Source organism: Macrobrachium nipponense, chromosome 13 (assembly GCF_015104395.2).
Source record: "Macrobrachium nipponense isolate FS-2020 chromosome 13, ASM1510439v2, whole genome shotgun sequence".
Taxonomy (NCBI): Eukaryota; Metazoa; Arthropoda; class Malacostraca; order Decapoda; family Palaemonidae; genus Macrobrachium; species Macrobrachium nipponense.
The window spans coordinates 27,492,656-27,555,040 of record NC_087206.1 but is presented as its reverse complement, the minus strand read 5'-3'; the positions used below and the strand labels follow the sequence as shown (position 1 = coordinate 27,555,040).

The 62,385-nt window shown below is 38.7% G+C and overlaps 2 protein-coding genes across 4 annotated transcripts; one reads left to right on the top strand and one right to left on the bottom strand.

Moving 5' to 3' along the window:
- Window positions 1-12,914: 12,914 nt before the first annotated feature.
- LOC135225703 (failed axon connections homolog) lies at window positions 12,915-25,241 on the top strand. 2 transcript variants are annotated; one of them, XM_064265066.1, is made up of 7 exons: window positions 12,915-13,088; window positions 17,159-17,292; window positions 18,949-19,081; window positions 19,779-19,972; window positions 22,888-23,096; window positions 23,877-23,993; window positions 25,022-25,241. In XM_064265066.1, exons 2-7 carry the CDS (start codon window positions 17,165-17,167, stop codon window positions 25,111-25,113), a joined length of 873 nt encoding a protein of 290 aa, XP_064121136.1. In that variant the 5' UTR covers window positions 12,915-13,088; window positions 17,159-17,164; the 3' UTR covers window positions 25,114-25,241. The 2 variants fall into 2 exon arrangements, with proteins under 2 accessions (XP_064121136.1, XP_064121135.1); XM_064265065.1 differs by having other exon boundaries at window positions 17,142-17,292.
- Window positions 25,242-38,448: 13,207 nt separating this feature from the next.
- LOC135225702 (U2 small nuclear ribonucleoprotein auxiliary factor 35 kDa subunit-related protein 2-like) lies at window positions 38,449-60,810 on the bottom strand. Of its 2 annotated transcripts, XM_064265064.1 has the most exons (10): window positions 60,638-60,810; window positions 51,568-51,659; window positions 50,362-50,567; window positions 45,625-45,699; window positions 45,068-45,106; window positions 43,532-43,662; window positions 42,408-42,551; window positions 41,803-42,029; window positions 41,431-41,581; window positions 38,449-39,135 (listed from the first exon to the last, which is right to left on the bottom strand). In XM_064265064.1, exons 1-10 carry the CDS (start codon window positions 60,664-60,666, stop codon window positions 38,544-38,546), a joined length of 1,686 nt encoding a protein of 561 aa, XP_064121134.1. In that variant the 5' UTR covers window positions 60,667-60,810; the 3' UTR covers window positions 38,449-38,543. The 2 variants fall into 2 exon arrangements, with proteins under 2 accessions (XP_064121134.1, XP_064121132.1); XM_064265062.1 differs by lacking the exon at window positions 60,638-60,810 and having other exon boundaries at window positions 51,568-51,691.
- Window positions 60,811-62,385: the final 1,575 nt, after the last annotated feature.

Genomic DNA, 62,385 nt, shown 5'->3' with positions numbered 1-62,385 from the left:
GTTTCATTCTTTTCTTCTTCTTGACTTATCATATTTATACTATCACCTTGTGACACATATCTTGATAATGCATCTGCTACCTTATTCGTCTTCCCAGGGACATATTTCACCTCTATATCATAATCTTGGGCTGTCATGAACCAACGGGCTCTTCGTCCAGAAAAATTAGGGTTCTTTAGCATTTCTACTGCGGCTGAATGATCCGTGAACACGGTTATCTTGTAACCAAAAATGATATATCTGAAATGCTTTAAAGCGTCTATTATAGCTAGAGACTCGAGGTCTGTTACTGAGTAGTTCACTTCTGAGGGCTTTAATTTCCTACTGTAATAAGCTATGGCATTATACTTGTTATCTTGTCTTTGCATTAAACATGCTCCTATACCAATGCGGCTTGCGTCCGTGGCTAAAAAGAATTCTTTGCCAAAGTCTGGGAAGCTAAGTACTGGGGGATGCGTTAATCTTTCTTTCAATTCATCGAATGCTTCTTGCTGCTCGTCTGTCCATACAAATGATACGTGTTCCTTTAAAAGTTCAGTTAGTGGAGCTGATATGACTGCAAAGTTCCCTATGAACTTGCGGTAAAAACCTGCTAAACCTAAGAATGACTTTACGTCCTTCTTGCACTGAGGTGTAGGATATTCCCTAATCGACTTAATCTTTAAGTCGTTTACTTCTACGCCCTTTTCACTTAGTGTATGACCAAGGTAGTCTATTTTCCTTTTAAGGAAGTTACACTTCTTTAGTTTAAGCTTCAGGTTGGCTTTTCTTAATCTCTTTAGGACTTCTCTGACTAAGTCTATGTGTTCCTCTATAGTGTCTGTTGCTATTACCAAATCATCTATGTAACAGTGTACGTCCTTGCCTAGTAAATCGCCCAAAATTTTATCCATTAATCTTACAAAAGTTACCGGGTTGACTTTAGACCAAAGGGCATTCTTACATACTGGTATCTGCCGTTACTAGTGGAAAAAGCAGTCAAAGGTTTACTTTCTTCGTCTAGAGGGATTTGCAAGAATCCCTGCAATAAATCTATAGTGGTGAAGTATCTCTTGGATCCTATAGTGGCGATAAGATCTCGCATTGACGGCATTGGATAAGGATCATTTTCAGTAATTTGGTTCAATTTTCTGAAATCCACAACTATTCTATAAGTTTTGTCCCTTTTAGGAACTAGCAAAAGTGGAAAAGACCATGGGGATTTAGATGGTTCTATTATTCCTTGCCTATTCATTCTTTGTACTTCTCTTTCAATGATCTCCTTCTGGGAATGTGCTACTCTGTAGGCTGGTATGTAGATTGGCTTTGTGTTTGATGGAATGTCTATCTTGTGCGTTATTTCGCGTGTATTTCCCAACGTGTCGCCGTCTAGAGCGACTATATCCTGATATTCGCACAGTAAGTCTATGAATTCCTCTCTAACATGGTTTTCCTTAATGTCCTTTAAATGAGATCCTATTTTAGCTCTTCTCAGTTTTATGTCCTGAGCATAATTTTCATTTCCCTTACTAATTGCTGCTACTGTTTCCCGTTCTACAACTCGGATAGGTATGGAGTATACTTCTGCTAGGCCTATCTCTGTACCTGGTGTTAACTTAACCTTTCCTCCTCTGTTATTGGTAATCTGTAACGCTATTTTGCTCTGTCTAACTTCATGTAAACTAGAAGAATAATGTATTCCATTTACTTGCGACCTTTCAGTAAGCGTGAGAATTTCCTTCCCTTCGAAAATTGGGTTTACTGTACATTCTACCCAAGTACTTTCTCCTGGTTTAAGTCTTAATTCCCTCTCTAGCTTTAGATAAGTGCATTGATTTGATTCTAAGAGGTTATTGATCTGTTGTGAACTCGTGATGCATTCTGGATATCTTACCTCTGTCTTATCCTTCTTTAAGATACCTTTCATCGTGGGTTTCTCTTGAGTCTGGGTTCTTTTAATTGGCTTGCATATTGGTATTCTAGAAATCTCACGACCGTTTTTAATCACTAGTTGTTCTCTAGGGGCATCAATGCTTATCCCTTGTCTAGCCATAGTTGGATAACCTATCAGCAAATGAGCAAAAGCTAATTGTATATCTCTGGCTACCAGAACCTTTTCTCTTAGAGCAATTCTTCCTAGCCTAAATAGAAAATCTAACTGTCCGATTACGTGGATATCATTACCCTGGACGTCTGTAATTCTACAATCTACCGCTGGATTCAGACTTAAGTGAGAAAAATACAACCGATACACCTTTTCTGACATTATATTCTTAGGACTACCTGTATCAAAGAATGTAACAATAGGTTTCTCTAGACCGACATGTGCTGGAAATAATGGTCTATAATTATATTCATTCCCTACATCAACTTTGCTAACCTGTGTAGCTGGGCTTAGCCTTGACATTCCGGACGTTCTCTCTGTTATAGAGGAAGATTCATTGTACCAGTAAGCAGAAAATTTCCCACTGCGTCGTCCGACATTGACCGAACTGATTGATAACGTATGCTTGCTGTTTGATTAACATACCTATTCGGAGCAGAATCTCTATTTCCTCTAGCTGGGGGAGATTGACCTTGGTTTCTACCTCTGCCTCTCGACTGAGATCTACCTCTAGGAGCTGAAACAAATTTATTTCTGCAATCTCGGGCACTATGTCCTGTTCTCTTATGGAAAGGACAGAAGGCCATCCCCCGGCAGTCACTGGCATAATGTCCTCTCTTCTGACAGTTATAACACGTGACTGTCGAAAATCCTCCTTGAGAAGATTTACCTGGCATCTTATTCTGATTTCTAGATGGTGTCCTAGATCTATTTGGACCTCTTTCCTTTTGTCCTATAGCGACTAAAGGTCTGTATATAGGATTCCCTTCAGGTCTTCTACCTAGGATTTTTGTTTCCTCCTCTTCAATCTCTGCTACATCATCGGATGTCTCCCACTTACGTGTCATCCTTACAATGACTTCTGTTGGCAGGCTTCCAATCATTATTGCTAGTCTAAATATTTTTTTAACATGACTCATTAGCATTTTTTGCTTGCCTCCTTCTACCTCTATCCAACCTGTGGATTCCATGAAGTTACCCCATTCGTTCATATTGTTATACAACTGAGAGCTAAACTCTTGATAACGTCTTTCGTCTAACTTAAATTGACGCACTATCCTTGCCAAGCTAGTAACTGGATCTCTTTCACCAACTGTGGAATAAACCTTCCTAAAATACCGTTTCAGTTCTTCCCAATTCTTAAGATCTCGGTAAGTCCTCGGGAGTGGACGTATCGTTCTAAGTCTCCTCCGGCTTCCAAATCAAGATAACTCTTGGCTTCAATAAGCTTTTCTCTATCTGTCCCCGTTATGCTATCTAGGCGTGTCTCCACTTGCTCTATCCAGTTCTCTAAGTTACAAGCTAACTGACCATCCTTTCTTCCGCAAAATTTAGCTATGTGATTAATCACATGTCCCTTATGTGTTCCCATTACTGCTGCGCTCGAATTCGCGGACTGTGTACCTTCCGGCATGGTTAATTTCCTTGTTTGACTTCTCGTGAGCACAGGCGTTCTTACGTTCTGATAAGGAGTCGGTCTCCCTTTGACCATCGACTCGTTAATGGAAATTTTCTTAAGTACTGAGTATCATTAAAAGTATCAAAGTTATGACAGTATTAACCCGAAAGAAAATGATAATAACAATAAAGTATTTTTACTAAAGTATTCGATCACCAAAAAAATAAAAGAATTTTCCCCAGAAATATTCTCAAAGTCTTACGTTACCGGTAAGCGATTCTTAAACAACAACAAAAAAACCCTCTTAACAGTACTGGTAAAACGATACTGAACTGACCGTAAAGTGTACGCTAACGAGAGACCTCCCGTGAATTACCCTTGTTATCCTAAACAAACAAAATAAAAACAAGTAAACATTCATTCGACGTAACGAATAAGAGTAAAAAGCAAATATCAAAACAAAAAAAACAAAGTATAAGAAATCACAAAAACAACCAAAATCACAAAAAATAACATAAAATGACACAATCAAAATTAAAATTAAAATTTAGTTATTGGTTAGTAAATACAAATGTTCGGGAAAAGGTCTTAGTAGCTGGAATTAGTTTTGTAAATTAGTAAAATAAGAAATATCGTAAGGTTTCGTTGCCAAAAAAAAAAAGTTCAGTGAAAATCTTTTAATCTTGAAATACCAGAAATTGTCTAACTGAAATGTTAATCGCGTAATTTACTCTTAATAAAGTTTAATGTTATGTAAGTGTGGGACATTTATTTGGACTTAACTTCTTTCGTCGTCTTCGACACCCGGGTTTACGTCTGACAGCTTGCGTTCGCCTACCAGCGCGTTGAATGATGCGTTGGTTCCCCCTCTCTCTCTCTCTCTTCTTCTCTTCGGGAAGGGAAAACCTCTCACTCTCTCTTCTTTCCTCTCAGAGCAGGATTGCGTTGACGGATGCGTTTTCGGGATTGTTTTCTTTCCTCTTGATATATTTGCCTTATGCTTTCGACATCTTGTTCTTCTGGTAAAACGCCTGATCTTGTTCTTCGGAGTGGAGCTTTTCTTCGTGAAGTGTGGGTGCTTTTTTTTTGGAGCGCTTTTATTGTTACGACTCGATAACTGTCTTTGAATTTGGGGAAGCACTGGTACTGTCTTAGGGGAGAACTTCTATTTTGAGTGGCGTGAATGGATTGAAATCTCTTATGCCGACACTAAACTTTTGATTCTGTTTCGCTGCCGCTGTTTTTAACTGTCATTAATGTCTTCGTATCACGTCGCTAACCACCATTTCTTTGCTGTCTTTTGTCTCTTCCTATCCTTACCGTTCGACATCAATTAATTTTGTCACTATATCAATCTTTATCTCATCGTATCCCATCGCTCTGTCACCAATTTTTCTGTGACGGTACTTACTTTCTTTGCACAGATCTAAGGTAACGTGTGCCGTGGAGGCTGTACTTTGGGGAATTAGACTTATATAAATTTTTCTTACCTTGCTGAAAGCTCTTGATATTGAATTAAGCAAAAAGGGTTATCGTTTTGGATGAGAAATGAAGATTGATATTTTCTTAACATAGGTTTATTCTTCGCTGGAGTACTTATAAAGTTTCCACCTTCTGGGCTCTTGGACTGATAAAACTTAATTGGCACTTGTTGCAATTACGAGTCTATAGGCACGAGGGAATTTTACTAAGTATTGATTGTCACTTTCACTGTCTTTGATTGCTTCGCACACCACACTTTTGCACTTGTTCTTCTTCTGGGGATTCTTCTGTCTTTCTCTCTTCTCTGCCTGTTGCTGCGCCCACTGGTTCTCCTCGTTCCCCTCTTCTCTCGACTTCTCTGTTCCCCTTTTTTCTCTGCTCTCTCTTTCTCCTGCTCTCTCTCTGTCTCGCCTTTTTGTTCAGTTGAAATCTCCTTAGCCCCGCCTTTGGATTTTTGGATTCTGACTGGGTGTGGCATTTTCTGAAAGACTTTTTGTGTCTTAGTGGCTACTAACTTCATACGAGACCGCCTTCCTGTCAGGTCTTCTACAGTAATTCGTAGGCTTTGAATTTGTATACGCCTCCTTCTTCATGTCCTGGCTTCTTAGGGGCGTATCCCTTGGTAACCTCATAGGTCATTCGTTGATACCCCTTTTGGGCTGTCTTATGACCAACACTCATGGCTTTTGATTCGTCGATACTAGAGGCCTACCTTTGGGAGGGTGGAGCTTTAAGAATTTGGTACTTCCCTCTTTCTAACAACGGGTCCCATAGAATTCCTTTTTAACGTACGCCAGATGGCTCTCTCTGACCTGTTCACGAAAGGAACGCCGATTAGTCATAGGCGCTAATGAGAGTAGTTTCCAATTTCTCGAAGATGCCTGGGCGATATCCCTCATCGGCTATAATCTCTTGTTGGTCACTAATCGCTGGTACGGACAGAGGCTTTTTGGGGAAGATGAAAACCAGATGTCTGATGGCTAAAAGCCTAATGTTTTGAGTAACAAATCCCTTCGCTAAGAAAAATCATTATCTTATTCCCTTTTCTCCTTTTTCTTCTCTTATTATCCGTTTCGTGCCTTTTTCTTAAGTATTATTAAGTTATTGTCTTTTGGAATAACGACACTGTGCCACACTATTACAGATATATGTGTGTATACTGTATAAGTATATGATATATATATATATTTGTATTTATATATATATTATATATATATATATATATATATATATATATATATATATATTATATATATATATGTGTGTGTGTGTGTGTGTGTGTGTGTGTGTGTGTGTGTAGCGAACACCACAATCGCATTAGGCTTGAGGGTAGAAATACATAAGCCGACGACATAATAACATTTCATTTCGAGCCCGCGTTTGTTCTCATTTCAAACAGAAGTAATTTTTACGGAAAGAAAAATAGATTTAATACTTAAGGAGAAATCATATCACGCACATAGATATCTATATTATGAACACACACTCACACATATATACATGCTATTTCGGTACTGTTTATTAAATATTAAATCCACTTTTCTTCCCACAAAATTCATTTCTTTATGGACTACGGACAAACACGGGCTTTCGTTCGCGTAACATTTGCGCAGTAAAGCTGTTCATCTCATAATTATTGTGCGCCTATTTTCATAGTCTGTTTGAATAAGGTACCCTGTCGATTCTGATGTAAATATTGACCTTCTTATCGCCTTTGTTTCAGGAATTCGGTTCTAGACGGGAAATTTAGAGCATGTCTCTCTCTCTCTCTCTCTCTCTCTCTCTCTCTCTCTCTCTCTCTACTTCCGCAAGCTTTAAATCTGCAGTCCCGTCAAAAACGTGATTTCTTTTTGTATTCTTTCCATAACACGTGATTTCTTTTTCACGCCTTTTCATTAACACGTGATTTATATTTGTAGCCTTTCCCTAACATGTGATTTCTTTTTGTATTCTTTCCATAACACGTGATTTCTTATTCCATAACAGGTGATTTCTTTTTGTAGCCTTTCCAAATACGTGATTTCTTTTTGTAGCCTTTTCATAACACGACGTAATGTCTTTTTGTAGCCTTTCCTTAACACTTGATTTATTTATGTAGCCATTGCTAGAACGCTTGAAGTCTATTGTGTCAGATTGGTCTGAATTTTGAGTTTTATTAGTTTGATAAGCTTGATGGGCAAGTCTCATACTTTGTACGAAGGACTGCTAACCGCTGAAAATAAACTATATAAATTATAATTTTCTTAGTATATGGCAAAGAATTTTTTCAATATTCAGATATGTAAATACTTATGTATGTTTAAATGTGTTATGTGCGTGTGCATTATGTACTCTGTGTTAACAAACGTATTGTAAATGTTTCTTGGTATCTCTGGTGACGGACATAAGCAAGTGTAAATGTGCGGAGTCCGTTACGTATTATCGTTGTGTATTATATATCACCTTTGTCTGCCTCTGCAACTGACCGGAATTCCGAGGTATTAATGGTTTAGCGGAATTGTGCATTTGTATAACAATAATCAGTTTCTGATTATTGTTATTGTTCTGATTACTAATTAGCCTGTCCCGTAGGGGGCTAGAGCCGTCAGTGGACCTCGTGCGGTGCACTGTGGGCATTACTTAAGGCCCTTTGCGGTGTGCCTTCAGCCCCTAGCTGCGACCACTTTCGTTTCTTTTACTATAACTGCTTTCATATTCTCTTCTTCATCTTACTTTCCACCCTCTCCTAACACTTTATTCATAGTGCAACTGCGAGGTTTTCCTCTTGTTACACCTTTCAAACCTTTTACGGTAAATTTCCATCTCAGCGGCGAATGACCTCGTAGGTCCCAGTGCTTTGTCTTTGGCCTAAATTCTATATTCAACTCAACTCATTAGCCTGAGGCATTTCCTGCGGTCATCCCGTGCGAATACTTGCGTTAATAGCACTCGATGACTCTTAATCGCTATAGCTACGTATTATCTTATGCGTGAATTAGCTTCAGTTATGTTTGTTTCTTCAGGTCAAAATTATGAGGTTAGTATTACGAGGCACTTCGGACTCATGCTGGTGTACTGCAAGGTGATATACCTTGGTGTACTGGTGCTTACGAATTTCCTACGTGACGATACGATTTCTTTCAACGCCTTTATCGTAACAGCTTGGCATTAGTATTTCTCTCTCTCTCTCTCTCTCTCTCTCTCTCTCTCTCTCTCTCTCTCTCTCTCTCTAACGTATACAAAATAATTTGTATACGTTAGCTTCGCTGCTTCAAGCATCAATGAATGAACACCTTCGCCCCAGCGTCTTTGCTTGAATAGTAATATGTTAATTCCATTAGTCTTTCAGAATTTATTTCGACGCACCATCCATTCCAGCTCCCTTTCTTCCTTCTTGCTGTTCAACCTCTCAAACTAATACTTCTTGGTTTAACTCTGGGGGGTTTCTCGTAGTTTAACCTCTAGATCCTTCCACTTCATCTTATTTTTTCTCTGGATCTCTATATTTTTATCTAGCCACTGTAACTCCTTTTCACTGCCTTACTGGTTGGTATTGAAGTCTAAATCTCATGAGTCTTCCCTTGTTTTAACAGGACAACACACAAACATTTTGTGGATTTTTATAAAATTTTAGGTAAGGTAGAATTCGTGACTGGCAAGAACCAATTACATAATAGACTTCAAGTGGGATATCAGGTCATATATGAATTTACCTTAGTTCATAACTTTTGAACTATACGAGGTCAAGGCTTCACATTTGGTATGCATACACCACACATAAAGCCGATGTGTAGAGTGAAACTGAGGTAAACGGCCAAAATAAGAAATTATCTTGCCACAAAACTTTTGAACTTAGCAACACAGACTTCATAAGAATTTAACCTGGACATGACTTCTGAAGTATACGAGATAAGTACTTCATATTTTGCATGCGTAAACGCAACTGAGGTCAATATGCCAAGCAAAGTCAAGGTCTTACTTAAGGGTCAAAATTCAAATAGGAATTCAACTTTTAATCTTGTCTATAACGTTCGAGCCACGCTAGGAAAAAACAAAAGAAGCAGCTCTTCTAATAGGAGAGACATTTCCTCAAGTAAAGTTGTCTGCATTTCCCTTATAACCTCATCTCTGACGGGCATATATACTCAATTATTGATACAGTTGTTATTCAGATTTAGGTCAAGGCCAAGGTCAAGATTAGAGATCCTACAAAGATATGCTGTCTCGGAAAGCTCTTTTTTTCTACTATGTGTTAGTCGGACTTATAAAAGTTCAAAAATTTAATTGACAGTCACAGTTTCTTGGGGGTGTATAAATTCAAATTTTCCTTTGCCTCTCATTTTCAGCTTTTCGTCTCAGCGCTTCTTAAAAATCGTAGATTATTCAGGTGAACAATAAAACCCGCAAACAGACATTGTACGTTGTTTTTGCTTCTCCATTTTGAAACAGTTTACTCCCTTTATATTCGTTTAAACTTTTCTCGTCCTCACCAGTTTTATTAGTTTTCTGTAAAATAAAACTTTGGAGATGGCAATTTGTCTGTCCGTCCGCACTTTTTCCGGCCGCAGATCTTAAAAACTACTGAGGCTAGAGGGCTGCAAATTGTTATGTTGATCATCAACCCTCCAGTCATCAAACATACCAAATCGCTACCTTCTAACCTCAGTAGTTTTTATTCTTTTTTTTTTGGCTAAATTCAGCTATGATCGTGTCCGGCACCGCTATAGGTGCTAACAACACAGGCCACCACCGGGCCGTAGCTGAAAGTTTCATGGGCCTCGGATGAGAGTTTCATGAGCCGTGGCTGAGAGTTTCTTATAGTATAATACGCTGTACAGGAAATTCGAATGCGCCGAAAAAACTTCGGCGCATTTTTTACTTGTTTCTTTTTTGCTTCTATAAGTCCCAAACTTCGATGTAAACGAAATGTCTAGGAGCGGCGGCCACCTTTATTCTAGTTAATATAATAACTTTTGTTTTATTTGGTTAACTGTAGAGTTGTTCGAATGTGACAACGTTCAAATCTAAACAGGCAAATTAATAGTGAAAGCCGAACACCAGCAGCAGAGTTAGTGGTAGTGATGGTGATACATAAATTAAATGAATAATCGCACAAGTGTACAGTTTATTACTAGTAAATAGTAAAAACAGCTATAGTAGTTATAATAGTAGTGGCATTTCATTACTAGTAGCATCCGCTCTGGTTATGATAGAAATAACAAAAACATAAAAATGTCAAAGTTCGACCCTTTTTATTCGCAATCGTGAGCCAGTGAGTTACGTTGTCTCTTTAATAATCCAAGGAATTTTATTATTCACGCTATCCGACCCATCAGTTTGCTATGTAAAGCTATGAAAAAAGTATCTGCCTTTTTTGCCTATCAATTTTCTGCCAATTCCAGCTTATAATAACAGTATGAGGGAGAGTGACGCACATTGGCATTCCTCAGATAATTCAAGCGTTATCCTCGCTACAAATTCCCTACCTTATTCAAATATCGGTAGCTGCCAAGAAACTTGATGTGAATATTAGTATACAAGGCAGCACGCGCTTGCTTCCCCACGCACGCACCCTGGCAATACTGTTCAGAGTTACAGAAACAAATCTTGGAATAACAGTAAAAAAAATCCTGATAAACGCACTTTGCATTTTTTTCCTAAAGACATTTTGACAGAAATTCCAATTTTAACAATCTATGACCATCACATTGGTGCACCATGTGACCTCGTAAAGGTGGTGTCATTGCTAGAGAGAGTCAAATGATTTTATAAATCGTACATATTTGACTTTGGGGTCCCTAATAGTTTCCAAAAGGATTTATCGTATCATTCTTGGGGTATCCAGCCACCTTCACACGTATAAGCTTTCATGCAAGATATGCAGGCATTTCGTATGTTTGTGTGAATTCATGCCCTAGGCTTCTCTTGTTTATTGGCTACGCACTTGTCCATCACCTCCACGATAGAGTTATTGGTAATGATACTAGAATTTCATTATCACTAACTTCACTATCTATTTTGTGGAGTGAGTTTCCGTGGTCTAATAATTTATCTGTTTACATTTAATCTTTGTATTGATGTGAGGGCTAAAGACAATAGATTAAACCAACTTAAGAAGATTATTTTGTCGTAGGGGTCCGTTGTCTTATCAGCTTCCCCTTTCTTGGTCTCGTTTCTGTCGCGTCTGGAAAAGAGAAGAGAAGTAACCTTCGAATGAAACACGAAGATGAAAAAATTATTCTTTATGGAGGACGTCTGGGGTGTTGTCAGGAAAGAAACTGAGAGTAGTAGACGGGAGACAGACCAAAAAGTTTGCCTCAGTGGAGGAATTTGTTGACAGGCGCTTGTATCCTATTTCCTGTGGGCTTAGCGCAATTCCAGGAGACGTATGCAGTGGCTGACTTAGGCGTTCGGTGGTTTTCCTATCCACATATATAACTTAAGATAGTCCAGTTATACGGACGTCATGAAAAGGTCATGGTGTGCGAATTAGCATTAGCATGTTTAATGAAGTTGTAAAAGTGACGGCATGTACCTATAAAAACTATATTGAAAAGTGCTTTAAGCCTAAAGCTCATTTTCCTCGACTTCAAGTTACTATGTTTAAGTAAATGAGAGAAGGAAACTGTTATGGCTTATTTTTCAGGAAGAGCCTGCGTCTTAAGCTAATTATGTATACTCACTAAAGATATTACTTTTTTATTATCAATTCTCAATTTTGGAAGGCGATCAGAACAGAACTTCCAGCCACCATCAAGGCTAACTTCAACCTTAAATAAAATAAAAACTACTGAGGCTAACGATCTTCAATTTGGTATGTTTGATGATTGGAGGGTGGATGATTTTAACATATCAATTTACAGCCCTCTAGCCTCAGTAGTTTTTCCGATCTGATGGCGGAGAGAAAAAGTGCGACGAACAGACAAATAGCCATCTCAAAAGTTTTCTTTTACAGCAAACTAAAAGTATCTAAAAAGGTCCATTAAAGAAGATTTGGTCTCCCAAACAAGTTTCCATAGGATCAGGGAACCTTACTTCTTTTATGGTTGCATTCATAATTTCCTACCATTAGACTTACCCTTCTATAGCGTCTACGTCACAAGATCATAGAAAATGTTAAGCAGAGACCGAGAACTAGATATAGTAACCGACTGCAAACTTACATAACAATGAGGATAAATAGGTCTCTTAGAACTTTAGCCTTAAATGAATGAACAAACTGATTAATTTGAAGATGTGGATTTGGACCGTATGAGATTTCGATAAATGTTTATTTTCAAGTACTTGTTGCTGAGTAAAGATGTTGTAATTGAAAAATGATTGTCTTATCTGATAAAACAGTGCTGATTCATGATGAGTGAATCAAGTTGCCTCTCAGCGAGCTAACGTTCTCTTTTGTCTACAGGTGTTTCAGTTCAGTTTCTTAAATGTCAATTCTGATCTGCCAGAAGGGTTTATTCAGCTATATTTTGTAGTAATAAGTAACATCTGTCTCTCGTAATCAGTGCAGGAGGTTCGTGGCTGAGAAAAAACGGTAGTACAAGTAAAAGAAGAACAAGAAAATAAAAACTGTTTGTCGAGTTTGACATGCTTGAACCTTTGCTGGGACCCACAGATAACCTTGAATAAATTTGTCAGGGGGCCTGCAACGTGAAGCTCTGTTCATTTGCGAGTTTATGAATTTATTTACTAGCACAAAAAATACCTGAGTGTTATTTATGTCGAAACCATGAATCACGCACTATAGAGCAGAGACAATCGCGACAAAATGAAATGCTTCCTAGTTCCTACAGTTGAGCACAAGTTGCTGTGATGCCGCACCTCATTACTATCAGTAGTTTTATCAGCACCGTTCATATTAATTGAACAATTCCCTATATATATAAATGTCTCGTTATCTCCGAGGTAGATTAAGTAAGCTGCTCTCCACTTATATCTTCTTAACAAACAAATATCAAGCCTACAATGCTCGCTGAGTGGCCCACGGTTGCAACAACATTCAGTTGTGTCTCGCGGTATCTGTTCCACGTTGGTTTAAGGTGTTGAGGGAAACGATACGAATCCTTGCTTCAGCGTCAGTGCTAAACGTCGTCGGTTGTCTGTGATTTTTGTGAATTTGAAAGACAAAAACGCCTCGTTGTTGCGGTACTTAAATTCTTCGTTTTCTTAATTTATATTGCTTGGTGGTTGGTGGGTCGTTATCAGTATGAATGAAGAGCAGCATGGTGTGGATTGTTGCCGAAAACTGCCAGACCAAAGAACTGGTGTAATGAATACGTTAGATTATTGACGTTTATGAACTGAACTTGTTTATGTTACCTGTCTACCCGTTGCAAGACATTCTAAGAAATAATTTAGAAACTGCTGGTGTTTGTATGTTGATGAATCTTTCAAGTTCTATTCACGCCAAAATGTAACAAGCTTACTTATGCTGGGGTATTGGTACTTGAAATAGTTCAGGAATTGAAACTTTACTTCAGAATTAATCTCACAAAGGTTAAAAGTAAAAGAATTTTACACATGGTGGTTTCCAATGGTTTTATTACCAGAAACCACGAAATATTGAAACTAATTTCCTCTTAAACTCGGAGTGGGATGAGAAAAGAGAGAGCACACCTGTCTAACATTTTTTGTCTAGTTATGTGTATGAGTAATACGACTTCCTGTGCACGCTCCCTGTGGCTGCAAACCATATTTCTTTGGTCGAACTCGTCCCGTAAGAACCCCTGCTGAATCAGCCACCCTCCCCGATAGTACTCCGGGAGGTGGCGGCCAGGTGTATTACTCAGGAAATTACGTTCTGCTTAGGTTAACAGTAGTGGCTAATTGTTTTCAATATATCATATACTAGCCAGTTTAAACACAACTGAATAGACGACGATTGAATAATCTTACAAAAACTGGAAGGGAAAGAAAATTATTATTATTATTATTATTATTATTATTATTATTATTCCTGAAAGCCTTGATCAACGGAAAGTCACTCGTAGGTTCTTATTGTGTGGTGCCTTGAAGTTTGTTAATTTGAACCGCTGTCGGTAGAGAATTACAAGTTGGCGTGCCAAAACTGGCATAGGCCTATAAGATCACCCTTGTTTTTTTACGGGAGGTTGTCCACGATATTTACTAACCTATGTGAAGTTGTTAGTGAGGAACTTTCATTCTTTACTGGATAACTAAAAATTACAAGTTTTTAAGTATATGTAAAGATAAAGGCTCGGACATCCGCAGCAAAGTGTGAAGACAAAGCGGTTTTCAAATAATTAAAATGCCGCATTTGTTTTGACATGTTCATGTTATCGTATTATTATTATTATTATTATTATTATTATTATTATTATTATTATTATTATTATTATTATTATTATTGTGATATAATATATTAGTGATTAGACCTTCTATAATGGCTGTAGCATTTATTATTATTATTATTGTTGTTATTATTATTATTGGTTGCAGGTACACAATATTATAGCACGTGAGCATATGCTATATTATTGTGGACCTGCAACCATTGTCATCATATTCGATACGGAAAACTGTGCCCATTATTATCATTATTAAGACCACTGACAAGGAGCTTTATATTTTTGTCATCCTTTTGTTGGAGATGAGGTTTTTTTGGTGATAGTGGGAGAGTTTGATTGCAGTACTCTCTTTAGATAGTTTCCTCCTTCCATTGCGGCTAAAACTTCATAATTAAAATTTACATTTTTTTTTCATTTCGGTCAAAATTTCGCCCTTTTCATGAGAACTAGTGGGGAAGTAAGTGGGCAAACTGATAGTCAATTAGAGTTTTATTTGTTGAACAAGTAGATAATGCTATCAAGATGAAAAGTATAATACTACCCTGAGCATAAATGAAGTAGGAAAAAGGCATGCTTTTATGTACGTCCACGCATTTATAGTCATATTAATGTTTACCTGCAAGAGAAATAGTATCGGATTTGATAAGGAGTTGATATTTATTTGAGTGTTTCGCTCACACAGTATGACGTTCTTAAATAGTTTTAGCACTATCAGCAAAGTAAGTAAGAGAGAGAGAGAGAGAAGAGAGAGAGAGAGAGAGAGAGAGAGAGAGAGAGAGAGGAGAGAGAGAAGGGCCATCAACACTGCATTTGAGTATCAGGTTTCAACAGCTGGATTTCAAGCATTTCCGGTAAAGTTACTTTTTTTTTTTTTTTTGCTGGGTGTCTCTAGAGGGCGCTACGTTGGCATTTGTTATCTTCGCGTCACCTACTCCGAGGTGTTAGTACTAAACATGGCAGAAGCTCCTTAGTACTAGCCCCTCGGGGATCAAAGTATCATATACATCCTTTTCTTTATCGTGTGGTCAACAAATTACATTAATGAACGATATCTTCAGGCGGCCGTCTACTTTACATTTACCAGTCGGTGTTTAGTACCAAGCGCCTCGGAGTGGTAGGTGACGAGTAGATGACAAACCAAAGAAGCTCCCTCTGGTGTCATCTAATACTATGCTTATGACCTCACGCTGTTGGAGCAGAACTATTAACAGTATCAGCATTAGCTTTAGTAGAGCTGTTTTGATTCCCGTTCTTTAGTTGTCAGTGCCTTATGTAAATGAACTGAAATTGATAGTTGGTTTTCTTCTTGCACTTGATGTATAGTTTTTATAGATTTGCCCATTTACTCACACTCTTGGCTTAGGCCTTAATGTGACCCATTCCCACTCATTCCAATTTTCTAGTACGCCACAAGTTATCAAGCTTTGACATTCGGGATAAGGATGCTACCCTAAACCCTGGCTCCCACAAATGGTCAAGAATGTATGTGCCAACGGCGGCCTTTGTCAGTCATGGGTGGGCACCCATCCACACACTGCCCGACCTAATGTTGATGTTATTTGAAGTTTAAAATCAAGCCATCTGCATAATCGCTCACCTTTACTATTTTAGAATATTGTCTTCTGTGCTATGGTTTATTGCATTTTAATAAAAAAAATGCATATTAAATAAAAATCTTATTCTTGGTGTAAAACAAATCTTTTTCTCCCGACCTTACTAATCCCACTGTATAGCAGGGTCGGCCGCTCAAGTCAACTTTTTCTATCTATTTCGAGTTCTTGCATCTTATTCAGCGTGTCATCAACCAAAATTTTCTGTACCAGGATGATTCTCATCTTTTATGTGTAATAGCAATGAATCGCGGATAGACAAAAATTGTTTTCGAAAACGTCGATTAAATATCAGAGTTGTTATTTCTATGTCTCTCCGCCAAGCATGAATTATTTACATATATAATAGATAACTGATTTTAAAGATTACGCTGCTAACAGTGACCAACAGCAACACAAGTGAAGATATTTTATCATGACATGCGGCCATTTTGTTATGTTTCGGTGTTAAGACTGCTCAGTGGAAGTGGTGTATTCACTCGTTCCTCTTCCAGTGGGTAGTAAAAAGTTCATACTGTTTGTTTGGTTCCGTATGGCATACCATACACACACACACACACATATATATATATATATATATGTATATATAATATATATTATTATAGTATATATTATATATATATATATATTAAATATATATATATATAGATATATATTATGATATATATATATATATATCTAATATTATATATTATATAATTATAATATGTATGATATATATATATATTATATATATATATATATGTATATGTATATATTGTATATATATGTATGTATATATATACTACTACATACATACTATGTATATATATATCTATATATATATATATATATATATATATATGTATGTATATATACGCCTTCTGAAGTATGTTACTTATCAGAATAGAAAGAACCCCTGGTATGGATACATAGCACAGTAGGTAATGTTGAATTTCTCTTGATATTGATCATGATAAATCATTTTGATAGCTAGAATATAGTTGATATCTATTTATTTTAAGATGAAATATGATCACCGCGGGGTATTGCATCATTTAAGTAAATGATTTAGCATTGTGAAATAAAGGGAAAAAAAAGTACAGTTCGTGCAGAAGTCAGAATGGACTTTGCGATGTGGAGGAAAGCGGAAGAATTTTTCACTTGACTATTTAAAACGGATGGGGAAAGAGAAAGACATTAATCAGTTTGTGGGCTTGAGTAGTACTATCAAGATATTTTTAGTAGCAAATTTAAATCTGAACATGTTCGCAAATGTATTTATATGCAACGTTTTGAAGGAGTTTGGGTGACACAGGGAGAAATGTGCCTGCTTGATTTACTGACGGGGATCGGAGACACCCTGTGGGAATATGGGACATTACTCACGCTCCTCTTCGTCATGGTCTGCACCATCTCTGCGCTGAGAACCTGGAAGAAGGAACAGCTCAGGTGAGTCAGTCGATATAGACCCCCTTGGGTGTCGATATCGACTATTCATGGGGTCGATAAATGCCTTGGAGGTCGAATGCATGATATTCGTGTTAGAAATAAAAACACATAAAATACGACTTGCTTATACATATTTTAAATTTGTATATAATTAGTATTATTTTTCTATTTTATATGTATCTGAACTTAATAAAACATAATACTATAGTTCCTTTTTGTTTCCCTATATTTCGCGAGAAATATTCACAGGGTGAGGCAATACAGAATAACAGTTTCGCAGGGCTTGGTATGCATTGCAAGGTTTGGTATGCAGTTCCCCACGGTAATGAACGTTGAAAGTGCACTTCCACTTAATTATTATTATTGATTTATTGTTCCCTACATGCCTAGGTGTCGAAGAGGAACCAAGTACTCCCTGAGGGGGTAAATGGTCTAAAATGTTTGGGGACTACTGATGTGGTGGAGGTTATCTATTATGTGAGAGAGTATTGGACTTGGAGCGATTTTACAATAAGCTGCCAGTTGATAGTATGATGACTGGAGATATTAGGACTTTTTAAGAAGAATCTAAGGGCATTCGTTTACTCTCTGAGCTTTATAAAATTGTGAATTAACTGTTCATATAGGGTACACATATGTTTTTTCAAAATGTCTACACCTGTGTACTACGTAAGGCGAACAAATGTGCGAATTATCCAGACTGCCTTCGGCAGATGGAGACCTGAGCAGAGGCCTGCAGGTAGATAGGTATTTCAAAAACAGAAAGAGGGCGCAGGCGGTGCGTTATCTTGGGTAGATATTAATGTTTTGAAATATGGATATGGATCAAATTAGAGGGCTGAACTCGGTCTAACGACCATATTCTAGTTCACAATAAAAGAGAACCGACATCCAGTAATGTGTGAATGTATTTTGAGAGCCTTGTAGCTAGAGATTTTGAGGTTTTAGTCTTGTAATTGCACATGCCTTTGTGCACAGTCCTTGTTTTTAAATGCACTTTGTTGTCAGGGTCTCCTAACTATAAAATCTTAGAGAATCCGAAATTCATTTCCTTGCATTTCATTTATTTATTTCCTTGAAACATCAAAAGTTACGTATGTGATGCATGTGGAAGTTTTTTTTTTACATTCCTGAACATAAGTACACATTGCAAGGCATGTAGCTATAATCACCCTTTTCGCCATATCTTATTTTCTTGTATTCATAGATTTTTTTCCTTGTTGCAAACTATCACCTCGTTTCAAAAGGGTCAAAAGTGTAAGAAATTACTTAAGCTATTCATGTAGGGTTATATTTTTTTAAATGCACTGAAAGGTTGTTATATATTTTTTTTATCACCCGTAGGGGGTTAGTGCCGTCAGTGCATCTCACATGGTGTAGTGTAAGCATTACTTTAGAGTCTTTGCAGTGTACTTGTTGCTCGGTCCATAACTGTAACCTCTTTCATTCCTTTTTCTGTGCCTCCGTTCATATTCTTTCTTCCATCTGACTTTCCACCCTCTCCTGGCACTTGTTTCATAGTGCAACTGCCAGGGTTTCCTCTTGTCACACCTATCAAACCTTCTTACTGTCAATGAGCTCATAGGCCCCAGCACTTGGCCTTTTTATCCTAAACCCTGTATTCTCTCTGTCTATCTTTATTTGTTTATCTTCCAGGAAGGAATGGAATGCTGCTGGAAAGGACGTCGTGGTCCTCCACACCTTCGGTCGAGGATACACCTGCCCTCATATGTCGCCCTTCGGCCTGAAACTCGAGACCTATCTTAGGATGGCAGGATACAAGATTCAGGTGGGAGAGTGACCGTCTTTAAAATGTCGTCAATTTGTTGCTCATATTGAATTCTCAAGTATTACGGACTAGAATATTTATTTGTCAAGAATTACGGATATCTAATTGTTTTCCGAGAATTACCGCTACTTCTCTGTTTTTCGAGAATTACGGATACGTACATTTATTTCTCAAGAATTACGGATACTTCATATTTATTTTTCAAGAATTACGATATATATATATATCTATATATATAATAGTATATATTATATATAATATATATATATATATATTCTAATTATAATATATATTAATATATATATATATGTGTGTGTGTGTGTGTGTGTGTGTCTGTGTGTGTGTGTGTGTGTGTATATTTTAAGAATTACCGATACGTATTTTTATTTGCAAGAATTGCAGTCTTATATACATACATACATACATACAAGAGAGAGAGAGAGAGGAGAGAGAGAGAGAGAGAGAGAGAGAGAGAGAGAGAGAGAGAGAGAGAGAGAGAATAGTATTCAAGTTATAGCTTTTGCTATCAAACTGTAATTTTTAACATTGATCCTCTTATCTAACCATGAGTATTGTTGATTTTTATTTAATCATCTTATATTGAACGAAAATAATGTTCTACTTGAAAGACTGTTAGATTACCATTTGATCTCTTAATCAAAATTCTGTATGATGTTGCACCGAATGTTTTCTGCAGATAGATGACCAGAATCCCAAGAGCTCCAAGGGCAAATCCCCCTGGATAACACTGAACGGAGTCGACATGACGGATTCTCAGTTAATCATCGATCATCTGTCAGCCAACAACAAGAGTTTCAGCAGTCACTTGTCGGACAAAGAGAAAGCGATTGCCAACGCCTTCCAGATCATGGTTGACGAACATCTCTACTGGTTCGTATTTTTGTTTTGTTGTTCAGTTTTTCTTTTTATTTACAGCGTATTTTGCTCTGACTTTAGTTTGTCTGTAATATATTCCCTTATAAACCTCTCCTCCTTCCGCTCTCTACTTGTACATGCTTTCAAGTGTGTGTGTGTGTGTATGTGTGTGTACATGCAAGCAGTTGCCTTTGCAAAGAGCACTTGATGTTGGCTGTTAAAAGGAACTTCTGCATTTCAAGAATAAACCTGTGCAGCAGCAGCTGGGACGCAAACATCGCTTACGTACAGTTGCACAAGAAAATGCTCCATGTTTTAAATACGTTTAATGCAGAAGGTAAGAAAGGCGAGGAATGATGGTGATGCCTCTTAATTTTCTCATCTTGCATATATCTTTGGAAGTTGCCAATGTTTCTTTCACTGAAAGAATCGCTGTTACACCGGTATTATATACCACTGAATTCCAGTGTCACATTCCCACTTTGAAAGTTGAGTTAAGTTTGCTTGATAGATGCCTTGACGTTTCAGCGGCACCTTAGCGTGCTTTTTTATTTTCTGTAAAAGAAAACGATTGAGGAAGCTATTTGTCTGTCCGTCCGCAGGTTAGAGGGCTGCAAAATGGTTTTTTGGTCATCTACCCTCCAATCATCAAACATACATTGCAGCCCTCTAGCCTCAGTAGTTTTTATTTTATTTAAGGTTAAAGTTAGCCATTATCCGGCACCCTATATAGGTGCCAACATCACAGACCACCACCGAACAGTGACTTAAAGTTTCATAGGCCGCGGCTGAGAGTTTCATGCAGCATTATACGTGCAGAGTTCTTGATCAGATTTTCCCTTGACAGGAAGTGTGAAGTTTGAGGGAGGGGTGGGTTACACCATAAAAAAATATGTGAAAGTAATTAGTTAAATGTATAGAAATGTAACAACCGCCTTTTTAATTACTTTAGGGATGATTGGCTGCTTCAGGTCAAGGTAGAACTGCGCCAGGAATTAGCGCTGCGTCATTTCTTGTTCAGTATCGTGGTGGCTGTAAGGGAGGTGTACCGTAGTGTATGAGTTTTTCTGGTTTTTCTTTACTTATTGAAAGCTGATGGCTTTTTGAAGTTTATTCCATGTGAAATTCCCCTCATTTTGAACGAAAATGAGGTCAGACTTGATATGAGAGAGGGTAAAAAAATATGAGATTCAAGATTTTTGGCTTTTCTTAATTTGAATTAAAAACTTCCTTTAAGACTCCATCTTTTATAAATCTAAAAATGAAGTAGTTTGGAACTGGTCGCTAAATAAACTTATATCAGAATTTGCAGAAATGTCGGGGTATTTGAATCAACTGTGGGTACAGCCTGCTATACCCGTAGGGGATAGTGCCCTCGGTGCACCTTATGTGTCGCACCTTCGGCTCCTAGCTGCAACCCCTTTCGTTCTATTTACTGTACCACCTTTCATATTCTCTTTCTTCCATCTACTTCCCACCCTCTCCTAACAATTGATTCATGGTTCAACTGCGAGGTTTTCCTCCTGTTACACCTTTCAAACCTTTTAACTATCAATCTCTGTTTCAGCTCTGAACGACTTCATAGGTCCCAGTGCTTGGGCTTTGTCCTGAATTTCTATATTCAAGTCAATTCTAGGTACTGTTACAGACATACAAGTTATATAAAGGAAATATGAGCGTAGGTTATCGATGAGTTGAAAAATTGACTAAGATTCAGATTGATTGAACGGATACTGTAGGAAAATGTGACGACGCCGTAGTTCTTAAAATTTTCAAAGAGAGAGAGAGAGAGAGAGAGAGAGAGAGAGAGAGAGAGAGAGAGAGAGAGAAAATGAGTAAGTGAGCGAGCCAGCGAGATATTCATTAAAATTTAGTTACATGTAGTGAGAGTAACATTATTTATATGTGAAAGAGATATGGGGGATCTTGATATGATTTTCTTGTATCAGGAAAAGACCGAGATTCTCAGAAGTAACGGTGTGGCTTGCAACGGGAATGAATGGGCTTTTGTTTGTATCTTGAATGGTCATGGGCAAATGGTAGTCTCCAACGTGATTATCAGATGATTTTGAATATGGCACAACTTGTCTTTTTTGTTTCAGTCTGGCATTCTGATTTGGCTCTTCATATATACGCAGGTATATATATATATGCATACAAATGAACGTTTGTATCTATTTTCAAAATGTGTTGCGTTCTTACCTACTTTCATACGGGTATATCTAATTTGTGTTAGGAGATATGCTCCCTAGGGGAGTCAGTGCCGTCAGTGCACCTCAAGCGCGCTGCACTGTAAGCACTAAAGCTTCTTTGCAGCATCCCTTCGGCCCCTAGCTGCAACCCCTTTTGTTCCTTTTACTGCACCTCCATTCATGTTCATTCTCCCATCTGACTTTCCACTGTCCTCTAACAATTGTTTCGTAGCGCAATTACGAGATTTTCCTTTTGTTACACCTTTGTAACCTTCGTCTCAATTTTCTTTTCAGCGATAAATGAGCTCATAGGTCCGTGCCCTTGTGCTTTGACCTAAATTGTATTTTCAATTCTATTCTTTCAGGAAATATGTTATCTGTTACTCAGACTGAAAATAAGTTTATGTTTCTGTTACATTTGCCTAGGCTTTTACATTGAAACCTTTAAGAGGAGTTTCTTGATATGATATATGCTTATTTATTACTTGTCTGGATGTTGTTGTCTCCTTTTTCTGAAGGATGAAGTTTTTCTCACTTATATTGTCATTAACAAGATTCTGATCTAAATTTTCGTTCTTGGGTTTTTTTATCACTATTTTCTACAAACATTGTTGAAGAAAAACGTTTACTATGTCTTTTCTTTTTCATTATCATAACGTTCATCATTGGAATAATCCTCTTCATGTTAATTATTCATGTCTTTTAAGTAACTATTGTGGGATAAATGTTTTATTCCAGGGGCTTGGTAAGATACAGATACCTTACAGATCCCCACGTCAGGGTACTTCAGCTAACCTCCATATTCCCCAAATGGATCAAGTACATGCTTTCAGTGATGAAGCACAAGATAAGGAAGGCACTCCATGTCCAGGGCATCGGTAGGCACAGCGATGCTGAAGTGCTGGAGATCATGAGAAAGGATCTCGAGAGCATCTCCATATATTTGGGTAATTTGAGACGGTTTGCTCCTTATTTCTACACTGTTTTTAAGGTGAAGAATAATTTCCTCTCTCTCTCTCAATCATTTTTAAGATAAAAGTTGTCGCAATCTATCTCTTTCCCTGTCTGCCATTTTTATGATGAATAGTTTCTCTCTCTTTCTCTCTCTCTCTCCATCCATCAGGCAAATAGGTTACCAAAGACGACTTGAGAGCCTGAACATGTATGGCTTAGAAACACGACGACTGCAAGGACAACATTCAAAATACTGAAAGGCATAACAAAAGTAGACAGTAACCTATTTACGTTAGAGAAAACCAGACAAGAAATATGGATGGAAATTAGACCTGAAGAGATACAACACATCCCATTGTGGGAACTTCTTTACATACAAGATATGTGACACATTAATAAACTGCCACAAGAAGTTGTAAACAACAACAGTGTGGAAGAATTTAAAAGAAACCTAGACAAAATCATTGGTAATGTGAATGAGCACTAAAACCTGCTCCTAGAGATAAGTGAGCACACGATGTCTCCTCGGATGGACTAACTCCTCTCTCTCTCTCTCTTGGAGAATTGTATTCTCTTTCTTTGTTATTAATCCATACCTGTACAATAATATACTTCCGTTTCAAAATTATTACAAAAATTCATCCTGTATAATTATAAACATCACATGTCTTTCAAGTTTATATTTTGCTCTTATGATTACGTCGATGGCCATAATGCTAGTGACACAAATTGGAGTATCGTGTAGTGAACACCAACTCTTTTTCTTTTCGAAGGCGAAAAACCCTTCATTATGGGAGACGAACCCTGCGAAGTTGACTGCGCCATCTTTGGACAACTCGGCCAACTACTGTGGAATGCTCCGGACTCCCCCTATTACACGATGGTGACAGGTACAGTATGATGGCCAGCACTCAAGAAATGTTTTCCTTGGTTTTCCATCTCCCCACAGAAACTTTAAACAAAGTCGCGCGTTTTGTTAAATGACACACGAACTGCGCACTTACTATTATAATGCATCCAGCCTGAAGATCGGTTCCTAGATGCAAATTTTGTCAACTGGATGCTAAAAAGAAGTATAAGAGAGAGAGAGAGAAAAAAAAAGGCGGGTGTGGCCTTGATAAACCTTCGCTTCTCTCTTGTCTTCTTACGGACGCCGTAATCGATAAGCAACTAGCATGGTAATTAAGTATAGATAAATTATTAACTGATGCTTACTAATTGTTTTTTTAATCATCCAAAATGTTGAGGTCGAATGATTTACATTTATGATTTTCTTTCACCTATGTATATATATATATATATATATATATATATATATATATATATATTATTATAATATTTACTGGATATATAATATACTTATTTTATATTATACATATATTTACTGTTTTACAGTTAAATGATTTACATTTATATCTTTCACTTATATATATATATATATATATATATATATATATATATAATATATAAGTGAAAGATATAAATGTAAATCATTTAACTGTAAAACAAATTATAATAATATCAAAATAATTAGTGAGTACCAGATAATAATGGATCTTACTACGTAAACTACAGTAAATAATATATATACACACATATATATATATATATATATATATATATATATATTATATATATATATATATATATATATATATATATATATATATATATATATATATATGTATATATATATATATATATATATATAAATATATATATACATATGTATGTATATACATATATATTATGTGTGGGTGGGTGTAATTTTGTAAATGGATGTTTGTGTAAAAGGATGTTCAAGTCTTTAGGAATTTACTATCTTTACATATATGTGATGACTGTATCACAGTAGGCTTACTAATTACTCACAAGGATTTTCATGCTATTACATTATAACTTTTGCTCGTACTTCCAGAGGACTTCCCAAACCTTCAGCAATATTGCCTTCGCATGAAAGAGAAGTTCTGGCCGGACTGGGAGGAGGTTTTGGACAAACCTCCCAAATGAAGACTCACACCGACTCAGGGAGCAAGAACCAGTGTGTATTTTTCACAACCAGTTCAGTAAAACAAAGAAATACGAGTTCTCGATGTAATACGGTTGTTATTTTCTGAAATATAGTGAATACGTCAGTATATATTTTTTTCATTCATCCTCCGACATGATTTCCATGCCCAGTAACCCAGTTAAATTCTTTGCGTTTGTCGGTAACACACACATATATATGTATATATATACATATATATACGTGTATATATATATATATCTATATATATATATATATATATATATATATATATATATATATATATATAGTGACGTTTGAATCCTAGGCTACAATGACCAGATGTGTGCGGACGGAAGACGCAGTTTAACGATAAAAAATTGGGTTTTCATTACCATGGCCGCGGTTCGATTATTTCAGTCTGCAACCCACTTATTCATCCTGTCTGTGAATCAGCATCAGATGTTGTTAAAGAACAAGATATTGGGATAGTAACCTTATTTCTAGAAATTTGCTGAGAATCGTATGGCTATATATATATATATAATATATATATATATATATATATATATATATATATATATATATATATATATATATATCACATCAGGAAAACCATAAATATAAAGGAAGAGGTGTCCAATTATGTAAACGTGTTTTATTATTTAGAAACGTTTCATATTGTCACTAACACATCATCAGTCTGCAATTGAAATTCAACATTAAAATAAACTTAAAAATTACAATAAAATTAAAATATACTCAGAACGTTAAAATAGGGAATGAGAAGAAAACTACCTATTCATAAAGAAGGAAAGAGCTGAGTGACTAAAAACGGTAAGGTCTGCACACAACGTAAACCTCACGCCAGAGAGAGAGATGACGAGGTGTTGGAGTTTAAACTAGGTGAAAGATGCTTAATAAAGAATGACTCAAGGGTAGTTTGCTTTGTGGTGCCAATTATAGAAAAATGTTTCTTTTCGATAGTAACCTAACAACTCTTTTCATGTATTCTTATATTAGAGAACTCGGGATTAGTGATTCTGGACCCAGTTCTATAACTTAATCCCAAATGGCTGTAATAACGGACTTGTAACAGTCTCCGTGAAGAACCAACATAAATACCAAGACATCTTGGGCATTCAAATTTATATATGATATTGGACTTCATGAAATCCTGTAATTTGTCCTTGTAATTAAAAAACCCTCCAATTATTTGTGGGTTCATGGGAATAGATTAAGTTTTAAAAACCAAATTCCTTTTCAATATTTCTAACTTTTACACGTAAACTGTCAGAATGAATAAATGGGATGGGTGCATGCATACTTAACTTGGGTACATTAAAATTAAGGGTGGGTGCTGACAGATACTCGCTAGCAATTTACTAATAATGTTAAAAACCAGCTTTTTGGGAAACGAGTTCTTAACAAAATATTCTAAAAGAAACTCGATTTCAGGATGAAAGGAGAGCCAATCAGATGTGTACCAAAGGGCCCTAAAAACCAAAGTAGATATAGTAGCATTAATCTTAAAATTACGGAAACACGAGCTAAAAAAGTTGTTTACGAGCCCAGTGAAGGTACTCTTTCTAAAAACACTTGTGTTGAAAAGGTGGTTATCTCTAGTTATTTTTATATCCAAGAAGGCCAGGGAGTCATCTTTCTCATTTTCCAACGTAAATTTAATGTTAGGATGGGCTTCATTTATATAATCTAAAAAAAAGCTGGCATTGCCACGAAAATTTAAATAAGGTAAAGTATCGTTAACATATCTTCTATAAAAAAGTGGCTTAAAATTCCTAGGACAATCATTAAGAAAATTCTCCTCCAAAAGTCCCATAAAAAAATTTGCAAACAACGGTCCCAAAGGAGAACCCATGGCAACCCCTCTGCCTGCAGAAAGAGCTGCCCATTAAAAACAAAGGTGGCATCTTGCACGCAAGTTCCAAAAAAGTTTTAAAAAGTTGCCTATTAAAACCACAGAAGGTCTCATCATTACTAGAAACTTTATCCAAAATGATTTCAATTGTCTGAGAAACAGGGACGTTAGTGAACAATGATTCAACGTCCAAACTGGCCATATACAAATCACCGTCCTGTAAAATAATTTCTTGCTGAAATACATAACCATTCTTTAACGAGTATTTAGGGTAAGCATATTCATTGAGTATTTTGACTAAGAATTTGGAAATATTATATGTCGGGCTATTATATGCGGACATTATCGGTCTCAATGGTATACCGTCTTTGTGTATTTTTGGAAGTCCATAAAGAATGCCAAAGGAAGACCCGGTAACAAATAGTTCTTGGTAGACATCATCAGAAATAACTTTTTCCTGTTTAAGCTTTCTAAGAAAGCGATTGATCTTGTCTTCTTTTTTATAAATATCAACAAAGTTGGGTTCACCAATTAGTATAAAATTAGAGCCATCAGACAAAATAACTTTCATTTTTTCAAGATAATCAGTCCCTTTGAGATATATATGTTATATATATATATATATAGTATATATATAATATATTATATATATATAGATATATATATATATATATATTATATAATATATATATATACTAATAAATAATATATATCTCAAAAAAAAATCTAACGTTAAAAAAAAGGCGAGTGAATATACCGGGACTTTGAACAAGTACTTTCGTAGCTTATTCTACACTTTAAAGTTCACGCACACACACATATATATATACATTATATATATATATATATATATAATATATATATATATATATATATATATATATATATACACACGAGGAGCCCTTGGATTTCTTTGTTCCCATTGCATTTCAGACTTAAACTGAATTTTCTAGTATATGGACCACTTGAAACTCAGTATTGCAGTCATAAAGATGAGCTTTTGAAATAATTATATTGAGATTTTAGATTAAAGACCTGTAAATTTTCCTGATTACCATCCATCCACGCAAGGGCTGTAAGAATCCTAACAAGTTGTCTGAAGGTCGGCTCATATGAACTGTAAACGTTTAAAAAAAGAATTTTTGATGTTACATTTGTTTTCTTAGAAATTTAAATGGGAATCTACGATATGTAAAATTAAGAGCAAAGCCTTTTGCGCTATATTGCTCGAACTCTGTTTTTGAAAATTGTCATAAAAATTCAGTTTTAAAGTTAACAGTGTTGTAAAATGTTTCCTTTCCAAAATATTTAGTGATAATTTAAATGGCCCAGTTCTTTGTAAGGCTTTCTTTCAATGAATGTGTAAACTGTTGTAAAAAGTTATTGGAACTCAATTCCTTGCAGAGGTAGCTAGATGATGATGACAGTGGCAGTTCTTGGTTCTTGCGAAACAGTATTCTGTCTCCGATTAAAGTGTTAGTGAACAGTTCCACTCTGTTTCGCATCATCTGAAGCAAGGTGATTGAAATAAAAACATTAATTGTTCCGATACGTAATACAAACCTTCGGTCCTTTAACAATAGGAAGGTAACTAGCGGCAGCTGGAACGGTCGTAAGCTTCGAACAAGGTAGTTCAGTAGTTAACTGCTTGTCCGACAGTGCGCGCCCCGCGCGACTGGGAGGTGAAGAATCACTTTTGCTTTTGGCCGTGGGCGTGTTGGTGGAGGATGTGTTCGTCATCGCTCTCTGCCCGCTTCATCGTCGTATGCTTTGGTTGTGTGTTGATTTCTTCAACTTGGTTTGTCAGTGTTGTGGAAGTGATATTGTAAGTACGTGACTTTCTTTATTCTTTTATTAACATTGATTATGGATCCTCGGGCAATGGAGCTATCCCCGCGGCCCCCCATCAGCCGCAGAGTTTGCCCTGGTGTGGAGGGCCGTAAGTGCAGGGTCTTTCGCTCTTTCCCAGAAATAGATCCTCATGTACTTTGCTCTCGGTGCCGGGGGCGTGAATGCTCTCGGATCGAGCCATGTAATATTTGTATGAATTGGTCGGAGATGCAGTGGGTGCTGTACGAGGGTAGGAAGAAGCGTAGACCTGCCAAGGAGTCGTCGGAAAGCTCTCCAGCGACTCCCCTGATTACGGACACTTCGTCTTCTTTCCTGCCCCTGGCTCAGCTCCTGCGTATGGCGCCTACTCCTTCGGGGGGGGGGGGGGGGTGTTTCTCGGTCTTTCTCTTCGCCCGATCCGTCGAGCGTAGAGGAAGCGTGAGGTACCCCGACGTGCAGTTGTATTTGGGGTCTTCCGTTCGCTCGGGGTGGGGTTCGCCTCCCCCCACGCGGGGGGGAACCCCTCCTAATCACCCAACTGTTGCTTCCTCAGGTGTTCCTGCTGCGGGCGACGACCTCGGCCAGGTGTGGGTATCGCTGGGGCTCCAGGGCACGCCGAGTGTCCAGGGGCTGCTCCAGCATCTGGCGGGTGCTGTGCTGGTCACCCATGGAGCGGTGACCACCACTACCACCACTATCTCGACTCCAGGGTACGCCGCCCCTCCTCACTTGGTCTACACCCCGCACGTGATGTCAGTGACTCCAACAGCTGCTGTGCAGGGCCCGATCGCTGCCGTGCCTCCCCCTCCAGGGTTCTTCGTGCTGCCAGCCCGACTTCCGATGCCCGAAGAGCTCGACCCTGGACCTGCCGCTGGTACCCAGGATGTCGCTGGCTTCTGCCCCGTCTCCTGCTGTACCTGACCTGCCTGCCGTACCTGCTGCTCCTGCTGTTCCCGCACCTGCCGACATTGTTCCAGCTCGTGGCGTTGCTGCCCCAGTCGCTGGTCCTTCTGGACCGGTGCAGCCGGGCCCTGTTGCTTCGGCAACAGCAGCCCCGGCTCCATCCTGGATGGAGGACCTGACGTCTGTCCTGAGGGAGCTGACGAAGAAGAAGAAGAAGAAGAGGTGTCGTCGTCGTCGTCTTCTTCGTCGCCTGCAACTTCCAAGGCTTCCAAGCCGAGGAAGAAGAAGGCTGCCTCCTCCCCCCCTAAGAAGGCTCCCTCGGGAACTTCTAAGGGCCCGTCTCACTCCGGTGGGATGGGGGGTTCTTCCGCTGGTCCTCCTGCTCCTTTGGAAGCGGGGCCCGTCTCTCCTTCCGCAAGGAACAAGAAGACTGGGACCAGAGGGGTACTGGTTAACACCGGCACTTCCTCGCCTGGTGATAGGGGCGCTGCCGCTACACCAGGTTCCGGCTCGGCCTCTCGTTCGCGAGAGGTACCGAGTGTACGGTCTCCCACGGGCGACCGTGCAGCCAAGGCTCAGGCGTCCGAGTTCGCTTGGCGCCAGGACCAAGGCACGGAGCGGAAGACTGGCGAGAGCCGCTCAGGTGACTCTCGCCAGGCCAGCGGCTGCTCTCGCAGCAACCAGCTGGTTACCAGGGTTGACGTGCTGGTCCCTGACCAGTCACGGGCTGAGGCTGGTAAGAGGTCCCCTCGATCGCAGGAACCAGCCCCGGCTGGTCCCAGCGGTTCGACGCGCCGTGAGGACAGGCACTGGTCCCACCGCGACAGTGGTCTCTGCCGGTCCCCTGATCGCCGCTCCCAATGGGACCAGACGGATAGGGGGACCAGCAGCAGCTCCTCTGACTCACGCGACCGGGGCCGCTGTTCTCGGTCCAGCCGCTCGCCCCAGGGGAGAGGCGCGACCAGGCCTGCAGCTTGATCGCCACCGTGGGTTGGCGATCGCCTGCAGCCCCCCAACCACACCGGTTCTGCCAGTGAGCGAGGGGGGAGTGTCAGGTCTTCCTCTCCTGTTCCCTCAACTTCCTCGGGCTACATCGGGAAGGGTGAGGCAACAAAGATGATCGTGAGGGGTCGTATGCACAAGTGGCAGGAGGAGACCGGGAGGGGTCTGTCGCTGTTCCTCCTTCTGAAGGAGGAGCGTCTCGGGAGTCGTTCTAGCTGGAGGGACTTGACGGTCTTACTCCTCAAGATGCGGTCACTCCTGAGATCCAGAGGAATTTTGCAGAGGCTATTGCGCTGATTCGTCAGCACAACAACCTCGGGGGAAGGATCGCCACTCCCACCTTCTGAGCCCACCTCCTGGCTTGAGTCGTTCTGAGGGCCTAAAAAGGAACCCAGGGCGACGGTGGGTCTGCCGCGATCAGAGCTGGCCGACTCAGTGCTGGGCCAGGTGGACTCGCTCATCTCTGGACAAGAGGGTTCGCTTCGGTCTGGCAGGTCGTCTAAGCTACTTCCCCCTCCTCTACTGTGACAGAGAAGGTTCTACATGCCATCCAAGGATCCAATGTCGCCCAAACAGGTTAATCCAGAGCTAGCCAGGCTAACTACGGGAGTGTCTCTGCAGCAGCTCCTGTCGGAGAACCTGTGGTTCTCGCAGCAGGAGGCACTCGCTCTGGAATCCACCGCCATGGCGGCTTTTCAGGCAGTCTCCTGGCTGGACCTGTGGTCCCTCACAGTGTCCAAGGTCGCGGCCACCTCCAGGAATATTACTCCTGAAGGGGACCTGGCTTTCAGGAGACTTTGCCAGTCTGGGGGTAGAGCCATCTCCTACCTCGCCCACCAGACAGTAAACCTGTGGGCCAACCTGGTACTTAAGCATAGGGACGCAGTCCTTACCCGAGTGTCCAGGGCGGCTGGGCGTGAGGCGGCATTAGGACTTCGCAACAGACCAGTACGGAGTTACTACTCTCTCTTCCCAGGAGAGATGGTGGATGCTGTGGTGGAAAGACGTCGCACTGATGACAGTGACCGTCTGGTACACCAGGCAGTTTCGAAGGCTTCTGGGCAGCCTCGATCAACTGCGGCCAAGCCCAAGAGTTTGGTTAGCGCTTCCTCGGCTGCTAAGACGGTTGCCTCGTTTAAGCCCCGAGGAAAGACTCTGCCTTCGACTTCTGCCAGGGGAGGTCGCTATTAGCCCCCCTCCCAGCCCTCCTTTCCACGAGGAGGCGCAGGGAAGAAGTCGAAGAGAGGCGGAAAACGCTAGGAACGGCATTCCCCCTCACCTGCTGCCGGAAGTGGGGGGGTGCCTGGCGAGCCATTGGGCAACATGGCAGCGCTGTGGTGCCGAGACCTGGATAGTAGACGTCCTTCGGGAGGGATATCTGCTACCCTTCGAATCTCGGCCACCCCTCACCTCCAACCCGGTCCATCTTCAGACCTACGTTCCGGGAACATCAAAGGACGTAGCCCTTCAACAGAAAGTAGAGACCATTCTGAGGAAAGGAGCTGCGGAGATCGTCAGGGATCGGTCACTGGGCTTCTACAGCCGCCTTTTCCTGGTGGACAAGTCTTTGAGGGGCTGGCGCCCGGTGATAGATCTCTCTCCCCTGAACCAATTTGTTCACCAGTCTCGGTTCACGATAGAGACAGCACGTTCCGTGCTCGACTCTATCAGGGAGAACGATTTCATGCTTTCAGTGGATTTGAAGGACGCGTATTTCCAGATACCCATCCATCAATCCTCCAGGAAGTACCTCCGCTTCATCCTCGACGGGACGGTGTACCAATTCAGGGCACTTTGCTTCGGTCTCTCAACCACCCCACAGGTGTTCACGCGAGTGTTCACGCTGGTGTCTGCTTGGGCCCACTCGTCCGGGATACGTCTTCTGAGGTATCTCGCAGTTGCTACGGGACAGGGATCGACTTCTCGAGTTCTGCCGCAATCTGGGGATCATGGTGAACTTCGAGAAGTCCGATCTCGAACCCAAGCAGAGGATGAAGTACCTGGGTATGCTGATCGACACGGTAGCGGGGTGAGTCTTCCCGCAGACTCGCGGATCAGCAGACTCAGGGAGGCAACCAACCGGTTCCTGTCTCGGCAGGAACAGTCCGCTCAGCAATGGCAAGTCGTGATCGGCCACCTGTCGTCACTCGAGAAGTTAGTCCCTCACGGGCGTCTTCACCTACGGTCTCTTCAGTGGAGACTAAAGGAGAGTTGGTCACAGGCACAGGACCCACCGTACTTCCCCGTGTCCCTCGCGGAGGAGGTGAGGCAGGGCCTAGCCTGGTGGCTGGACGACAGGAACCTCTTAAGAGGAGTACCTCTCCGCACTCCCCCCCCCCCCCCCCCCCCCCCCCCCCCAGAGATGTTGCTGTTCTCAGACGCATCCACCAAGGGATGAAGCGCACACCTGGAGGAGTTGCTGACTGCAGGAGTGTGGGACCATCACGACAAGCACCTTCACATCAATGTCCTGAAGCTCAAGGCAGCGTTCCTCGCTCTCCAAGAGTTCCGGGACCTCTTGATGGGCGGGACCTCTTGATGGGACACTCGGTGGTGTTGATGTGCGACAACACCACGGTAGTGGCATACGTCAACAAACAGGGGTGCCTAGTGTCCCTCCCGTTGCACCAGTTGACGCTGCAGGTGCATGAGTGGGCTGTGGCTCACTTGGTAAAGCTGTCAGCCCACTACATTCCAGGCAAGAGGAATGTAGTAGCAGACAAGCTCAGCCGTCGGGATCAGGTGATAGGGACCGAATGGTCCCTACACCCAGACGTGGCGGAAAGGCTCTTCATCCTGTGGGGGCGTCCAGTAGTGGATCTGTTTGCCACCCAGCACAACAGGAAACTCCAGGTTTTCTTTTAAGCCGTGCCGGACCCATGGGCAGCTGCAGAGGACACTCTTCAACACCCGTGGGACAACCTCTTCGCTTACGCCTTTCCCCCGTTCTGCCTGATTCGCAAGGTGATCAGCCGAGTGCTGGCCACCCCGAATCTCAGGATGATCCTGGTGGTTCCCAAATGGCCCCAGGCCGTTTGGTATCCGGACCTGCTGGCTCTGCTTGCAGAAGCACCGAGAGAAATTCCCCCTTGGCACAACCTTCTCGTCCAGCCACACGTAGAACGGTACCACCGCACAGCCCAGTCTACATCTTCACGGCTGGCTGTTATCCACCATCTCTTGCGAGCGAGAGGCTTTTCTCGCAGAGCAGCAACAGAGATGGCTGGACATGTCAGACTGTCCTCTGCAGCTGTGTACCAGGGTAAGTGGGCCGTCTTCTGTGGTTGGTGTCGTAGACAGGGTCTATCTCCTCTCAGAGCCACTCTTCAGCAGGTAGCGGATTTCCTCGTTTTTCTTCACCGAGACAAGCTCCTCTCCGTCCCCACAGTCAAAGGATATAGAGCCACCCTGGCCCTGGTCCTGAAACTGAGGTGAGTGGATATCTCCGACTTGTTCGAGATCTCCTTGCTTATGAGGAGCTTTGAGAGGTCTTGCCCACCCAGGGAACTCAGGCCCCCGGGGTGGGATGTGACTTTCGTCCTTAGGAGCCTGACTCGAAGACCCTTCGAGCCACTCCGAGTCATCAGACAGGGATCTGACCCTCAAGACCCTCTTTTTGCTGGCCCTGGCATCGGCGAAGAGATTAGGGGAACTTCATGGTCTTTCTTTCAACGTTAAACATACCAGGGGATGGGGATCTGTGACGCTCGATTTCGTCCCGAACTTCGTAGCTAAGACTCAGAATTCGTCGATCCCTGACGACCGGTTCGAGTCTTTCACAATCCCCTCCCTAATGGATTTCACTGACAACGATACGGATGAGATGCTGCTTTGTCCTGTGAGGGCGCTACAGCGCTATCTGAAGAGAACTCTGCACCTCAGGCCTGAGTGTCGACGCCTCTTCGTTATCACCGGGGTGACCAAGAAAGAAGTATCCAAGAACACTTTCTTTCTGGCTACATGAGGTAATCAGGGGGGCATACGAAGCTGATGGTAGCGACGACATCCGTACCCTTTGTCCGAGAGCCCACGAAGTCAGAGGCATTGGTCCTTCCCTTGCGTTCCACACGAACTTCTCCGTGGTGCAGGTCCTGAAGGCAGGGGTCTGGTCTAACCAGACCACCTTCACCTCCTTCTACCTTCGGGGTATTGCCCACAGGTCCTTGGACACTTATTTCCTTGGGACCCATGTTGGCTGCTCAACACGTTGTGTAGCTTACCCAGCACCCGAGAGGACAGAACAGCATCGAATCCTGGTGTGACTGCATGAATGGATGAGTGAATGAGAGTGTGACTGGCTTCTCTTCCTCATCTTTTTCTCCCCTCTACCTGTGGGCAGAGGGACGCGGTCGTCACCCCGCTGGAAGCAGGAGGAGGTGCAGGTAAGCTACTCGACCGAACCCCATCCTATCCCTTTCATTAGGGATAGGAGTCAATATCCACCACTTCCCCCAACAAGGAGGGGGAAGTGGAAGCCAACAAGAGACAAACCCATAACTTTATATTGCCTCTTGCAATAGGAACAAATTCTTGCTTGCTAGTTTTAAGAGGTATGCTTGCCTCCCTCTTATTACTTGGGTCCAGAGGTCTGACCATTGATCCTGCGGTACATACCCGATCATTTGGGCAGAGGCTTGGATCCCTCCCTCTGCTCTTACGACCAGGGAGGGAATCCAAGGTTGGACGAAAACCAGTCTGTTCTTAAGACTCAGATTCCTCCCACCAAGAAGTGAGTCTTCCTATTGTTAAAGGACCGATGGTTTGTATTACGTATCGGAACAAAGAGTTGAATCTTGGTTTTGTAAGTTTCTTTATTTTTCTTTTATGAAACTTCCCTCTCAGTTATATAGCTTTTACTTTTGCACCAGTGATAGTTTGAAACATAAAACAAAAAAATGAGAACACTATGCATTTATGAATATCAGTCTTGACTGAAACATTAAAACAAAAAAATGATAACACTATGCATTTATGAATATCAGTCTTCTGTCCATTTATGTACCTCCCCCACCAGGTAACTGATAGATACAAACAGTACAAGTAGCTGGTCAGTCTACTCCTGTTGCTGGTTGCGGTAAGAGTTTGTCAGATGTAATCAGTTTTCTGTTGGCCCTTTTATTTTTTTAAAATCAGTTTTCTGTTGGTTTGATCTTATATTTTTTTAATAATTGTTCAGTAAGATCCTGTAAGCTTAAGGTATTAGGCATTATTACAGTTTTATTGCCCTCATGATATGTTTATGTCAAGGGAAAGGTTATGATTTGATAACTATGAGAATCGTAGTTGAAGGAAATGCGGCAATTGATTGCTAACAGAGAGAGCTTTTTAGGTTGTAGAAACAACTATAGAGAATAATACTAGTAGTAAGACTTCAGTTAAAGGGATGCATGTCTGCTTCCCCATTTAGTAACTGGTTAGGTCCTCCGTTGCTTCTCTTTGATCTGTTACTTCAAATAAGCTTCCCATTGATTCGGGGCATTAGATTTGATAGGATGGAATCATTTGTATTGTTAATAGTGTTTTATTTAGTGCACTACCATCCTGGGAGTTTTGATAAATTCGGGTTGTTTCCCGCATTGGAGGAAGGGTCAACGCCAACACTTTTTCTTGCCTTGTCCTTGGCATGTTCCGTCTTATTCCCTTGTGGCTTGGAGTGACTGGGAACCAAATATGTCAGAAAGTGGTGTGGATCTGTCTCTGTTGTCCCCTTCCTCTGTTTGGTCTGGTAAGGATCACACAATAGGTAAGAATGTGTAGAAGCTTCTCACAATATCAAAAATGCTTTGAGTTCACTGGGCTGAGGGGATTTTCCCCAGGCTGCACCAACCCACCATCCTCATCTGGTGTGGTAGTTGCTAAGTTTAACAGTTGGTAAGATTCATCACAAATAATGAAAATTCCTATAAGATTGATTATTAAGATACTGCAATTTCCTGTTGTTAAAGTGGAAACCCAACCCACCTCCCCGCATATTATTAGTGGTCAGGAAGAATTCTGACAAGAATGTAAACAGTCTATCACCACCTGGTGGGAAACAGGTGATTATGTATAGATAGTCGGCTTGTGTGCTTTGAATGTTGATTGCACCTAATAGCACAAGCTAACAATAGGTCTGTATACAAATAAGTAATTTGATAGATTTCATATCTAAGTATAGAACTAGGTCTTTATTGTTGGTTGTTACAAGATATCCATAACAGCTCATGCCAAACCAATAATTTTACATCCCGCTTTCTGTTTTAGTCTAAAAACTCTAATATGGAATACGTATTTGTCGTTAAAGAATTTTAAAATATGTTGTTGCCTACTTGAAGCTGCTGTATTGCTGAATAGTAAAGTAGTTCTTTGTCAGTTACTCAAGACAGTGGGTTCAGTGAAGATTTGCAGTGTATTTGAAGTAAGGGCAGGTAAAGTAGGTAGTTTTAGACATTAGTAAAACATTTTAAGAAATGCTATACATATTCTCAAGATAGATGCGACAGCTCACTTTTTAATACTCTCACATATCTATTAAAATTAATATCGGTATTAGAAATAAAAGTCTAATGAACTAATTCAACCCAGAGGAGCTGCTGCTTATAATTGTTCACCGTTGTTGTTTATTGCATCATTGTAGGGGAAGGCTGCTGTTTACATCTGAAGAGTCAAGTTTTACATTAAGAGAATGATACTATTGAACAACTCTTGAAGAAATTTCTAAAGATTAGAAAGAAAGAATAGGATGCCAAACTGGCCAGTCAAAGGATTGCTGACTTTCAGAGTAAATATGGGAAGTGTTTACCTGCTAATTATTTTGAGGCCTGCTAAAATTTTAGGCGGAGGGATTCTCTCTAAAAAAATCTTTACCATGTTTTGCAAACATAAACATATGGTAATAAAACTCTTAATCCCTAAGTTATTAGAATTAGAATTAGTATTTTAAACTAGGATCTCTTAAGACAAGGTTCCATAACTTGAACTCCCAAAATACTGATAGAAGAAAAATTAAATTTAATTTCCATGAAACTAAATGGAAATATTAGATGAGAGTAGTGAAAGAGACGGGCAATACTTTATTACAGGCTTTGAATCTAGACTAGATTACAGGTTCCATTTTCAGGTATATGTACTTCCAAAATCAGTGTTAATTGATGAATAAAAAAGTTTAAGATTGTGATTAACAGAAGTTGGGTGTGATGTTGAAGATGAGATGGGGTGTTGCATCATTGGAAAAAGTAAGAATCACTATTGTTCACTGATGAAATAAATTATGCGGTTTGTAAATTCGTTCTTCAGCATGACAGCCTATTACACATGTTGACATACTGATGAACCTTATACAAGAAAAGTTATTTTCCCCGACGCTAATTGTTTGGCACTACACCTTGGATTTTCATATCAGATGGTTGACTAAGGTTAACTGATTGAGGCAGAGTATGTATTGTTTTCCTTTGACTTTACTGTTAAATTGGAAAGGTCACATAGTTTGAAGTGCAAGCAGTGACAGATTCCTTTTACTTCTGTATTGTGACACATTCTAGTTTAAGTGGTCATGTGATAAGTTTACCAAATAATGGAAAGAAAAATTTTTAAAACCAATCCATTAACTTCAAATTCAACTCGTATATACATAATCCCTGGGCACTGTAAACAGGCGGTTACTCAAGGATTAAGGAATAACTGGTTACAATATTTTGGTGAGAAATATTCTATAGGTGTGGAAAAGTTAACAGTGTTAGTGTGCTATAATTTTTATTGTAGAAAAATATACTTTTACAGATGTTTCAACAAACTTATTTGAGCATTTATTGTGTTAATAATCAGTACAATGTCTTTACCTTATGTGGAACCATTAACTTTATTACTTCTGTATGGAGACTTTGATTTACTTCTCTGAGGTGACTTCGATCTATTTCCTTGTCTCTCAGGTGACCATGACCTTGAATTACTTCTCTTTCTAGGAGGTGATCTTGTCTTTCTTCGCCCGCTGGATCTTTTGAATATTTCAGGGGATTTAGACTTATTTCTGTATTGTTTAGGAGACTTTGATAAACTGTTAGATCTTGAATTATTTCTTGAACTATACTTCGACTTATGTTTAACTCTTAACTTCTCATAATTATCAGGAGACCTTGACCTATCCTTAGTGCTAGACGGGGACTTCGATTTGCTTCGAGACCTTCCTCTTCTTCTATGTTTCCTAGGTCTAAAATCTGATTTTCTGGAGGGAGATCTGGACTTGCGATAATCAGTCATGGTACTTGGATTCTTTTTCTTGAGCTTATGGAATTCTGATCTTTCAGACCAGTCTGTGCTTCTTGATCTAGACCTTCGAGAATTACTTCGTATACTTCTTGTTCGGGATCTAGACCTTGATCGACGTGATCGTTTCCTGCTCCGGTTGCTTTTTTCTTTTCCTCTTTCATTGGATCTGTGAATCAAAGGTAGATAATTTTTTAACATTCAGTATACAAATAATGTGAAGTTATCAATAATTTAGCTAAGATATTTACATTAAATTTTTTCATGGCAGTAACTATTGACACCAAATATCCACAAACTGTAGACAAGACCGCATTTCATGTAAAAATATAAAAGACTTTTAAAGTAGCTTTCTTTTCAGATTTCTCAACACAGATAATACTAAAACACTAAGATTAGCTAAATTACTATGGTTAACATGAATCACACACTGTAAAACTTGTAAATTTTCCAGTAGTTTTGTACAGGTTAAAAAAAAATTGAAATTTCTAGATACTTGATCTTTTATGCCACTGGTACCTACACAAGCTCTTTTTGGCATCTATAAATCTGTATCAAGAATATCAGTAATTCTTCAGAAATGTAATTGGTATTTGTATACTTCTTGTATTCTAACATCATGATTAGAAAGCTTTACATTCATCTAGCAGTTCAGTAAGCAACAAATAAGTTATTTTCTACCCGAAAAATGTGAATACTTGAAGTTTAGCACATTCTTTGCTATTAATTCTGTTGCTGCTACATACTTACTTATTGCCAAATATTTTTCCCCTCTCTTATATGAAAAGAGGCAAAGAAGAATATGTCTGGAGGCTCAGTTTGTAGGACGCCTACTATGGTTGACAATTGGTAAAGCAAATGAGCAGTGAATCCAAATCAGTAAACTCAGTTACAAGGGACAAGTTCAGAGAAGCTGAGCTAGGGTTAGTTCTTGCAAACACCTTATGATAAACATAGTTACTATCAACTGGCTCTAGCTTCTATATGCCATTACTCTGTCTAAGAACACTGATTGTCTGTCTGTCAGCTGTAGTTGATATATTTTTCAGAAAATTTTGGTTAAACTTTGTTCCTAAAAGTAGGGCATATCATCAGATCCTGACATTTTTTGTTTTCTTCATTACTATAGTATTATTTCTCTCCTACTGACAAAGTTGGGGATACAAAAGATCTTTTATTTCCTGTCAGTCTTGTCTGTCACTCTTATCTTGGGATTTTAGTGAAAGTTTGCATATTAGTATATCAACATGCTTAGATAAGCATAAAACAAGAAAGTCCATCTGTACCTCTGTCTCTGTCAGTGAGTACTTTCTTGTTTTTTGCTGGATCAAATGTGAAGCAAAGTGAAATTGGATTACAAATGACGCTTTGATTTTTACCAAAAACATACTGCCCCGAGGAAGTTGTTTTTGGGGTTATTGAGATACAAGAATTGTTTTGGCAATACTTTCAAAATGCTTAATCAAATAACTGACACATTTCTTAACTCACTGAATGGAATATTTAGTTTAGGACAAAGCCAAGTACTGTGACCTATGAGGTCATTCAGCGCTGGAAAGGAAATTGATTGTGGGTAAATTTTAAAAGTGTAAAAGGAGGAAAACCTAGCAGTTGCACTTTGAAATAATTGTTAGGAGAGAGTAGATAGCAATATGGAAGAAAGATAATATGAAAGGAGGCACTGTAAAAAGGAATGAAAGGGGTTGCAACTTAAGCCAAAGGGAATTTGCAAAGAACCTTTAGTAATGCCTACAGTGCACCCCATGAGGTGCATTGACGGCTCTAAGCCCCCTACAGGGCTAAACTTGAGGAGCACATAAGGATAAATTATTTTATTAGAGTAAGCTGAAAATACTTGTAAAAAAACACTGTACCACAATACGTGAACAATTGTTTCATGAAAATATTAAACTGCTGTCCCAAATTTACTACATACTATAGACAACTATTTATATCATATGCAATAAAAGAAATCAACAGTACAAAAAATACACGACCAGAGTTGGGTATGTGATAGATGAATACTCTAGTCCAATCTAACATTAAAAATAGTCATAAAAATAATAAAAAATATATCCAATAAAAGGATTACAATGCATAGCACTCATATGTAAGCAGTCTAGGACAGCATAGGGGATGAGTGAGCAGGGAAGCTGCCATTCCTCATAATTAATGGAACCTATAGGACAATGTTCCCAGTCATTGCAACTTAGAAACTTATAAGACAGTGCTTCCTGTTATCAAACCTGATGTTAGAATAAAGATAATAAAACATAGTACATATTGGAGAAGGACATTACACAGAGATGTCAGGCACTGTTAAAAGAGAAGGATAAAGCATGTGCCAAGTATGTAGATTGTTTATGAAAAAAGTACTGCTAAGCTTGTGAAAAGTAAACTGTATGATAGGATACCAGCTGTATAAATCTATCTCTAAAAGTAGTGATAAGATGTCACGACTAACCTTTGTGGTGATGTACGAGTATGCTGAAGAGGACCTTGCAATGGGAGGTCCATGTCAGCTCTCCAGAAAGCATTTCCTGGATTATGAAATGCATGGAGAAAGTTACACTGCCCCCCTTTAGGGCAGCCTTTCTTATTACGCTGAAACAATTCTGTAAAATAACATTCATATACATTTATTAATATTTCTATTAATATTTATTAAAATTGTGAAATTTTTCTAGCCTTGCCTTTCATTTTGTGAAGGTTACTAGGAACAAGGCTTAAAAAGCCTGAGCTTCTTTATGAAGTCAATGACAAAATTATATTTATAACATTAAAAAATATTCTGTATATACAATGCATATTAACCACAATAACAAAAAGTACTTACTGCACAATGCTGCTTTCCATTTTGAAATATCAACCAGTATACAGTTAAGCTGGCGACCAGCATACCAGCGACCATTAAAAATACTGCGAGCCTTCAGAGCTTCTGTTTCATTTGAATATTGTACATACAAGTTACCACGAAGATGAGCACTGGTATTGCAACATACTTTGAACTGCATCACACTTCCACATCTTTTTAACTCTGGTAAAACATCTTCATAGAAGTCTCTGTGAACAATCGGATATATATCAGAGAAGTCTCTGTGAACAATTAATATATTTTGGAGTAAATGAACATTTAACAACAGAAAATATCAAATGGAAACAATATGTACATTATTACTATGTTCATAAGACATGTATTTCTTGACACTTTCAGGGCTCATTTAATGCAGTAAATCTAACCAGACTCTTAAAACAGTATTTACACCAAAATACTGCTGAAAACACATTTACCTTAATTTTCTGAAAGGTTTTTGAGAGTAAATAGCAACAACTGACTGCTTTTACAGCAAAGCATTATGGCCCCATGATGTGTTTTCATCACTTATCATTTTAAGTTGAAGAAGTGATCTGATTTCTACCTATTTTTTGTCTATAACCAACCTGAAGTGTTCGTAAGTTTCTCGTTCGGAGTACTCTAGGGATGCATCATCATCATACTCGTCAAAAGCTACTTTCTCCATGCCAAAGTGTGAATACATATTTTGGATCAGGATCGTTGTACTTACTTCAGGATACTTATGTTCCCTGTAAAAATGAATCATATATACATACACAAGTAAATAACTGCAAAGCTTAGTAAGGAAAAATATTTTTTACATATAGGAAACAAACATTTATAGCATGTTCCATTTCTCATTTATTCGTTGCTCTGGTGGGCATAACTCCAGAATGAAAAATGTTAGTAGAAAACCATGATAAAATAAGAATTACATTAGGCAAAAATACTTTAGAAAATATATACCATTTAAAACCATATTAACCAGTTCAAACTCAGGATCTACAAAACCTGTTGAGTTTTTTATGTTTTCATTTTACAACTTATACAATTTTTTAAAATAAAAAAATTGACAAAAATTAAAATATTACTTTGATGGTAAATATTACAAGGTGGCTTAACCAGATACATAACTGATCCAGAACCAGATAAATAAAATACAAAAATATATTGTAATGGCCGTAATATAACTTGATGCAACTTTTGACACTATTATACAACACTGTAGGCAATGATCCTAATCACAAGTCAGGGGTACCAGATATCATTCACAGTTACGTACCTTGAATGATCTTTAAAACTGGAAAAACTACTTAAGATTGCACCGCATTAACTATGTAAACTGTATACTTATTAAAGATGTGCTAGAAAAAATTAAAACTGTTGGAATATAAAAGTTCTAATGGAATTTTATATAAAATTTAGGACAAAGTCCAAATGCTGGAACCCATGAAGTCACTCAGTGCTGAAAGGGAAATAGAGTGAGAAAAGATTTTAAAGGTGTAACAGGAGAGAAACCTCACAGGTGCACTATGAAACAAATATTAAAAGAGGGTGAAAAGTAAGATGAGAGAAAGAATATGAACTGAGGTACAGTAAAAGAAACAAAACAGGGTTACAGCTAGGGGCTGAGGGAACATTACAAAGATCCTTAAGTAATGCCTACAACACATGAGGTGCACTAATGGTGCACCCCCATACAAAGTTAAAGTGGTAAGGGACTAATCACCTTGAGCAATGAATGCCAAAACGGCAGGCCCCAGTTTTTGAGAAAAATGGGCATGCTTCCCTCTCGATGTGAACAATGTCCTTTCCGTGATAATTTGCTGGAGGTTCTGGGTTATGTGTAGGTTCATCATCCTGTAAAGGCAATCACCCTATGAATTAACATTGTAGAATGCTGAATGTATTAACAGGACTCTAATGTTGTATCTCAGTTAACAATCTTAAAGTATTGTAGGGTTACCTGTAATTTTTTAACACATTACACCATTATATTAAAACTTGCAAAGTTATACAATCACAGTAAAAGCACTGTACATCCAATATTTTCAGAATTTTTATTCTCTGATTAATAAAAGTGATAAAAGTTTTTATCACTAATGTACAGTAATGCCATTATGTACTATAATACTTATTTTACTCAACATGTTAAAGACAAAGGGAAAATGGAAAGCTTTTAGTGGCACCTCAACTTATTGGAATTTGTTACTTAGTGGACTCATCTGAGTCTAGTTAGTCTGGCAAAAATTTAAATAATATCAGACTAAAATTAATGTGCAAAGTGGATGAACTTCCATAATTAGTCTGTGTATGTGTGCATGTTTATACTTATAGTACATCTATTATGTTTGAAAACAATTTGTATATCCTGTGCCCTTTCCCCCGTCTGTCTATTCTTGTATATACAGTCTTTTTTTACATTTATTTAATGCAGTATATTACTGCACTTGATATAGTACAGTAATATATATTGTAACACATATTTTTCAGTCTATATGTGTTTGTGTGTATGTATACATTACATGGTATACATACATGATGCATAATCACATAGGTAAACTACATGCTGTATTTTGTAAGCATAAATCACTAGAACTACAGCAGCTGGCTACATTTTTATTAAGCTGTAATGTATGTACTATTTAGAAGCAATTTATTTTGCAGATATATCTCCAAAATTGAATTATAATAATTTTATATGGAATGATAAATACATAATACCAATTAGGATAGGATAAAAGGTACTTAATATGAAACTGCAGTTCCCTATAAGCTATGCAAGTTGGTTTCAGTTTATTGTGTACATTATATGCCAGTGTTCTTTACCTAGTTGATTTCATGACTTATCATCAGGTAGGCAGGAAGTTGAAGTGCCAATGTACTACTGTTAATAAAATTAGTTATTTTATACCTGTAATACATACTTAAAACAAATTAAAGATACATAATGGGAGACTGATAATTATTATATTATGTATTTATATACATATTAGTATTCTTTAACTGATGGAATAATTGTACTGTCCTACACATTTTGAAGTGAAACCCTTAGTCAGAAAAAAAGGAAAAATGATACTAAACTTTTGAAATAAAAAAAAATACAAATACTTAAAACAAATTCTTCAGGCCAGCCTTGTGAGAGCTGATAATCAGCTCAGTGGTCTAGTAAAACTATTTTATTATTATAATAATAAAAATATAATAAAAGAGAACTGAAAATATATTATATAAATGTAAAAAAAATTATTGCCTTGTAACTAACCTTGCCCAGGCCTTTTGTTGCAGCTTCGAGTAGTGCTTCCTGTATGGATAGAGACAGCCAAGTATCTGGTTATAAAGCTGTAAAACCTAGTTAAGGTAAATAATTAACTTGTGTTGTTTTAGGTAAATTACTAGTAAACAGAAGTGCAAAAAACAAAACCCTGTTTTTACAGAAAAACTTTCCATTAGCTAAGCAATTTTTGTAGGTCTGAATATGCAGTTATAAATATAAATCTGAAAGATTTGTGGCTACTTTAATAGGTTTGGTATTTGCTACTTTCATTCAGTTTTTAATATCGGATTGTCCTCAGTTTTTAATATTGCACTGTCCCCATCAACTGACAAAAAAAAATTGAAGGCTATCTTCCCACTTGCATGCAAATTAAACAAATATCAAGTACATTACATATGCACAAGAGGGATGAGACTGAGAGACAGAAAAATTAATTTGGCTACAATTAGATATTCACACATCTGAAACAAAAAAAATGCCATTGTACTAATTAAAAACAAGTCTAGAGATGTAAAGGATATTTTTATTTTTGTCTCCATCCACACCTGCTCCTTTTTCTTCTTCTTCTCTTCTTCCTTTTCCTTTGCCTGCTTTTCTTCCCATTCTTTTTTGATGAGTTCCTGAAACAAGAACATGAGACACATTAAACAGCTATTACTGGTGGTTCATAGTGTATTCAGTAGTTTTAAAAAAAACACCTGACTTGTCCATAAAAGACCCAAAACAATACCATGGAGATGATGTAAGCTGGCATAGCAAACATGATTGGGTTGAGCTCCATCATGACCAATTGTAAAGGCAAACATTGTACTGTATATTAATCTGGATTTCTCATGGGAATATTAGGCTTATATTTTAACGAATCATAACCCATCCACCATCCTACTTTACCAATCACAATAACATTTTTGACATTCACTATTATTAAGCCAAAAGTAGGTTGGGATTACATACATTAAATAGAAATAATTAGTATTCACCATTACATACGTAAAATCCAAATGAAAATTTTACTGATTCCAGTTTATCCTCCTCATTAGAGACCATATTTGGCTATTTGTGATTACTGTTGAGACCTTTTGGCTCAGATGAATAGAAGGTGGGAGGACTGCTGGGGTTAGTGGGTGACATAGAGTGGACAAAATGGGGGAAAGGCAGCTTCCTAAATTGACAATCATGCAGAAGGAAAGACCTGATGATAACAGATGAGGAGGGAAACTTAACGATAATTTTTTGGTTAAGGAAAGTTGGGATCTGCAGCTTATGGGTAAGTGGATGAAGAGGAATGGCAATATGAAGGATGGAAAAACAATGAAATTGTTATCTGCCAGTGCCTGCTATTTCTCCCCTGTCAATACCTTGTCATATACTATACTTTTAAGTCTGCTCAGAATATATACATTTTCACTGCTCCTTGACGTCTTAGATTTTTACTGAAAATCCCGAGAACAATCATTTTTACATGAGATTCCATGTCCAGTGCAATGCTCTGCATATTAGGTTATTTAAACTGTTTGTGTAATAAAAAAGTAAAATTTCATCAAAATGGGAAGATTTTTTTATAAAAAGCTTTCCTATAAAAACTCATTCATCATAATAACTATGCGTGCCTAACAATTGCCTGAATCTGTGGTTTGCCAATTCTTTGTCCAACAGATACCTCACCAACTCACTTTCTCATGTAGCCTATGAGTGAGGCAATGAGAGCAAGGAGTCAGGAAGTGGGCACTCTTTATGTAAGTAGTGGATTCAAATGTTAAAAATTTGCTTTTGATAATAAAAACTGTTTATTTCATCATAATCCCATTAATCATATTAATCACTATCTAAGTGGGAAGATGAAGTTCTGGATGTCCCAGTGTCAGCAAGCACATGTGCAGTATCTCTAGAAGCGCCTGGAGTCAATAGGTGTTGGTAATAAGACTTGAACACAATGGGTTTGTATGTGATGGGGTCAAAACCAAAGTATGTAAGGTTAGGTGCTTGTATTAGTTAAGTATTTTCTATATACATGCACTGACGACTGAAACAATTACCATTTGTGAGAAGTAGCTACTGATAACCCCTGAAACTTGCATCTCTTGGCAGTGCCATGAATGAAGATGAAGAAAAACGATGGTCAGGAGGAAGATGAATCAATAACCTGATAACCTCTTGAAAAGTTGTATACAAAAACTTGGGTGAATGAATTCAAGACCAACCTAAATGGTAATATCATATAGATATAAAGTGGTGAAAATAGACTGATATTGCCAGGTACTTGCATATGATAGAAGACATTCAAGGTTGTACTTGAAGGCTATAAATATGGAAGTAACTAATTTTATGAGCTTGCACTTTCATTACATGTTTGACTTCATTGCTCACCATATTACTTTAAGCTTTCTGTTTCTTGTTTTAGATAGTAATCTGAGTTCTTGGAGACCTGAATCTTTCTTTGGCTGCCCTTTGGGGAGTAGTAGTCTGGTGGTAGCATTCCTGAAATGTCTTTCTCCTTTAAAATAGTCTGGTGGCTCTTACTGAGCAAAGTAAAAGGTGTTCTACTGGTCAGTGTCTAAACACAGGGCAGGGATGATGAAGCTGTGGTGCAGTATAAGTTACTTGACAATGAGGTTTTCACTGAAATCTATAAAGCAGTCCCACTGGTGACCATCCTCTGGTTTGACCGTGATAAGGCTTGAAGCTCATTGACCTGCTTCAAAGATGTAAAAACTAGAAAAGGCTGTCTTTGGCATGAAGTCTAGGGTAGACATTTCTTCAAGAGGCTCACGAAGGGCCTTAGTTAAGATTTTTCTAAGTAACAGAGTAAGAACTGAATTAAGAGGTTAAGCATTTAACTAATGTCACCTCCATAAAGCATGAGTACTGACTCCTTGATAGAAGAGACTGAGGGAGGGGAAAGAGATTAAGAAGTCGATAATCAAAGGTATAGTTGGGTTCATCAGTTAAACAATCCTCTCTTAATACCAGCCACAGAATTTGTTCCTATTAGTTTTATAGAGGTAGGTGGTTGAAGTTCTGCAAGGACTTGAGATGGGTCCAGCTACTTCCTCAGAAAAATCTGAGTATGTAAAGCCTTGCTGGATAATCTCCAGGAATGAAAATAAGTTTTAGAGGTTGTGGGATCTATGGAAGTGTTGTTGCTTAAGGAACTTCCTCTGGGACCATTCTTATTGTGGCCAGAGTGGTGCTACTGGAACCAGTTCCATTTTGGGAGCACTGCAGAGTTTCTCTAAAATTTGCTCTTGAGACCAAATGGAGGGACATTATACTCTTGAAAATCATCCTACGAATGTAACATTGCATTTATTCTACAACATCAACAGAAACCTTCTCTCTCCTGCTGGAACTGTTTGTTATAATGTTATTTTTCCTGGCATGAACACTGGAATGATCTATATGTTGTTTATTCATCCCAAAAGATTTATAGAGCCCGTGCTTATAGAGGCAGCCTGCACAATGTTTTGGAACAGGTAACTCCCTAGTTTTTGCAATGGCTATGTTGTCCAACATCACACCTCTCTTCCCTGGCAATAATTATGCAAATATTTGGAGACCTAAGAACACAGCTTGCAACTCCAGTAAGTGATACATTTTCCTGTATCCTGCGACATCAAAGAACTTGGATTTCGTAGTAAGGCCAAGAAAGTATAAATAATGAAAAAAATTATTTTAAATAGTATAAAAAATTGCTAGAAAATACAGTTCCAATACTAGTAAAAGGCTAAAAGGAAATCCAAGTGGTAGTTACTCTTCAATGCAGTGAAGTACTGCAACTAAAAAGGTTAACTACATAGATTCTGACAGGGAAGCTAGTATAGTAGATTCACATCAGCTGTGCATCTAATGTCTAGGCCTGTCCCTTATGACGCTCCTGGTTGGCTGTTGATAAGCCAATCACGTGGCTGGAAACTGTCTTGTTTGAGAGTTCACAGAAGCATGATGTATGTTCTGACCTCTTTCAAAAATTATTACTTTCATTACACCTCAGTTTTACCTGCAGAAAAGGAGTGTTTCCGAATTTCATCACTAAATGTCTTCAAGCCAATGCTTTAAGGATTATAATGATATAAAAATTATGTACTTCAGTAAACTTTATGCTAAATTATTTATAATGAATTAAACATGAAATTCTTAACATAAAATATATTCTTTCATTCCTCACATGAAATCCCAGTACATTCATCATTTATCATCTTGTATCTCATACAGTTTCGTACCTTAAATGTAATGGAAGATAATGCTACTAAAACAATTATAGGTAGGGCTATCAATATCAAAATAACAAGCAAAAGATTAAGAATATTAATCTCTCTCTCTCTCTCTTATCTTTGTGTAGTCAGGCATTTCTCTCGTGATCACTTGATGATATCAACATCATGATTACGACGCCTCGATAGAAGAAGTTTTATGGGGGAAAAAGAATATTAAGACTTCATTATTCACTATCATTATCACCCTTTCATATTCTAGTGGAAATCTCTATATGAAAAAAATTGTTACTTAGATATTGATACAGATATTGATACCTTATGGAGGAAATTCATTCATCCCATTGATATTTCTTTCCTACAATCAGCCCTCCTATATCCCTCTCATTATTCTTTTTTATAAGATATATATTACAATTTTCTTCATAATTCTTATATTATTATATGTAATCCTGAAATCATTGGCTTGAAGATGTTTAATGATGAAATTTGGAAACACTCCTTTTCTGCAGGTAAAACCAAGGTGTAATGAAAGTTGTAATTTTTGAAAGAGGTCAAAACTTACATCCTGCTTCTGTGAACTCTTTTGCGAGACTGAGAGTTTCCAGCCCTGTGATTGGCTTATCAACAGCCAATCAGGAGCGTCGTAAGGGAATGGCTTAGAGATCAGATGCATGGCTGATGTGAATCTACTTTAGTAATTTTTAAACAGCAGCTATTAGTACCTGCTGGATGATGAAATCATATTTTATTTATTAAGTCACTCAAGAATAAGCATGTGACCAAGAATAAAAATTTATATTAAAATACTGGGAAAACATTGAAGAATCTGCATCTGGCAAATGTTCCTGGAGATGTGGCACAAACACAGTGGTTTACTGTATGTATAATAGACAAAAGACTGGGATATTCAGACATGATTTGGCATGAATGTGATTAATAGGATTGTTGTTAAACAAATATATTTGAACTAGTGACACACTTTAATAGTGAAAAGCAAATCTCTGACAAGCATCTTCCTGCATACAGTGCACTCAAAGAAGCACAAAAACTGAGTAGTGAACTGCAAACCTCTTGTCTCTGACGTGCTTCTTCCTGCAAACGTTCTCTTTCCTTTTCCCTCAGGAACTTTGAATGGAGGGCAGCATCACGTAATTGCCATTCTTCTTTTCTTCTTGCTGCTTCTTCCTCTTCAAGTTTCTGAGCAAATTCTTCATGTCGTTGATATTCTTCTAACTCTTCCAAGTATGAAGGGTCTGACAGAAGAGCCTCTTGTTCTAAAAATACAATGATTAAAAGTCACTTGGTTTCCTCGTAATTCACCTTCTTAAAAGACTTCTGGCAACATAATGTAAATAATAATGTTATTTGAATCAAATTAAAAACAAATTGTTGCCTATCATAATACATACTGTACAACAGTTTCATGAAAGCTCTTTTCTGGGTTATGTGCTTTACAATTAACATCATGGCGTAAATGGTCATAATACAATTTGACAGTAGTAAAAATCCTTCTTTTCTGAGTCATTCATAAATACTATGCCCTTCCAATTACAGTACACGTACATTCATTCTTTGTGGCAAGTCACATGCTTAGTGGCAAAGACAGTGTCTTTATTGCCCTTTTAATTTCAGTAATTAGAAAAAAATTGCCAACATTCCTAGCAGGGGATTTACATGATACACAGTTGAGTAGGGAGTTAAAAAGAGGCAGCTGTTATTATGACCTCCACAAGTATGGGTTCAAGACAATGTTAAAGCGTGATTAAAACCAGGTTAATAATAATTTCTGCATAGTATAAGGTATAGCTATTAAAAATAAATGGATTGGACTTTTTTTCGAATTATTTACATTGCTATCAGATATAACAGGAGGAAAACCTCACAGTTGCATTATGAAACAATTATTAGAGAGGGTGGAAAGTCTGATGGAAGGAAATGATTATGAACGGAAGCACAATAATAGCAATGAAAGAGGTTGCACCTGCAAAGACCCTGAAGTAATGCCTACATTGTACCACATGAGATACACTGACAGCACTAACCCCCCCCCCCCCCACAGGATCAGTTACTACTTAAGGGAGAAGGTTGTTAAGTGCCATGCTACTAGAATCTGAAGAGATTTGCATTTTATACTCAGTTATGGAGAGCTGAAAGAATAACCAGATCACCTTGCAATATGGTGCACAATTTTCTATAATATCTAACATTTATGTAGCTATATAATGGTAACTCTTTAAGACAGATATAGAAGTTACAAAAACCATATTTACATACCTTCTTTAAACTCTTTGTCTCGCTCCCTAGCTTTTGTTTGCCGTTTCTGACGTCGTCTTTCTCTCTTTACTATGACCCTCCATTGGTAATGACTGAAAATATTGAATTTAAGTACTATATCCATTCATTTACTAAATTATATCTATATGTTGCTTTCAAATTTTTACAATTTTAAAATGCCATATCAGTAACTGCTTATCAACCAATGAAGTGATTAGCATGAATTTCAGTTGTTGCAAGAAGCTCAGAATTGTGCAGTATAATCTTTCTTATGATTAGCATAAATGAGTTGTTCTGGATTCTAGATTGTTCTTTTTTTGCTCAATGCTTTTGTAGATTTCCAGTCAGCAAAAAAATGACAAATTTTCTAAGACAATTTGTATTTTTCATAGCTACAAACATTAGGTCTTAACAACAGGATAATTTTCTAGCGCCTAGCTGGATCCAGTTAAACAATCGGAGATTGAAAAGCAAGGAATCTGTGAGATCTGGCAATGCGTGCGTATATTGGGTGAAAACTGGTCCAAGACCGCGCACTCTCACTATCACGTTTAGTCTTTTTCTTAACCACCTGGGTGAGAGTCGCGGTTGCTTACTCTCGGCCATTTGCCTGGTTGTTTGCCCGTTTTCGCTATTTTGCTTGTCTGTCTGTGTGTGTGCTTGTGTTATTATGGCTTCCTCTTCATTGTCTCGACCTCACCAACGTATGTGCCCAGGAACTCAAGGTTTCCCATGTTCTCGTTTCCTGCCTTCTTTGGCTACGGACCCACACTCCACATGCAGTAGGTGTTGTGCAAATGCTTGCACTATAACGAATCCCTGCCCGGAATGTTGTGCGTGGCCTAAATCGCAGTGGAAGTTATTTTATAGTAAGAGGAAGCATTGTAGAGTTTCGACTCATCCTTCATGGGAAGGGTTTTCATCGCCTCGCCCAGATGCTTTGTCTACTTCCACCACAGTCACACCCAATGATGCCTGTGTCTCCTTCCTTTTTTTTCCATCGATTCGTCATTGGAAGTATCAGGAGGCCCTCAGGCTGATTTAATGTTTAATGTCACCCCCTCTTCCTCGGGGGTTAATTTGCTTCCTGGGAGGGAGGAGGCTATTTCATCAGTTTCTTCTGTTTCAGGTTCTGGGCGTCGCTTGGGCCACGGGGTTCACCCTCCAATCACCCTCCTTGGAGGGTTTGCTGATGCATTCATGGATGCTCGCCTCCCCCCTCAGGCCTCCCCAGCTCTACCTCCTCCCCCTGGCATTCTATGTTGGTGCCCGCAGTCAGCCATTTTGTAGTGCACTGCCTGAGTATCACACTGTATCACTCTGCCAGTGAGGCCTGCCGTGATGTCTGCTATGTCGGCGTCGTCGGTTGGGCCTGCTGCGCTACCTTGCTCCTCTGTGTCGTTTGCTCCCGTGACGTCATTGCTGCCATCCAGGATGTATCCTCTTCCATCCATGTCATCTGCATCCTCTCTTACAGATCCGTCCGATGCTTTATTTCAGGCGATTCTTAAGTGACTGGACTCTGTTTTAGAGGATAGGTTTGCTGCATCTCCTCCCCCCCTCTCCTCCTGAGAGTGCTATCTTCCTCCCCTCCATCATCCCCATCTCCACCACATCGGCATATCAAGTGTTGGAGGATTAAGGACTTTGCTAGTTCTTTGTCAACAGGTGAAGAGCGGCATGTTGTGTTCCTGAGAGTATTAGTGTTTCCTCCCCTGTGCAATCTGCTGTGGCTGTGTCGTCCTCTTTGGGACACGAGCCTGTTGCAAACTTGCATTTACGTGTGCATGTTGGTAATTTATCTGCTACTTCTGCTCCGGTGCCTATTTGTCATCGTAAGGATCTTAAGGTGCCTGTGAAAAGATTGAAAGTTGTAAATGTGGAAGTGGTGTAGTCAGGGTGTTCGCCTTCCCCTCCCGTTGATGTTGTTTGGGGGTCAACTCCGAGGAATTCTCGTTCTGCGTCAAGAGTTCAAGATGCTTCTTTGTCGCACGTACATGAGTCTGCTCCGCACAGACACGTACAAGGGCACATATGTGAGTCATCTATTGTGAGTATTCATAATAGTGTTCCTAGTGTTGTGATTGGTTCGTCTCAGGAGTTGGCGTGTGGCCCCAGTCTGGACATGTCTTTGGTGTCTGTGTTGGCTGGTGCTTCAGGTTCCTGGCCGGTGGGTCTGCAGTTGGTTTGCACAAAGAAAGTGTGCTGGATAAGCCTGCATCTTCTTGTTGTCGGTCTCCATTGCCGGAGCAGAAGGAAGGAGACATACAAGAGTATGAATACGAATGGAATATGAAATTTAGGCTTGAAGCCAAGCACTGGAATCCATAGGGATTATTCCAGCAAATTTGCGTATGATTTTTTGCCAATTCATGGCTTTATGACAAAAGCTGGCAAAACATGCAACTAGATACCAAAGTCCAAAAATAATTGACAGTTCATGTGCACCGGAAATGCTGGCTAAATAGTAAAATGCATAGCCTGCCATGGCACGGCAAAATATTCACTGCTTAATTATAATGCAGATGTAGTTGCTAGAATTTGTTTCTTAGAATACAATATGATATAGGTTCTCTTGTATAGATTTCACATGTGCATCATAATTATTTAGTTTAACCTTATCACTATGTTGAAATATCAGCCCTACTACAAGAGTAGAGTTTTCCAATTTTGTTGGATAAGTTGTGCCTAAACTGCTGTACGTATTACTACTAGCTAGGAAACAAGGTGAATAGGAGTCATCAACATGACATCATCAGCACGTCATTTTCCAAACAATAACACTGCAATGGTTCAGTCGTGTGTTGTTGTAGGATGCATGAAAAGGTGGGGAAAGGGAAGCCTAGTATCCTGGCATCGTGTTCCCAGCGAAAGTGACAAGGGAAGGAGAAATAAGTGGCTGACAGCCATTAACTGTCCGACTCATGCAAGGTTTAAAAAAGAATTAAGATGAAAGAGAGCAGTGGGACAGAGCTTTTTGTAACCTGGCTGAAATTACTCAGGAGGTACAAGGTAGAGCACTTGCTCAGTAAATGAGTAATATTTAAGGTAGAGCACTTGCTCAGTAAATGAGTAATATTTAAGGTGGAGCACTTGCTCAGTAAATGAGTAATATTTAAGGTAGAGCACTTGCTCAGTAAATGGGTAATATTATTTCTGAGTTCAAACGACCTACAGCCTATATTACCATTAAAACATCTGCCAAGTGCCAACCATTGCTGAGACCAACATTCCAAAAATATTTTCGCTCCACCACCAACACATGGACAGAAGTTTTCACCCATATGTATCTCATTCGTCCTATCTTTCGATTGGAAGTTGATTTTTATGAAATAATATAATCTTATGCAAAATGTTAGGGCATAAAAGCATTTGTGTATTGAAATATTCAGATTTACATATTTTCATTGACATAGATTTGGAAGACTGCTCTTAATGCACACAATTTTACTACATAGAAAATTTAAAATGTTATTATTCCGCCACATTCCTATACGTACTGTATATTTATTTATTTTAACCCATCTACCAACAATAAATACATTAAATTATAAGTTCATCTTTTTAAGATAAAAAATAACGATAGACTTCACAAGAGCAATAGTTGGGATTCACAGAAAATGGATCGAGATGAAGGACCTGAATTTCAGACCCTTCCACTGCAGTGACGCAGACAGCTTGTCCTCATGTGGAAGTTGTTTACAGCTACTGGATTCTAAACCTTTATGGAAAGCAAAAATATATCTATTTTTACTTAAATATTTATTGTTGCCATGAAATGTTTTTTCTCTCATGGTAAGTGAAGTTAACAGACTGAAAAACTTCAAATACTAAGCAAGAAAGAAACCTTACCCTGCCATACACGTACAGTGTGCACAAAACACTTGACAAAGTTAAATTAGGTGAGAGAGTTGCCTGCCATTGTTTCACTTTTGCTCACCAGTGTACTGCGTATGCGCCAGATATGCTTCATTTGTTTACAAACATAAATTCACCTATTATTTCAAGGCTTTAGACAATGCTGCTTATTCCTAAACAGTGAAATATGGTGTTCCGATCGGTTGTGATATGTTTGATGAGTGTATAATGCATATTTCCATCATAAATACTTTGTTAACCCCTAACCCCTATATCTAATGAAGTGAGTGGAACCATCATCGTAGGTAAAGTTAAGTTAGGAAGATTCAGTTGCTGTGTATCTTTGGTTTTCAGCCATTTCCCCACCCAAAATCCCATTTTCCACAGAGAGCCTCATCACCTCTAGGTACGTATAGGGATTGTACAACTGTTGTTAAGTCTTAACCAAACTTTGCCAGATTTTCAGAATCACATACTAGCTAGTAGGGGGAAACACCACATTGGATCTATCATCATCGGGTGGCTCAGCCTTATTCACTCAATATTTAATTGGTAAAACAAGAATACAATTACATTTTTAAGCATACCATTCAAAAGATTGAAGTTTCGTCAACATAATGTGATATATGAAAGCCCCATACGAACTAAAATAAGCATGTGACGCTCTTCGTAAAATATGTTTTCAAGACAGTTTTGAAATCCAATATGGCGGCGATCATGTGGCTGGACGGGTCTGGTCACGGATGAACACCATCTTTCCCAGCATTCCCAGCACTCATTTGAACAATGTTAGTGTATATATGTACGTAACGTTTATTGATCTTACTCAAGATTGCAGTTGTAATCAGCACAATATAACAACATTTTGTTGCCTATATTAGTGAAAGTATGAAACTTGTTATTCCCAGGGTCATGGTTTGAACTGAATTCATTTTTACCTTGTAATCAGTGGTTTTATCCTTACTGCCATCACAACTGAAACTCCACAGTGCTTATTTGATTGTTATTATACACATTTTGGTCTTAATTCACTCCACATTGCACTTGAACCACGTTGCTGTTCCTGGTAGGTGGAGCTTTTTACGCGTGTTCGTATCCATTTCTGCATAATGGAGTTTTTGTCTCTTGGTACAAGGACAAGTGTCGTTATTCTTTACGATTAGTAATTCACGATACCCTTATAAATTACGGCACTGGGTGTAATGCATTATAGCAAAATCCCGTTCTGATATGAGTGTTCATTACAGAAATATTGCCAAAAAACATGCTTGCACTGTCTCTGAAACCCATAGTAGGTATACCCATATTAGGTATGCTGCTTAGTTGTCAATCAAGTTTTTTGTAATCAAGTATTTTTTACAAGCTAACTATTGTATAAATTTGTATTTTTCTCAATCAAAACATACTATGCCCCTCATTGCTAACTTTCCTCTTAACGAATTTCTGGTCATTGCAAATTCGGCGCCATTAATTTCTTATGGTGCAAAAGCAGACATAGGCCCAGGGACCGAAAGCGATTGCGTCACACTACGGCGGTAATCCGGCAGTAAAACATCTTCATATATCCAAAAAGTAACTAATAAAGATATACCTATATATATGCGCATCACGATTATAACAATTACATGAATAGCTGATAACAATCTGCATGAATAACTGGTTAACTGTTCTGCAAAAAAGTGGAGTATAGCAATTCATCTACAATAGGTACGAAAGTCAAGATGTCGTGACGTCATAATACAGGACTTAAAAGAACGTTCTAATTCCAAAAAATAATTATGTACTTAAATTTGAGTCAGAATGGAGTTAATTTTTCAATAACGAATATTTTCAAATTAATCATCATAGGGTAAAACACCACGGCAGGCCAACCCTCATCACGGTGGACGGGTCTTATTCACTCGATATTTAATTGGTGAAACAAGAATACAATTGCAACTCTAAGCATACCATTTAAAAGACTGAAGTTTCGTCAACATAATGTGATATATGAAAGCCCCATACGAACTAAAATAAGCATGTGAGCTCTTTGTAAAATATGTTTTAAAGGCAGTTTTGAAATCCAATATGGCGGCTACGTTTTGCATGGAAGGTTCTAATCAGTGACGGCCACCATCTTTCCCCAGCCTTCCCAGCACTCATTTGAACAATGTTAGCGTATATATGTAATGTTTATTATCTTACTCAAGATTGCAGTTGTAATCAGCACAATAAAACAACATTGTGTTGCCTATATTAGTGAAAGTATGAAACTTGTTATTCCCGGGGTTATGGTTTGAACTGAATTCATTCTTACCTTGTAATCGGTGGTTTTTATCCTTACTGCCATCGCAACTGAAACTCCACAGTGCTTATTTGATTGTTATTATGCACATTTTGGTCTCAGTTCAATCCACATTGCACTTTAAACCCATTGCTGTTCCTGGTTTCTAAGCGCGTGCCACAAACACAGTTATGAACAGCAGACGACGACAGACGACGAAACTGCAAAGTTTTATTCCCTAAATTGTTTACTTTACTCGTTATTTAGTTTAAATTTACTTTGTTATTTAAAAACTGATTTAATTCATGTATATTATCCCTTTTTTGCAACCAAATTACCCCGAAAAATTACAGATATTTCTAAAGTAGATACAATCAAATGTTTCTAACGTTTTCGTACATCTGGCTGCCGAAAACCATAGAGGAACGACTACGGAAAAGTGCATAGAGAAACGACTACGGAAAAGTGAATTATATACGTTTTTTTTTTTTTTTTTTGCTTTTTTGTTTTTGCTAGCACTTTTCAATGATTTCAGTCTATATTAGTATTTTGAATTTCTTTAATAATTGTATGCCAGAAATAAATGTAACCTTTAATGTTTGCATGCTAAGAATGGCAAAATCATTGTTGCCACATTAGTGGAGGCTTCACACATATGCCGTTCCATTATTATAAACTGTTTCCATGAATTCTAGTTGTCATAGTAATGCAATAATGATAAAATTGCTTTAATATTTATGTATATATACTTCCAATACATAGCCTAATTTCACCACTTTCAACGTTTTGTGTGTAGTCTTATACCCAGTTTGGAGGGTCAACACATACCGAATGGCAACAGAGAGAGAGAGAGAGAGAGAAAGGAAGGCGGAGGAACGAAGAAGAAAAGGGGTGCTTTATACGCGTGTTCGTATCCATTTCTGCATAATGGAGTTTTTGTCTCTTGGTACAAGGACAAGTGTCGTTATTCTTTACGATTAGTGATTCACGATACCCTTATAAATTACGGCACTGGGTGTAATGCACTATAGCAAAATCTCGTTCTGTTACGAGTGTTCGTTACAGAAATAGGTATTGCCCAAAAACGTGCTTCCACTGTCTCTGAAACCCATAGTAGACATGCTGCTTAGTTGTCAATCAAGTTTTTATAACCAAGTATTTTTTACAAGCTAGCTATTGAATAAATTTGTATTTTTCTCAGTCAAAACATATGCCCCTCAAAGCTAACATTCATCTTTTAACGACTTTCTGGTCATTGCAAATTCGGCCCCATAATTTCTTATGGTGCGAAAACAGACAGAGGCGCAGGGACCGAAACGATTGCGTCACACTACGGCGGTAATCCAGCAGTAAAAACATCTTCATATATCCAAAAAAGTAAATAATAAAGATATATGCGCATTATGATTATAACAATTACATGTATAGCTGATAACAATCTGCATGAATAACTGGTAAACTGTTCTGCAAGACAGTTGAGTATAGCAATTATTTACAATAGGTACGAAAGTCAAGATGTCGTGACGTCATAATACAGAACTTAAAAGAACGTTCTAATTCAGAAAAATAATTACTTAAATTTGAGTCAGAGTCGAGTTACTCTTTCAATAAGGAATATTTTCAAATTAATCATCATAAATATGTAAAATATTGATGTTTTACTATTTATTTAAAAATTAGCTAAGAGCACGCTTCTCGTCATCTTCTACCAAAACAGCTGTTTACTCCTAACTTGTTTGTTGGTGAGAAATCGTGTTTCGATTGTTGTGATGAAAAGTGCCCCAGCATCTGTGGGTACAAGTGGTGTGCGGATTTATCACAGGAAATGGAAAGTTTGTTGACACAAGCGACTCCGTAAACATCGAGATGGCGTCAATCTTCGAAACATTTTTAGTTGTAAGTAAAAATTTCTAAAGCGTTTTGGTGAGATTTCCACTGCCGTGGACGCCATTTTCAGTACCCTCTGTTTAAATCTTAAAATTTGGCCTTAATTTCTAACTTTGGAGAAAATACTTACTTCGAAAGGAGAGTAGAGGTCTTTAGCTCCGTTTCTCACCAACAACAAGTCGCGACTGATGCCCATCTCCGGTGTCAGGACGCGTTATAATGTACTTTTTCGGAGGGTGGCAAGCGTTGATTGTAGGTGGCCTGTTTGGCCTGCCGTGGTGTTTTACCCTAAATATGTAAAATATTGATGTTTTACTATTTACTTAAATAATTATCTAGTGCACGCTTTGTCGTTGTCTTCTACCAAAACAGTTGTTTACTTAAAAACGTCGTGGCCAGTGACCGTGTTCCGATTGTTGTGATAAAAGTGCCCTAGCATCTATGGGTACAAGTGGTGTGCGGATTTATCACAGGAAATGGGAAGTTTGTTGACACAAGTGACTCCACAAACATGGAGATGGCGTCAATCTTCTGCGATATTTAAGCGTAAGTAAAAATTTCGAAAGCGTTTTGGTGAGATTTGCACTGCGTTGGACACCCTTTTGACTACCCTCTGTTTAATGCTTTAAATTTGGCCTTAATTTCTAACTTTGGAGAAAATACTTACTTCAAAAGGAGAGTAGAGGTCTTTAGCTCCATCTCTAACCAACAACAAGTCGCGACTGATGCCCATCTCCCGTGTCAGGACGCATTATAAGTACTTTTTCGGAGGGTGGCATGCCGTGATCGTCGGTGAGTTGAGGCAGGCCATGCGGTTGTTTACCCTTAGAAATAAGTTCCCGCCTTGCCCAGGTTTCTGTAATTTAGCCTAGCCTTAGCTGTTCAATGGCACGGTCACAGCTCATTAGGCAAGATTATCCTTTAGGTTTAAAATTTCGTGTAACTTTCAGATGTTTTTATAGGCTATTCTGTGGCTGTCTCTGAGGTCATTTTGAGCTTAGGCTGAGGTTACGTTGCTGTTGACATGCATAGTCTAGGTAAGATTTACGCTGTTTTCATTACCTTACTCTTTGCTGCAGTTCGATTAACATTTCGAGCCTTGGCAGTTGTGGTACCTCCGATTAGAAACAACGAGAAAACTCGCCTGGAATAACTAGATTCGACTTATTAATGGGGTCGGGGGCCGCAATTCGCAGTGGGTTTGCTTGGTTCCCAGTGGAAGTAGTAGTAGTAGTAACAGGAGCGCATTGGTATTGGAACGGCTCCCGTTCCAATTTTGCTTTTGTTTGCTCTTGTATAAGTCCAAGTATATACTCAATGAAGCTGTATGTTTTTGATAAATTCTTGCTTAATATCAATTTCCTCTCAAGATAGATACATGAATAGTAAGCTGTTAGCTATAAGTGCCTCTTCATCTTCCGTATAAGGATGTTGCACGACTCAAAATCTGTTCCTAATATTGCTACTTGTTGGTCAGAAAAGTAAATAATGCTCCAAGTTATCATATTACTCTTTCATCGTTTCCTGTCATTTAGCTCTGCCATGTTCAATCTAGCTCTGCTACTCTGCTTAGTGTCATCGGAATGACCTTACCACGTTTCTTATGTAATGCAGGATTTTCCTCAGATCATCTAGGTTTTCAATGTTGATTTTTATGTAATAATCGTTTCCAAGCATTTTTTTTGGTCTCGAAAACCGATTAAGAAAACACGAAGAAAGGTTAGGTTTTTAACGGCTCTTCCCTCTTTTTATCACTCGTTGCTCTCTCCACAACTCATTTGATTGAGGGTAGTACCAGAGCTGGAGCGAAGTAAACGGTTGCTTGGGGCACCTACGCCATCAATGGCCCCCTAGCAGCTATTGGAAAATATTCAATTTAAAGCAAAAATAATTAAAATGCAAAATAAGTAAAAAATTAAGAAATTATCCAATACATTTAGTCACGAGCCGCCACCGTTGTCACACAACATTTTAGCACAACCTCCCCTTTTTTTAAAAATATAAGCAATTAAACTGATGAAATTGTATTGTAAATATAGAGTCCTGTCTCTTGATTTGTTCTGTTACTTACAAATACAAATTCAAGATGGCACACAATACTTCACTGTGAAATTTAAAAAGTGCAAATAATACTGGGCCACATTGTGAATTTGCTACTCTTATATGGTTAGTGATGCCTTTACATGGCATGAAATGATCAAATATTCAAGCACAAGTAATAGTTGAGTACCAGTGGTGGTGGTGGTGGTGATCACGGGGTCCCCCAAATCCAATCCTGCTTAAGGCCCAATAAAGGCTTGGGCCGGCCCTGTAGGGTTGACACTCTTTGGCCGGCAGTCTGCAGGAGGTTGATCATCATCTACTCAGGCAACATGCCTGTTTATATTAATCTCGTATCTTCAATGCCTGTATTAAATATTGTCCTTTCCCTTTTGCTAGTATTTTCGGTTATCTCGGTTCTGTGCTTCTACTGCCTATCTGGTTCTCTGCATCCCTGCTTCTTTAGTATTTGGTTGTTCAGGGTACCTCCTCCTGCCATTACCTTTTGGAAACTTTCTTTTTCCATTTTATTTCTCCTATTATTTAACTCATCTCCTTTTTGAATTCTTGTTCGATAAAATTCTTCCGTCCTACACCTCACTGCGGATTGCATATTTCTATGAGGTTCTTTCCCCAGCATTCTTCCATGTGGTTCCCTCTTTTGTACCTCTAATATCGCATTATTCTTTTATCCAAAGTTTCTCTATCATGTGAAAACTTAGATTTTTAAACTGTTTTCCACTGGAAGTATATTCGTCTCTGGTGCTATC

What these genes read in the sequence shown, in the direction of transcription:
- LOC135225703 (XM_064265066.1), top strand. Translation starts at nt 17,165, where the DNA reads ATGTGCCTGCTTGATTTACTGACGGGGATCGGAGACACCCTGTGGGAA. An exon ending in TGGCAGGATACAAGATTCAG is followed by an intron (nt 19,082 to 19,778) that starts GTGGGAGAGTGA and finishes TGTTTTCTGCAG; the next exon opens with ATAGATGACCAGAATCCCAA. An exon ending in CTATTACACGATGGTGACAG is followed by an intron (nt 23,994 to 25,021) that starts GTACAGTATGAT and finishes TCGTACTTCCAG; the next exon opens with AGGACTTCCCAAACCTTCAG.
- LOC135225702 (XM_064265062.1), bottom strand. Translation starts at nt 51,691, where the DNA reads ATGGATATAGTACTTAAATTCAATATTTTCAGTCATTACCAATGGAGG. An exon ending in GAAACTTACGAACACTTCAG is followed by an intron (nt 42,030 to 42,407) that starts GTTGGTTATAGA and finishes GATTGTTCACAG; the next exon opens with AGACTTCTATGAAGATGTTT. An exon ending in ACTCGTACATCACCACAAAG is followed by an intron (nt 39,136 to 41,430) that starts GTTAGTCGTGAC and finishes TTTGATTCACAG; the next exon opens with ATCCAATGAAAGAGGAAAAG.